We start from the raw sequence: 72,089 nt of genomic DNA, 5'->3' as shown, positions 1-72,089 counted from the left end.
TTGGGGTGGAGACAACAGAGTGCTGAAAAGTTCACCAGCCATCACAGACAGACCGATGTAACCTGGGTTGAGATCTGTGGCTACCACTGACACCACACCACAAGCAGCATAGTGTAGGGCCAGAGTCGGCTGTGGTGTTCAGCGGCGGGAATCAGTTTATCCTGTGGCGGTCACGTCGACGCTGCTTTGTCCTCTGCTGGCCTCGTCGACTTCACGGAAAGCCGCGGTCGTCGAGATGCCTACCTCCTCAGCCCACAGAAACAAACAGGGGTTAGGAAGACTCGCGATCAAATTTTGAGTCGGCTTTCGGCCGTGGTCGCGTGCGGACCGTTTCCGCGCGCCGGACAGCGCACCGTAGTTTGTTTACTTCCGCGTCGCGGTATTTCGTGTTGTGTAGCGTCTATTTCTATTGCACCTCATGGCGCACTGTTACCGCCGAGCGACAGTTAAAGTAACATTCCAAGCCGAACATGCTAGACCACGCGCTTTTGAAATTGAGCAATTCATTCGCGAAGAGCTACGTCTGGACCCTCAGGAAGTGATAGGTATTCATTTCTCTATCACTAGCAGCATCGTCTATATTAAGATGACGACGGAGGAAGCGTGTGCTAACGTAGTTCGACAACACGCACGCGGACTCAAGTTCAAACATTCTGACGGGCATATTGGAGAGGTGACGGTCGATCACGCTGGTTTCGGACTTCGAACAATCCGGGTTTTTGAGCTCCCTTTCGAAGTGCCGCAAGATGTGGTCGTCGAAGCTTTCCGACCCTATGGTAATGTTGTGGGGCACATCGCGGAGAAATGGCAGACATTCACGACATACAACGTGTTGAATGGTGTCCGCCAAATCAAAATCGAACTCTCCAAACATGTACCATCCTATCTGCTGATAGGTGGCGTGCGAGCCATCGTTATGTATGATGGCCAGCCGCGGACGTGTGCCGGTTGCGGACAGGAGGGCCATGTTCGGTCAGAATGTCTCCGCCGACGTTTGCTCCAGGTCCCGACCAGTGACTCAGCTCCCAAAGTGACGGCCGCTTCTTTACCAGATAGCTACGCCACAGCCGTACGCAGCCCCGATGCGTCACTTCAGGAAGCACCTCTTCTCCACCCGGCACTCCCCACTGGAAATGACGGTGCTGCCATGGCCTCACCGGCACCATCTCCTCTGACGGCTACGACACCACCAACTCTCCAGAGCTCGATGGACATCGACGCGAATGCGGTGCCTACCTCTGCCTTTCCTCAGACTGGCGCGACCTCGGACATCGAACATCCACATTCTGATTCAGAACAGCACCTCCGAAAGCAACGGTCGCCCAGAAAACGGAAGAAGAGGAGTCAAACGCCATCTGAAGACACACTTCTTCATGTGGCATCACAGGCAGTGGAGCTGATACACGACAGTGATCTCCCTTCGAGCGTTCTGACGACAGGAGGGGCTGCTCCTGATGTCCCATCTGAAGAACGATCTCACACGAATATGACGGATTCCAAGGAGGGTGCCTCCCTGGACCCCACTACAGCAGCGTCGCTACAACTCGCCCTCGAGGAGAGTGACAGTCGCTCACCGTCTGTTCCAGTCTCCTGGGCTGATGATATCGACGAAGGAGCAGTTCGAGATGGTGGTCCTCCCATCAGGCAGTGCCCCATGGAGGTGCCTGACCCACCTTCCAGCCAGTGATTACGACAACGGTGACTACGTCAGATGTTACACGCCAGCCAGACATCTCTGCCGGAACATCTGTGCCAATGGTGGGAGCACGCTCCCAACATTACCGCATAGCGACGATGAATCTGGCCACCATCTGTCGTCCTCGCCCGCCAACAAGTGTGGTTCAAATGGCTCTGAGCACTATGGGACTCAACTGCTGTGGTCATTAGTCCCCTAGAACTTAGAACTACTTAAACCTAACTAACCTAAGGACATCACACACATCCATGCCCGAGGCAGGATTCGAACCTGCGACCGTAGCAGTCGCACGGTTCCGGACTGCGCGCCTAGAACCGCGAGACCACCGCGGCCGGCCAACAAGTGTGGCACAGCCGCGGCTTGTGGAAATTCAACGTTTCCCACCTGACTGTCCCTGACTGCCGACGAATCGTTGAGGATGCGTGGGCCCTCTGTCATCGTCGTCGCCCCGCCTACGCATCCACCTTATCGTGGTGGGTATCATGCGCGAAACCAGCTCTGCGCAGGGCGCTGATAGGATATGGCAAAGACTTCAAAGCCTGGCAAGCGAGCACCATGGACTTTTATTATGCAGTCCTTCGTGACTGCACTTCGATGGCCTTCTCTCCTGATCGTCAGATGATGGTGCATCGTGCTAAAGCGCAGATCACTTCCCTCACGCGACGGCGCTTAGAAGGGACTCTTTTCAGATCCTGCACCCGTGACCATATGCCTCATGAAACGCCATCGATGTACCACCTTCTCAGGGAACGCCGACGTCGTCGTCGAACCCTCATCCACGATCTCACAGATGCGGAAGGACGACGACACACTACGCAATGCGACATTGGTCTCGCTTTCTATTCTCATTTCCGTCAACTGTTCGCTGCCGTCCCTCATCCCCCGACCTTAATTGAGGAGGTGGCAGCAATGACTGTCAACACCATGCCAGAGGATGTGGCTCAAGAACTTCAGGAACAAGTGACCTCTGATGAAGTCCTAGATGCTATCAAGGTGGGGGCTGCCAACAAGTCCCCTGGACCTGACGGCCTCCCCCTCGACTTTTACAAGTATTTTAGCTACCTTTTGTTACCTGCTTGGACGTCCATCTGTCGTGAATTGATGTCACCCACAACGATGATCCCAGCCACCTTCCTTGATGGGGTCATCATCCTGGTCCCTAAGCCACATGGGCGATTACGGATCTGTGATTACCGGCCCATCACTCTACTCAACAGTGACATGAAAATTTTCACCCGTTTGTTGGCCTCACGCCTCAAGAAGGCGGCAAGATCCGTCACCTCCCTTGATCAGACTTCGTTGGGCGGTGACAACAACATCCATACGGCCCTTTGCCGTTATAGGGACATGATTGCGCTCGCGCGCTCGCGACATTTACCTGGCGCATTGGCATCGCTTGACTTCCGTCAAGCTTTCGACCGTGTCGACCATACTTTTCTGAAATCGGTCCTCCAACACATGGGTTTTCCGGTTCGTACAATCACCGTGGTAATGCGGCTCTTGAGCGGCGCAACTTCAAGAATACTCTGTAATGGTCGCCTCACCGCGCCTCTAGCGATCGAGCGCTCTGTCCGACAGGGATGCCCACTTTCCACGATACTGTATGCTTTGGCATTAGAGCCCCTCCTACAGGGGCTTCGCCAACGCCTGGTGGGCCTGACATTGCATGGGCACCGCTTCTGTTGTACAGCCTATGCTGACGATCTAGTCCTCTACCTCCGCAATGAAGACGATGTTCGCGCTGCTCTGACTTGGGTGACGACTTATGGGGAGGCATCGGGCAGTTCTCTTAACATTTCCTAATCGAAGGTTCTGCTCATTGGTGAGGGTCTACCAGAAAGATCTGTCGCTCCTCTAAGTGTGGCCACCAGCGTCCGCTGTTTGGGCATTGATTTTATGAATGACCTCCGTCGCTCAGCGGCAACCAACGGTCGACGTCTCCTACAAACGATCAGGGCTGGCCTTGTGGACCACCGGCTTCGATCCCTCGACATTATACAGCGCGTGCAATACGTGAATGTTTATCACGCCTCACGCATCCCCCATGTGGCACAAGTGTTCCCGGTTCCGATTACCCTCGCACGTCGTATGTTGATGGCGATGGGATCCTTTGTCTGTGCCGGGATGTTATTTAAAGTTCAATATTCCTCCCTTGCCCTCCCGCGGGAGCGTGGAGGAGTGGGCTTATTCCATGTGCCAGACAGAGTTACCGCACTTTTTGTTAGCTCCCAACTGAAAGTCTGGCGTCGCTGCCCGACGAGCCTGACCGGACTGCTTTTGCGTGAATACGCACCAGTCTCCATGTCAGCCCCGGTCATGTTATCCGACATTCCACCCCCCTTTTATCACTTTCGGTACTTCTTCTTTGAAATCAGTTACATTCTGCACTCCTTACCCCTTCTCCGTATACTCCAGACAAAGACTGTATACGACACCTTACAAATGTGTCAAACCCCCAACCCCATTGAACACAAGTTTCCCCAGATCATATGGCGCCGTGTGTGGAAAGCAGTGCATGCTGGTTACCTCGACACCAGCGTTCAGTCCACCTGGTATATCACCGTCAATGGCAAACAGGTCAACCAGTCTCGTTTGCACCGCATCCGCCTTGCTGACACACCACTCTGTGTTCACTGTGGTGTAGAGGACACGGACGCTCATCGGTTCTCATGTGGTCCGTCTGCTGACGTCTGGAGGCTCGCGCAGCGTATCCTGGCTTTAGTCACCCGACAGCCGCCTGCTCAGATTATTTTCCTGACGCTTCTATTCCGGGATGTGATTCATTACCCCACAACAAAAACTAATGCCGTGAATTGGATACGCGGTCATACAGTCCGCTACCTTTTTGGGCCCGATGAGAAATCAGAACTAGGTTATTGGACGTACCTTAACGATCGACATTGTGCACTTGTTCGCAACCCCAGATACAAGCAATTCTTTTCCAATTTTCTACGGAGCGCCTTTCATGACCCGCCTTCCAGCTGGAACGTCCAAGCCATGAGATGCTGATGCTTTTTTGCCGATATGATGTTCTGAACGTACTACACACGGAATCCCCACTAAAATTTCGAGAAGACACGTTTGGATGTTCCGCCAATCAGACGGCGCAAGCGACTCCTAGAATTCTGGTGCAACGACTGCCATAATACAAAAAAAATGAATAAATAAAAACATACATACAAAAAAAAATCATGTGGAAGGCATATGAATGAGTTCTTAGGAATTTCGAAAATTGTTCAGAAATTTTGGAACCAAATTATTATTAAATCTGGTTCTCCAGATAAACAGTGTCTCTTGAAAATATCATTCACATAGTTTTGTATGTTTAACGACACATAAGTGCGAGGACATCCGCACAATTACCTGAAGAGCTCTCACACTCAAGTTGCTGACCAGAATATGTATATAAGAGGAAAAGTAGATTGAGGAAGTGCTAGATGACCATCAATTTAATTTTAGGAAAGATAAAGGCATCAGCGTAGGACTTCTCAGTTGGCGATTGATGATTAAAGCGAGACTTAAGGAAAATCTAGGCATGTCCGTAGGATTTGTAGTCAGATAAATATTGTACAATAATTTAAAATGTTGCAGGATTTCCGAAACTCTAAGGAAAATGGGTGTAACCTCTAGGGAAAGAAGGGTTACGTACAATTTGTACATCAAACAAGAGGAAAAAATAGGAAGACCAATAACAAACAGATTAGGTTAGGAAAGGTAAAAGACATACATCTAATCGCCCTTAGGATTCAATCTGTATATCGAAGAAGCAATGACGGAATGGGGTTCAGAAATGGAATTAAAATTCATGTTGAAAGTTTATCAGTGACAGGAATGGCTGATGTCATTGCTGTTCTCAATGGAAGTCAGAGGTAACAGTAGGAGATGGTGAGTATAATAAACAATCTAATGGGTAGACTCTATCAATTAAGACTAAACCATAGAAAGATTAAATTATGAGGTCTAGGTCAGAATTGTAGGCGAGGATCAAGACGAACTGAAAGAATTCTGCTACCTTCAGGACAAAGTAGCCGGCTGAAGTGGCCGTGCGGTTCTAGGGCCAGCAGTCTGGAACTGCGAGACTGCTACGTTCGCAGGTTCGAATCCTGCCTTGGGCATGGATGTGTGTGATGTCCTTAGGTTAGGTAGGTTTAACTAGTTCTAAGTTCTAGGGGTCTAATGACCTCAGAAGTTGAGTCCCATAGTGCTCAGAGCCATTTTAACCAAGGACAAACTCATAATGGAAAAATGAAAGATAACATAAGAATTAGAGACGAACATTCAAAGAGGATGTTCATGGCCAAAAGAAGTAAACTAACATCAACTGTCAGTTTTGTAACAACGAAATCAAACAATCATTGATAAAATTATTTAATAGGATAGATAAAACAATCTACTCACGAAGCAGCGTCAGAACACACACAGAAACTGTTGTGATTGGCAAGCTTTCGGAGCCAGTGGCTCCTTCTGCAGGTAAAAGTGTTGAACGGAAAGAAGAAGGGCTAAGGAAAAAGACTGGACAGGTCTAGGAAAAGGGGGGAAAGGGGTAGATTTTGGGAAAGTCACCCAGAACCGCGGGTCAGAGGTGACTTACAGTACAAGATGAGAAGGAATGTTGGGGACCGCACCTAGGGAGCTTAAAGGTGGAAGGTAGGGTAATATACAAGACAGAGACTACTGCTAAAACGTTGATCTCGAGTTAACAAGAGTGTGTCCTCCTACAATAGCCCTGTAACCGGCAAAACATATTCTATTAAAGGGAGAGCCAGTTGCGAAAAGATACAAGTCATATACCAGCTACTACGTAAACACTGTTTAGCCTTCTACATTGACACGACTACCATCAGATTATCAATTAGGATGAATGGGCATAGGCTGAGGGTATACACTGGTAACTCACAATATCCTGCTGCAGAGTATGCTCTAGAACATGACATTCGTGACACCGGCGCCTGTTTCACCACCAGGATTCCTTCTCCCAGACACTAGTTTCTCAGGACTCCGTAGGTGAGAACTAACTCTACAACATGTCATTGGTTCTTGCCACCCAGCTTCTTATCACTGTAACTACTCTTTGCTTTGTTTCAGTTTCCTGCATCTTTCATTGTCTTTCCCATGAATTTTTGACCGCCTCATCCCACCTCTGTTATGTACAATGTACTTACCTTCTCACAATAACTTGTGATCAATGTTATAGCAGTAATCTCTTTCGTGTATATCACCTTGCCTTCCACCTTTAGCCTCTTGGGTTTTCACATCTCGTCTGATGCAGTCCCCAACATTTAGTCTTCCCTACTCATCTCGTACAGTAAGTCTCCCGTGGCCCACAGTTATTGGTGACTTTCCCAAAATCTACCCCTTTTCCAAGACCAGTCCAGTCCTTTTCCTTCACTCTTCTTCCTTCCCTTTCAACCGTTCTACCTGAAGAAGGAGGCACTGGCCCGAAAGCTTACCAATCACAGCAGTCTTTTATATGTGTGCCTTGCTGCTGCTGCGTGAGTAGTTTTTTTATCTATCCAAGCAAATGTCCGGTTCTGTTTGAGGACGAGTAACTAAGAGTGTAAGTTTGGAGCACAGTATTCTATGAAAGTGAAACATGGGCAGTGGGAAAACTGGGACAGAAGAGAATCTAAGCATTTGAAATGTGGTGCTAGAGACGAATGTCGAAAATTTGATGGACTGATAAGAGAAGAAATGATGAGGTTCTCAGCAGAATCGGTGAAGAATGGAACATACTGAACACTTTGGTAGGAAGATGGGAGAGCATTTTGTTCTTGGTCATGTAGCCTTTTTGTTTCCTCTCGGTTCTTGTACGTATTGAATGGGTCCTGTAGCCACCATTCATTAGTCTGGTAGCCCATTTTCACTAGCATTTCTCGTTATTTTCCTTGTTTATCTTTACTCATAACTCTCATAGTGGCGTGATTGAATGAATGTGGTTGTGTGTCACGCTGCCATACGGTGGCATAGTCTGCTGCAGAAAGTCTGCGATGGTGATACAGATTCAGCAGCAATTGTACAGAATAGCGAAGTCTCGAAGTGCTCAAGTAGGCAAAGAGGTTTGCGCTACTGCTGAGAAATCCACCTGCGTTAGGTTGGTGGCGGATATGGCATCCTTGGGTTTTCTGGGCCACACGGAGCGTGGAGGAGGCTGGAGATGAAAAAGGGAGGCAGTCTGCCGCCTGTACGGGAAACGTCCACAGCTGTGCTCCAGTCCAAGAAGGGTGAGTTAGACTGACCGCGTGGCGCGTTCTTACTTGGCGAGGGGAAAGCTGTTAGCTTTTGGTCTCGCTTTTCAACTCTGAAAGTTTGCTTTGCTTTGCCTTGTCGCAGCAAGGAATGCAAAACTTTGGCACATTTTTCTTTTAGTAAATTTCTATAGCAGACTTGGATCCACCGGAAGAGTGCCACACAAAGGTGTCGATAAGAAGTGAGCACTCGCTTCTGTATGAATGTTTTTTCTCTGCCTCGTGATGACTGGGTTAATTAGGTTTAAGTAGTTCTAAGTTCTAGGGGACTGATGACCATAGATGTTAAGTCCCATAGTGCTCAGAGCCATTTCAACCATTTTGTGTGCTTGACTTCAGCTGTGCCTGTATAAGTTTTCATTTTTCTAAATATTAATAGCTTTGTCTTCTCGTAAATTTTCGTCCATGGGGAGCCAACCACATGGTTGAACATTAGAGTTTGTTTGGCTACCGTCACCACCAACTCTCCGATCTCGTGTTTGTTTTAGAGAATGTTAACTGTTCATGACTGTGTGATGTGATATTGTTGCAAGTTGGCCACGATACCTAGAAACTGCGTCCCCTCAAACCACGTGGGCAGGCGGGTGTACCGCGAAACGTGTACTGCTTCACGAGTTATTGCGATCAGTTGTCAAGCATCGGCAGTTGTATGAATGATTCAAGGCAATGATTTTAGGTGTAGATTATAACGGTGTATGTATCGATGCTTTTAGGAATTAATGTTATCAGAAATTGTGTACATGCCTCACATCCATATCTTAGGAATAAATGATTTTATACACAATTTTCTCTTGCATTCCGAGGTTACGTTTTTGCACCTAAGCCACCCACCTGGTAGCTTTCCTGTTAGCACATCCAACGCGTTTCCTTACGCACGGGTCCAGTGATTTGTTTTAAAACAATTTATTTTAAAACAAATTCTTTACATTAAGTCTTACTTTCAGGTGTGTTGCTGGGAGCTGATCTTCTGCACAGTGTTCGTGGATGTGCTATTTTATTTTAAAACGTTGATTCTCGTGGACAGTGCACGGTAGATACTATTAATTGCATCGCATTCCCTATGAGCGATATCACGACGTACGTATTTTTATGTGTTTTTGGTCTGTGATCAAATTAATTTATTTTCCGACTCGGCCAAACCTTCGATTAGTTGTATGGTTAGAGTCGGTGGCGACCCTAATCTTCTCACGTTAATTTCACAATCAGTAAGCATTTCCATTCCCAATAATAACGTAATAACACGTAGTAACAGGTTACCTTATTTTATCACCCGTCTTTCTTTGTAACATACTCGTATTTTTCTCAATATTTCGAAAATCGTGCAGAATTTTACATTTCCGGATGCTTTTTGCAGGTCTACAGGGCCTATGAATGTGGCAATTTTATTTTCCAAGTTTTGTTTCTCTCATCAGTTACAACGCCCTCTCATGCTACTAGCCTTCTGACAGTTAAAATGATGGTCATCTATCATATCCTCTATTACCTTTTCCATTCCTCTGTATATATTGTTCCTGTCGACAAATTCCATAAATGAGGTGTTATGCTAGTTCTGCTATAGGGGCCTGCGAGTATCTGCTCATCTTCATGGTTGGGTGTAATGGTATACCACCATTCTCATATATTCTAGGAGCCAACTTCAATAATTCTTGGTTGACACTTTCGCCAATGATTTCGGAAACTCAGAAGGTATGTTACCTATCGCTTCTCCCTTCTACTTCTACATCTACATCCATACTCCGCAAGCCACCTGGCGGTGTGTGGCGGAGGGTACCCTGAGTACCTCTATCGGTTCTCCCTTCTATTCCAGTCTCGTATTGTACGTGGAAAGAAGGATTGTCGGTATGCTTCTGTGTGGGCTCTAATCTCTCTGATTTTATCTCTTCGCGAGATATACGTAGGAGGGAGCAATATACTGCTTGACTCTTCGGTGAAAGTATGTTCTCGAAACTTTAACAAAAGCCCGTACCGAGCTACTGAGCGTCTCTCCTGCAGAGTCTTCCACTCGAGTTTATCTATCATCTCCGTAACCCTATCGCGATTACTAAATGATCCTGTAACGAAGCGCGCTGCTCTCCATTAGATCTTCTCTATCCCTTCTATCAACTCTATCTGGTTCGGATCCCACACTGTTGAGCAGTATTCGAGCAGTGGGCGAACAAGCGTACTGTAACCTACTTCCTTTGTCGTCGGATTGCATTTCCTTAGGATTCTTCCAAGGCTGTGTTAAGCTCTGGCTCTTATGTGGGATCTCCAGTGTCTTCCGTTGTGATTCTCATTTCTTCTTCTGTCAAGTCATCAGACGAGTCCTTCCCCTCGTAGACGGCTTCAGTTCACTCTCTCCACGTACCCGCACCCTCCTCTGCATTTGACAGTGGAATTCTCATTGCACTCTGAAAGCTGATGTCCTCACTTTTAAAGTTGTTCTTCTGAGTATTCTGTACATGTTCTTTTGAATATTCTGTACACTGAATAAATCTTTCAGACAACCATTTCTTATTCTGTGTCTTCACATTTTGCAACAGTCACTTCGCATTGGTTTCCCATCTACCCTTACTTACTTCGTGCCCAAGTGAATTATACAGCTGTATCCCTGTGTTCCTCCGAACGTTTTTGTATCTTCTACATTTGCTGATCAATTGCTGTGTTTTTTCTGTTTCCCAATGTTTCTTTTCCGTTAGCTCCTTATATCTATCTTTGTTTCTCCAATTTCTATGATGCCCTTTTTATTGGTGTCCATTCCTGTTCAAATGAACTGCCTGTGTGGTATTCATCCGCGTAATATCTGCTGCCCACGAGAAATTTAAGTGCATTTCGTGATTGCTTTGCACTTTAGTGTCCCACTTCTTTCCGCGTTATGTTCTTCCAGACCATTCTCTTAAACTTCAATCCACTCTTCATCGAAATTCAACTGACATCTGAGCTTATATCTGGCCCTAGGTGTGCCACACAATCGAAGAGCACGATTGAGAAAACGATAGATTTCGACTTCTAGACATAGATAACCGGACAATTCTTCCCATAAATACAGAAGTACGAGTATTAACGAGGGCCTCAACAGGGCGTAATCCCACATGGAACTTTCATGTGTCTCGATCCTTTTCGAAGCATACTTCCCGTGGAAAAGCGAGAGTTTTCGGTAGCTACAGACGGTTGAAAGATAAAACAAACAGCGACAGAGGGAGAGAGAAAGGGACTCCCCTCTCTTGCACTCCGCTCCAAGGCCAAACTTCGTGTGCAATCATGACTGTTTGTACTGAAGCCATAATGTTATGTAATTGGAGTTTCGATATTTTTATCATTACGTAATTTGGTAAAAGAAAGGCGAACAAACATGCAAAAGTAATGCATCTACAGTTTAAAACAGTTGCTGCAAAAATCGATGTTTTACACTGTTTTACATCTAAGTCAACTTAAAGATGCAGAGCGACAATTTTTGTAGTATGTGTATTCCGATATAAAGCATAACATGTGGAATAGTATGAAACCCCATACGTTAATTTCTGACATCAGTGATAATACCTGCTACAGTTGCAAAATTGTACATCAGCAGTTGATTTTATCACTGGGGATGTGTATCAGCAGTTGTCCCATCAAGAGAAACGTGTGTTCTTATGTGTCTCCATTGTTGCTGTTGTTATTGTTAGCATAGGTAGTATAAATTATCACTACCGCGTGCTGCTCGTGTACTTCACATGTCATAATGTTGACTTACTGAGATGTCAGGTTATATGTAAGAGAGTGCGCTAAAGCCTTAAGTTCATCAGGTGGAATAAACGCATAAAGAAGTAAATAAATGTGCAGAATGTGCCAAAGTCCGCCACTTTCTATAACGCACTTTAGACTATTTCTAAGGACACGGGCTCTGTCGTTTCTTGCGACTCTTAGTGTCTGTTCTGCTGGGGTTGGCATCGTATAGTGGATCCCCGTATGCTCTGTAGCGTATGGCATTAAAGGTCTAAAAATTTCGTAAAAGTTACAGTACCTTCATGCAATGTCCTTTTATCGCAACGGCAATGAACGAGATTCTTAGAACGTCACGTGTCAGAGATCTGTGCTGAAGTTTAGTGAGCGAGCAGTCTAGATCGCATCACATCGCATAGTGACTTTTTAATCCGGACCTCTCCGCCACCTCCACGCTGAGTATCCTGGACACGCTCCCAAGACAGCAGCCGTGTTCACAGAGCCGCGCGGACACGCTCCTAGCTGGACGACCACTCAGCCCACATGGCCGCTGAGCCATCCGGTCTCAGCCTCACAGGAAATGTCTGTGGACAGCGGCGGTCTCACCGTCCCTGAGACCTGCCGGCTCTGCGGGACTTGTTGAGTGACGTCAGCTGAACACGACGCAAGTGGAGAGACTCGTGGACTCTCTTTGTCGGGCCCTTGTCGAGGCTAGAGGCGGTGTGCTCTACTGCTGTGTTATCATGATCTCTCCTTATCTGACATAGAATGAAATCGGTCCTCAACCTTCATGTTTATTACTTCTAACCCTCCACATAAACATAACTAAGTCAACCTTGTTTTGTAAGGAGAAAAATGTACACTTGCAAGATCTCAAGCCTAGATACCAAACACCCATCCTCTCTTAAAGTACATGGCCATACTTAAGATAATACTCATTTTAGGCGTCTTGAATGCAGAGTTTTTAGAGTTCTGTAGGTGCAGGTTGCCTGCCGCTGGCTCCGCCCCACAGCAGCTGCCTGATGCGCGAGTGGAGAGTACTGTGCAGCGGGGTGACGTCCAGAGCCCTCATACCCGCTTCACGTCGCAAGTGTGGGAAGACGTGTGTGGAGCCGGTCACGTCTGCCCCACGTGTTTCGAAACTTTGTTCTTCAAGTAGAACACACGTTATTTAACGTGAAAAACTGGTAAGCAATATGAGCAGATAGTATTTCAATGCCATGCGCATATATGGTCGACTATGTTTAGCAATATTTTAGGACATATTCTGCAGCAGTTTTTATAAAACACACACACACACACACACACACACACACAGAGAGAGAGAGAGAGAGAGAGAGAGAGATCTCAGTCACGCACAGAGGCAAGGTGAATTCTGACAATATTACCTCTTCAAAGCAAGCTTCCTAAACAGTCAGTTCGTGATTTTACATCTCTGTCGCATTGTGCCAATGAAGTTGTTTGACGAAAATGATTGTGGTGAAAGGTATCGTCATCATTGTCACCGCCATCCTCTCATAAAGAATAGTCTAACGTCAATCAATTATTCTTCTCTCCATTTAACGGGTCTTCTCTATGACTGCCGCTACTAAATCGCAAGGTACAATCAGTAGCACAAAGAAACGCTCATAGAGTTTCTTTTGGCTCGTGTAAGAGCTGGTCGAATAGCCACATACAACGACGCTTACCGGTCACAACTGCCGCGTGCTCTGACGTTTAAACGTGGCAGTTTGACCGTCACTGCATACTGCTCCTGGTGGTGCCACTCTGTCGCTTGTCGGTTCACCGGCACTATAAACACGAACCTCCTACTCACTGTACTGTACAGTAGTTCGAGCTCCGACAATGGCGACCGCAGCGGAGCGTGCCCGAAGCAAGTGGTACACGGGCGTTAAAAAGCTATGTGGTGAGAAGGTGTTACCTGCGTACAGTCATAATCACGGTCCAAATCCCCGCGCAACATAGACAGCTGGGGCTCACACCTTGCAAGTTTGCGTCTCGTATATGAGACCAGGTTGGCGCCCTTCTCTTGTTAGATGCAATCCGTTGTGATTAGATAACTGTTTCTTTTCTCCAGTGTGATTATTATTTAGCTCTTATGTCTTTATTTCTATGCACTTTAATTAGGACATAATTTTCAAATGCGGTGCAACTCCATCACCATGTGTTGATTAACTTCGACGAGAGTATTTATAGAATACCTAAATGATCACATTACTCTTTATTTAACAATAACGAACTTCCAAATAATATACTCACCAGGTTTATTCCTCCACTCAGACTGAACATGACGCCACCTCTGACATCTCACCCTGCCGACCGTGGCTCTTGTGATGCGTCGAACAGCATGCACTGACTGGGACAGGATATGATGCCTCAGATCATCTGTTTGCAGCGTTGTCATGTTCCATTTCATGTTGTTCAACCTTTCAAAAGAAAATGGAGTCAGCTTATGTGACAGATGATATTCTGAAACTTGACTGTATTTTGTAGACTAGAATAGTGAAAACTAAACTCAACTTGCCCTACTCCAGCTCTTACGTTTCCCATTGATAGAGGTCGCCAGCCCATTAGAGACGAATCGAGGTGTCAGACAGGAATTGTTGCGTACATTACGGCTCGTATGGGAGTCTGCTAACATATTCTGGACAATTGATCATTTCTGATGAAATACAAGAATTCACATACAAGCTAGCAGCCAGAAATATGACTGGACAAGCACAGCAGACCGCCTTCAAAGGCATGGAGTGGGCACTCCCCCACAACATGGCTCACCGTCTGCTCCTTGGCGCCATAATCATGAGCAGCGCTTCCACTATAATACCACGTATTCAAGAGGTTGCCATGTCTCTCTTGTGCCATTTGGATGAGGCTGAATCTTGGTATTTCATGACAAGAAAGACCATACTGCGCTACCTTACTCAGTTGGACTGAATATTTATTGCACTCTGTCTTAGGAATTAGTACAGTGGCATCCTTGATTGTGAGATTAGCAGAGACAAAATTTGACAGAACATGCAACCCCTAAGTGGGGGCTGTTGTAGCAATGTCATTAATAGTCAACATGGCTCCTTACGTCTTAACTGCATGAGTGCCATTCTCCCATGCTTTAGCGCAATACGCGACAGCTCAGTAACAAAGAAAAATTGCAGCTTTGTTTTGTTTGTCTACATTTGCTCCACAGGTTTTTGCAGGAATGTAGTGCAGTTGATTTAGAATAGAAGCAAACGACTTTTACAGGTCCGCGCAGTGGTGCATAAATGACAGTGACAGGAAGAGGAGACACCAAGGTAATTAAGGAAGTAGCTGCAGGAAATTTTGGTCCTATCCAGGGGCCTCTGTATCATGGACATAGAACCCTGTGGGCTCAGTTCCGCTTGTGATTCGCTGGAGTCTCTATTTGTAAAAGTACCCCCTGTGTTTGGTGTCAACTTGGAGGATCGTCGACACAATCAGTAAGTAGCCAGTTCCACTCGAAGAATTTGGTCTCTAGGCGACCTCTACGAACAACAATAAAAAAACTACCTGGGACCTTGGACTGCGAAGATATTGGCTAAGGGGACACGTGAAACGGAACGTGAATCAGTGGACTGGGCTTGTGTTCACCGGCGAGTACAGGTTTCGAATGTCGATTGGGGATCGTCGTACAGGGCTGTGTAGGTGACCAGGCACTGTTGCAGGTCACTATCCATGGGTTGTGCTGTGGGGCGGGACGGTCGTATTTTGCCTGCTGTTATGGTAATATCAACAGTAGCAGAAAACAGTATAACGGGAGTAGGATTCTTTAGGAAGATAGAGCAGAGAGTGTGTTACAGTGAACAGTTTAGCGATACAGTTACGCTTATCGCAATCGACAGCAAACCAACACCGACAACGATAGATCGGATAGTACATGCCGACGTCGGAAGCTTAAGATGGCAGAAAAAGTATATGAAAGTATTGAAAGGGTAATACAGTACGTAACGGGCGATGAAACGTCAATACATATGAGAGACAGGAATGCAGTTGTAGGGGTAAAAGTGGAAGAAATGGTTACTGGAAAATGTGGGGTTGCGTTAGGGAATGAGAGAGAAGAAAGAATAACTCAGTTCTGTAATAAATTTCGGCTAGTAATAGCGAATACTCTTAATCACAAGAGGAGGATGTATAATTGGAAAAGGCTGGGTGATATGGGTAACTACAGTTAGATTACATAATGTTCCGACAGAAATTCCAAAAAGGATATAGTGGATTGTAAGGCATACGCAGGAGCAGATATAGACTCATATCACAATGTAGTAATGAGAAACAGTACGTTGAAATTTAAGAGATAAGTCAGAAAGCATCGATACGCAAATGTGTCAGATACAGAAGTACTAAGGAATGACGAGATACTCTTGGAGATCTGCAAGGCTATGGGTACAGCAACAAGGAATAATCCAGTAGGCAGCCCACTTGAAGAGGAATGGTTATCTCTGAAAAGGACAATAATAAAAGTTGGAAAGAAAAACATTGGTACAAAGAAAGTAACTGCAAAGAAACTATGTGAATTAAAATAAATAACTGAAGTATTTCTTTTATTACCCGTGATGAAAGAAGGAAGTTCAAAAATGTTCAGGGAAATTCAGGAATACAGAAATGCTAGTCACTGAGGGATGACATAGACAGGATGTGTAGGAAAGCTAAGACGAAATGGCTGCCTGAAGAATGTGCAAAAATCGAAAAAGAAGTGATTGTTGGAAAGACTGAGCCAGCGCATAAGAAAGTCGAAGCAATCTTGAGTGAAATTGTTAGAAAAGGGTGGTAATATTAAGAGTGCAGTGGGAATTTAACCGTCAAAAAAGGAGGAGGAGGTGGATATATGGAAAGTACATTGAAGGCCTGCATGAGGAGGGAAGATTAGTCTGATGTGATAGAAGAAGAAAGAAGAGTCGATTTAGAAGAGATAGGAGATCCAGTAATAGAAATCAGAATTTATAAGAGCTTTGGAGGACTTAAGATCAAATAAGGCACAAGGAGTAGATAACTTTCCATCAGGATGTCTAAAATCGTTGGGGGAACTGGCGGCAAAGCGACTATTCATGTTGGTGTGTAAAATGTATGAGTCCGCCGACATACCATCTAGCTTTCGGAAAAATATCATCCACACAATTCTTAAGACTGCAAGAGCTGACAAGTGCGACAATTATCGAACAGTGTGCTTAATAGCTCATGCATGTAAATTGCTGACAAGAATAATATATTGGAGAATGGAAAAGAAAATTGAGGATGAGTTAAATGACTATCAATTTGTCCTTGGGAAAGGTAAATGCAACAGAGAGGCAATTCCGACGTTGCTGTCCGTGATAGAAGCAAGACTAAAGAACAATAAAGTTACGTTTATAGGATTTGTCGACCTCAAAAAGATGTTGAACAATGTGAAATGGCGCAAAGTGTGAGAAATTCTGAGACAAACAGGGGTAAGCTGTAGAGAGAGACAGGTAATACACAATATGTACAAAAGCCAAGAGGGAACAATAAGAGTGGATGACCTAGAATGAAGTGCTCGGATTAAAAAGGATGTAGGCGGGGATGTAGTGTTTCGCTCGTATTTTCAGTACGTACATGATGGAAATACAAGAAAGGTTCTGGAGTGGGATTAAAATTCAAGTTGAAAGGGCATGAGTGATACGATTCGCTGATGACATTGCTATCCTGAAAGTGAAAGTGAAGAAGAATTACATGATGGGCTGAATGGAATGGACAGTCTAAATGAGTACAAAATATGGGTTGAGAAAAAAACGAAGAAATACGAAAGGAGTTGGAAGTAGCAGAAATGAGAACAGAGATGAACATAACATCAGGATTAATTCTCACGAAGTATATCAAATTAAGGAATTCTACTACCTAGGCAGCAAAATAACAAATGACGGATAGAGCAAGGAGGACAGCGAAAGCAGATTAGCACCGGCGAAAAAAAGCATTCCTGACCAAGAGAAGTCTATTAGCATCAAAGATAGACCTTAATTTTACGAAGAATTTTCTGAGAATGTACGTTTTGGAGCAGAACCTTGAATGGTAGTGAAACATGGTCCGTGGGAAAACCGGAAAAGAAGAGAAATCAAAGCATTTGAGATGATGTACTACAGGCGAATGCTGAAAATTAAGTCAACTTACAAAGTATGGAATGAGGAGGTTCTGCGCAGAATGGAAGAGGAAAGGAATATGTGGAAGGGACACGATGATAGGACATCTGCTAAGACATCACGGAATGAATTCCATGGTAAAAAATTGGAGAGTACATCCAGCAAATAACTGAGGAGTTAGGTCGCAAGTGCTGCTCTCAGGTAAAGAGGTTGGCATAGGAGGGGAATTTGTAGTGGACCACATCGAACAAATAAGAAGACATACGACTCAAAAAAAAAAAAAAAAAAAAATAAACATAAATAAATAAAAAAATGAAAAAAAAATAAAGAAATGGAAACGTCTCTAACGTTTCGCCTCCAAATGCTGGAGACATCTTCAGAGGCTAAAAAGGCTCAGGCAGCAGATTGAAACTCCTATAAACTCTTGTATTAAAACCTGTGGTCTAGAATAGTCGTGTTCCGGCACTCGGCCAGTGCACATCGCGCGGTGACGGGCGGTAGCGCGGGCCAGTGTTTACGTCGCGAGCAGTGCTGAGGTGGAGAGCTGAGCAGCGTGTGCGAGCGCTGTTAACGTTTGTTTCTGTATAATTGTTGTAAGTAAGATGTCGACAATTAACAGAGCGAACAGCGTTCAGTGTGTTTTCGATCGCACTGCCTTGCGACCGACGGCGTTTGAAATTCATGAGTGGATCTTTGAGGATTTGAAATTGCCTGAAGATATAGTCGACACATTCCAGTTGGACTTCGTGCAGTACTCGTTATTTATCAAATTTATTTCGAGTGACACTTACGACAAATTCGCTGATGAGCATGTTGGTGTGAGACCATTCCGTCATAATGATGGCAGTATTAGTAATGTCCAAATCGTGCCTTCGGGATACGGAGTAAGAACCGTCAGGGTATTTAATGTGGCACCTGAGTGCCCTAATGATCTGATTGCACGTTCTCTGTCACTGTACGGCGCTGTTTTGTCAGTTACAAATGAAAAATGGTCGAGTGCCTATCGCTACCAAGTTAACAGCGGGGTGCGCAGTGTACGTGTAGATTTGAAAAAGCATATACCTTCGTATGTTGCCATTGGCGGCTTTCGTGCACAGGTAACTTACATTGGTCAACCCCCTACCTGTTCGATCTGCCATTCGACTGAACATCTGCGGATGAACTGTACACGTAGACGTCCATTTCAACTTCCACGGGAACGTCCTGCAGACGGTAGTGAAAAGCTAGTACCACTATTGAGTGAGGTGGTCGCGGGGACTGTACCACCACCCCGGCAGCCGGAACATGTCAGCGAGGCGGAGATGCCAGTTCAGGTGGAATGCAGTGCCAAAGACATTCGCGGTAGGACGGACGTCGATTCGGCACCGTCATCCTCACCGGGGCAGTTACCGCTGGATACCAAAGATGCGCCAGCCACCTCTGAAACTAAGCCGTGTGAGATACAGGAGCGGGTGCAGATCAGTTTGCCTGAACCACCCCTATCGGTAGAGACTGTAGCTGACACGAAGAAAGGCCGCAGAAGGAGAAGCAAAGGGAATAGTAGCAAAGAGGAAAAGTCGAATGATTTAGGACCCGTGCACATGTCAGAAAGTGGCAGCGAGACTGAACCTCAATCTTCTTGCTCCGTGCGCTGTGAGGACACCGCGAGGCAAGAACGCATTCGTGAACAAACCAAACACCTGAAGGCACTACTGAGCGCTGAAAGGGATCAGAGCACCGTAACGGCTAAGAGGAAGAGCGAGCAGAGCAGCGAGCAGCTGCAGCAGCGATCCCGCAGGAACTCGCTGACGTCAGTCGCAGCCCCGCGTGGTGGCCAGGCGGATGCGACCACGTTGACAGACTCAGCCGGCGGTGGCGGGCAGGGCGGCGCGCGCACCGCGCAGCACCCCGACAGCAATGAGCCGTGGTGGCGGCAGAACGAGGAGATGCAGCAGTAGCTGCTCTCGCGCATGGCCATCGCGCTGCGATCTTCCCCTCCCTGGCCCGTTATTGGTTTTGACATTTCGTTTCGTACTCCAAACGTTACCAACGTGTTTGGTTCAAAGCCGGAGAGAAGGACGATGCGAAACTCAGAGCTCATTATCCTCTGAACCATCATGGGTGACAGCCAAACCTACAACATTACCACACTTAACGTCAATAGAATTCAAAGTGCGGTGAAACTCCGTTCGCTAAATGATTTCTTGTATGGTACCAGCGCTGACATTGCCCTCCTACAGGAGGTAGTCACAGCCTTAGAAGTGTCCGGTTACGTTCTTATTGATAACATCAATCTTCAGGATGCTGTAGGCACTGCCATCCTTCTGCGCGACGGTATACCCTTTACGGATGTGCAGCGGCTGCCCAGTGGTCGTGGCATTTCTCTTCGAGTGAATGGTGTGCAGATTGTTAACGTGTACGCCCCCTCAGGTAGCACTCATAAGAGAGATCGTTCAAAGTTTTATAAAACCGAGGTTCCCATTCTTCTTAGCGGTTATCGTGAACATCTCATCCTTGGTGGGGACTTCAATTGTGTGCTCAATGACAGAGACCAAACTCCTAACACGAACAGATGTATCGAACTTGAACATTTAATTCATGGCATGCGTCTTCACGATACATGGGAACAACTGCACGGTGAACGGGTAGCGTACACCTTCGCAACCAGTCATTCTGCCAGTCGGCTGGATAGGATCTATGTATCCGAGGCCCTCCAGCGACACACTGTGAACTGTGACATAGCTCCTGTCAATATCTCCGACCATTGTGCATATCAGTGTTACCTCAACCTACACCGCCAGCAAATTTACCGCGGGAAGGGCTACTGGAAATTGAATGTCAGCCTTCTGCAGGATGCCCAACTTGAAGAGGAGGTGAACTTAACGTGGCAACAGCTCCAGCGGCACCGACGTCGTTACGCTAGCGTTCTACAGTGGTGGATTCAGTGTGCTAAGCCTAAATTACGCCTGACCATCATGAGCTACGCCCGACAAAAAAGCTTTTGGCAGAAACAGACTATTGAATTTTATTATCGCTGTTTGAGAGAACTGTACAGTCGCACTAACAATACTTCTCGAGACATCGACGTAAAGATCAAACGATATAAAGCGAAAATCACGGCGATACAACGCCAACGAATGCATGGCATCATCGTGCGAGCCCACCCTAAGGACGTTGCCGCCGAAGAACGGGCCTCTCTGTATCACATCCTGAGAACGACGAAACGGTGTAAAGCCATGTTGATTGAAGCCGTCGTTGATCACGCTGAGAATGCCATCACGAAGCAACGTGCCATCATCTCGCACGTCTACGACTATTATTGTCAACTTTACAAGAAGCAACTCGTTGATGAACACTCGTGCGAGGATTTTCTTAGGACCTTGAGCTGTTGCTTGTCACAACAGGATAATGCAAAGTTGGAATCTGTTTTCACACAGGACGAAATCCGACTGGCGGTTCACAGTGCAAAGAAAGGGAAATCACCAGGACCTGATGGTCTCAGCGCTGAGTTTTACCAGCGATACTGGAACGTCCTCGGTCCGACACTCCTCGAGATAGCGAATGAACTCTGGCACCTGGAAGTCATACCCAAGGCATTTACGGAAGGTATCATCCTGCCCTTACCGAAAAAAGGGAACAGCAGGAAGGTCGAAAACATGCGACCTATCACACTCCTGAATGCCGACTTCAAAATAATCACCAGATCGATTAAGCAAAGGATGCAAACCGTTATGTACAAGGTTTTAGGCAGTTACCAGTACAGTGCAGTGCAAGGTCGAAGGGCAATCTCAGCTGCCTGCGATTTGAGGGACATCATCTGTTCATATGCTGAAACTAAAGGACAGGGCGCTCTGATCTTTCTAGATTTTGAGAAGGCTTATGACCGTGTACGTCATGATTTCCTCTTTCAAAGCATGAAGAAACTAGGATTTGGACCTCATCTCATAGAATTAATTCGCAAACTTACTACAAACGCCTCTTCACGGATTCTCATTAATGGCCATTTTACAAAAGAAGTTTCCATCGAGCAGTCCATCCGCCAAGGATGTCCTCTCTCAATGATTTTGTACGCCATTGCAGTAGAGCCGCTCCTGAACAACTTAGTGCATAGCGGGATCGGGCTTAGCGTCGAGTCTGTCACTATCCCATGCATTGCATATGCTGACGATATATGCGTAACTGTGTCATCATCGCAACAACTTCTGTCAGCAGCAACTCTTCTACAAACATTCACGTTTCTTTCAGGAGCAATACTCAATAGAACTAAAACCACAGTCTTGCAAATCGGTGGCGGTATCGGCGACATATCCCATGTTACCTGGTGCAAGGAAAAGGATTCTCACACAACCCTCGGTGTTACTTTTGAAGCCAAACCAGACAATTTCCTGACGAAGAACTGGTCACACATGCTTCATAAATTACGTGCTGCTTTGATGCTTCACTCCGACCGTGACTTGAACATACTACAGAAAGTTAAGACCATCGAGATCGCCATTACGAGCAAGATGAATTATTTGGCGCAAATTCTTCCAATCTCCGACCACCTAGCCAAGAGTATACAACAAGCGTTATGTTGGTTTATTTTTAGGGGGCATATTTTCAAAGTTCAGTTCGATACCTTAACCTTACCTTCATCCAAAGGTGGCCTTAACCTCATTAAAGTACACAAAAAATGTGTCACCCTGCTCCTAAATCGCATCAGGAAGGAGTTTCGTAACCGGAGGACCAGTCTCATCAGAAACCTTATTCAGCGGTGGAAACCTCATAGCTTGGACCCACCCGTTAATATCGCCGGCATTCCACTTTCTTACCGACATGTGCGACTATACTACATGGAAATGAGCTACATTCGACACGACATCGTCGATACAGGAAGCCTGACGAACAGGAAGCTTTATGACCTTCTCATGACAACAAACCACAGGAATCGTCTGAAGAAAAATATCCACATACACATTGGAGTATAATATGGCGGAATGTGCACAACGATATGTTACCATCACGCGTCATAGCAGACTGGTATCTCACAGTCAACGATAAAGTAGCAACGAATGAAAAGCTACATAAAATAGGCCTTCAACCAACGCCCAACTGTGACGCATGCGGAAGAGTCGATACGCTCCTTCAGAGGTTCACTTGCGGACATGCAGAAGAAATTACAACATTTCTTCGTCAACGATTGTCAGTGATAGACCGTACGACGCCCAGTGGTGTAGAACTTTTAGAGATCATTCAGCCACAAAAACTGAGGTATCCACGAGCAAAAAACAACGCCACAACGTGGATCATGGGCCACACAGCATCGTTTATTATGCAGAATAGGCATGCTACTTTTCTAGACTATTATTCTTACATAGAAATTGAACACTTTAACATAAGCCAACATTGTGACTACAGGAGGATATTTGGAAATATGCTGAAAATCATAATTAACGGTTAAATGCTTCAAATACGATATTTGGATAGTAGAGGTTGCCAGTTGCCTGTATGTATGAATCCTATTTGCTTCCTGGGACTTTATTTCTTGCCGGAATTTTAAGATACTATTCAGATGCTCACCAATGCAGAAGGCATTTTTTTTCCTTCCCATTTTCCTCTCAACATTTTCCTTCTCTCGCAGAGCAGCGGAGCAACTTTCCTTTCGACAATGATGTGATAGTCTTTTGTGCACCTCAAGAAGACATTTCCTTTCTTCTCTTATATTGCGCAACGGCAGGCTAGAACTCATAAATACTATGTTCACTCTCTTTTCATTACAAATCGGAGCACATGTTTATTTTTCCCTTCCTTATTATATATATATAATAAAAAGATGGATAGAGCGTCTGCCAAGTATGCAGCAGATCCCGGGTTCGAGTCCCGGTAAAAAAAAAAAAAGAAGTGGTATAGGGGTAGCGAAAAAAAAAGTTGACTAGGGGTAGCGCCTTTGATCCATAATCAAAAACGTCTTCGGTCCCGGGTTCGATCCCCGCCACTGCCTAAATTAAAAAAAAAGGGTAGCGACTTTGATTCATAATCAAAACGTCTTCGGTCCCGGGTTCGATCCCCGCCACTGGCTAAATTTTGATAAATAATCAGCATTGGCTGCAGAAGACTTCCGGCATAAGAAGTCAGCCCATTCTGCCAACGGCCTTGTCAAAGAGGGCGGAGGAGCGGATGTTCAGGGCAATCTCGTGTCCTACGGGTTGGAAATTGCCCCTAAAGGTAGAAGAATCAGCAGTGATCAACGACATGAGGATGCAGAAGGCAATGGAAACCACTGCATTAAAGACAAGTTACGTGTATCCACAGGACATGTGGCCTGTAGTTGAGGAAGTGTCATGATGATCTCTCCATTGGCAAAAGATTCCGCAATATTCCCCCATTCGGGTCTCCGGGAGAGGACTGCCAAGGGGGAGGTTACCATGAGAAAAATATTGATTAATCAACGAAAGTATAATGTTCTACGGGCGTGGAATGTCAGAAGCTTGAACGTGGTAGGGAAACTAGAAATTCTGAAAAGGGAAATGCAAAGGCTCAATCTAGATACAGTAGGGGTCAGTGCAGTTAAGTGGAAGGAAGACAAGGATTTCTGATCAGATGAGTATCGGGTAATATCAACAGCAGCAGGAAATGGTACAACAGGTGTAGGATTCGTTATGAATAGGAAGGTAGGGAAGAGGGTGTGTTACTGTGAACAGTTCAGTGACCGGGTTGTTCTAATCAGAATCGTCAGCAGACCAACACCAGCAACGACAGTTCAGGTATACATACTGACATCGCAAGCTGAAGATGAACAGATAGAGAAAGTGTATGAGGATATTGAAAGGGTAATGCAGTATGTAAAGGGGGACGAAAATGTAATCGTCATGGGTGACTGGAATGAAGTTGTAGGGGAAGGAGTAGAAGAAAAGGTAACAGGAGAATATGGGCTTGGCACAAGGAATGAAAGAGGAGAAAGACTAATTGAGTTCTGTAACAAGTTTCAGCTAGTAATAGCGAATACACTGTTCAAGAATCACAAGAGGAGGAGGTATACTTGGAAAAGGCCGAGAGATACGGGAAGATTTCAATTAGATTACATCATGGTCAGGCAGAGATTCCGAAATCAGATACTGGATTGTAAGGCGTACCCAGGAGCAGATATAGACTCAGATCACAATATAGTAGTGATGAAGAGTAGGCTGAAGTTCAAGACATTAGTCAGGAAGAATCAATACTCAAAGAAGTGGGATACAGAAGTTCTAAGGAATGACGAGATACGTTTGAAGTTCTCTTACGCTATAGATACAGCAATAACGAATAGCGCAGTAGGCAGTACAGTTGAAGAGGAATGGACGTCTCTAAAAAGGGACATCACAGAAGATGGGAAGGAAAACATAGGTACAAAGAAGGTAGCTTCGTAGAAACAATGGGCAACAGAAGAAATACTACAGTTGATTGATGAAAGGAGGAAGTACAAAAAGGTTCCGGGAAAATCAGGAATACAGAAATACAAGTCGCTGAGGAATGAAATAAATAGGAAGTGCAGGGAAGCTAAGACGAAATGGCTACAGGAAAAATGTGAAGACATTGAAAAATATATGATTGTCAGAAGGACAGGTTCAGCATACAGGAAAGTCAAAACAACCTTCGGTCACATTAAAAGCAACGGTGGTAACATTAAGAGTGCAACGTGAATTCCACTGTTAAATGCAGAGGAGATAGTAAATAGGTGGAAAGAATACATTGAAAGCCGCTATGAGGGTCAAGATTTGTCTGATGTGATAGGAGAAGAAACAGGGGTCGATTTAGAAGAGATAGGGGATCCAGTATTAGAATCGGAATTTAAAAGAGCTTTGGAGGACTTACGGTCAAATAAGGCAGAAGGGATAGATAACATTTCATCAGAATTTTTAATTTCACGTTGGTGTGTTGAATATATGAGTCTGGCGACATACCATCTGACTTTCGGAAAAGCATCATCCACACAATTCCGAAGACGGCAAGAGATGAGAAGTGCGAGAATTATCGCACAATCAGCTTAACAGCTCATGCATCGAAGCTGCTTACAAGAATAATATACAGGAGAATGGAAAAGAAAATTGAGAATGCGCTAGGTGACGATCAGTTTGGCTTTAGGAAAAGTAAAGGCAAGAAGAGGCAATTCTGACGTTACGGCTAATAATGGAAGCAAGGCTAAAGAAAAATCAAGACACGTTCATAGGATTTGTCGACCTGGAAAAAGCGTTCGACAATATAAAATGGTGCAAGCTGTTCAAGATTCTGAAAAAAGTAGGCGTAAGCTATAGGGAGAGACGGGTCATATACAATATGTACAACAACCAGGAGGGAATAATAAGAGTGGACGATCAAGAACGAAGTGCTCGTATTAAGAAGGGAGTAAGACAAGGCTGTAGCCTTTCGCCCCTACTCTCCAATCTGTACATCGAGGAAGCAAAAAGAGGAAATAAAAGAAAGGTTCAGCAGTGGAATTAAAATACAAGGTGAAATGATATCAATGATACGATTCGCTGATGACATTGCTATCCTGAGTGAAAGTGAAGAAGAATTAAATGATCTGCTGAACGGAATGAACAGTCTGATGAGTACACAGTATGGTTTGAGAGTAAATCGGAGAAAGACGAAGGTAATGAGAAGTAGTAGAAATGAGTACAGCGAGAAACTTAACATCAGGATTGATGGTCACGAAGTCAATGAAGTTAAGGACGGAGCAAGGAGGACATCAAAAGCAGACTCGCTATGGCACAAAAGGCATTTCTGGCCAAGAGAAGTCTACTAATATCAAATACCGGCCTTAATTTGAGGAAGAAATTTCTGAGGGTGTACGTCTGGAGTACAGCATTGTATGGTAGTGAAACATGGACTGTGGGAAAATCGGAACAGAAGAGAATCGAAGCATTTGTGATGTGGTGCAATAGACGAATGTTGAAAATTAGGTGGACTGATAAGGTAAGGAATGAGGAGGTTCTACGCAGAATCGGAGAGGAAAGGAATATGTGGAAAACACTGATAAGGAGAAGGGACAGGATGATAGGACATCTGCTAAGACATGAGGGAATGACTTCCATGGTACTAGAGGGAGCTGTAGAGGGCAAAAACTGTAGAGGAAGACAGAGATTGGAATACACCAAGCAAATAATTGAGGACGTAGGTTGCAAGTGCTACTCTGAGATGAAGAGGTTGGCACAGGAAAGGAATTCGTGGCGGACCGCATCAAACCAGTCTGTAGACTGATGACCAAAAAAACTCTACAAGCTGAACTGTTTGTTCGGATCCCTGCCACAGTTGGGCTGTGATGTCATCAGACGGCTGCTGAAGAGCGCAGGGTCACGAGTGCGTGTGTTGTCGAGCTTCTGCTGAGGAAAACTTGGCGCCGGTTTCTGTATTCAGCAACTAGTCTAATTTCTCTCATTCTTCTTTCCGTTAAAGTTGCTTTCGTGCTTTGTAATTTGAATGCCCTCTCTGTAAATTCAAGCACAGTAATATAGGTTCTGTACTGCAGAGACGAATTTTTAGTTTCCCTCGTCCGAGTGGATGTTCTGCAACTGCCGATTTATTGCTATTTCGCAGATGACAACTGCTTTTCTGTACCTTAAGCAAGAAATGAGTACTTCTGTTTGTACTACACATCTGTGCTTGACTGTCTGTGTAAGACAATTTATATATTCCTTCTGTGGCAAGTGCTGGACGTACATTCTTCACCGTGTTCAAAACATTCACGCTCCTTCGTAATTGGTATAAACACTGCATCAATACTATGTATTCCTCGTACTCTGATCATGTGAACCATGACTGCTTTTACGAATGGGAGTAAATCTTTGTTTCTCCTTCATGAGAAGCTCCATACCTTTATGGACTTATTGCCCTATTTATCTCTTTCTCAGATTAATCATTTCTTCTGAAAGTTGTGTTTAAATTGTCGGAGCGTTCCTCCAACTACTCTGGTGACACATTATTTAAGCCAGGCCCACCAATGTTCTCATTACTGCTCTTTTCAGTTTGGGACAATGACTTGAATTTTTGTGAATGTATCCACATGTGTGAGTGAGGTTTTTGCAGACATTCTGTGCCTAACATCTGTGGATTTTCTAAGTAGCCGTACATTTTAAAATATTTCAACTTCTTCCTCTTTTTCTATACTTGATTCTATATTATAACTAATATCATTCGGAAAGTTTAGAAATTCTGTGTTCTTTTTGTCCATTAGGCTACATATCGAAGTATGAGTATCATCAATATAACAAAACGAACGATAGTGACTTTTCTTGTTGGGCTGATGAGCTGTTCCTTCCAGTTTTACATATAGAACTCCGTTGTAACTTTCCTGAGTGTGTTTCCCATAATGTTCTAATGAATACAGTTTCAGAAAACTGGATGATTTATTCCAGAGCCTCACAAACTGAGCCAAGTTATTAACGCTTTGGTCCGCCTCTAGTCCTTCTGCAAGCAGTTATTCGGCTTCGCATTTATTGGCAGAGCCGTTGAATTTCCTCCCGAAGGACATTGTTCGAAATCATGTCCAGCTGGCAGGTTAAGTCATGAAAACCCCGAGATGGTTCGAGGGCCCTACCCAGTCCGCCCCAAACGTTGTCAGTTGGGGAGAGGTTTGGAGCCCTTCCTTGTCAAGGTATGTTTGGCGAGCAATAGAAACTCTCGTTCTGAGTGTGGGCGGGCATTACCTTGTTGATATGTAAGGCCAGTATGGCCTACATTGGCCAATAAGTTTGCCAGACCTCTTTCCAATTGAGAATAATTGGAGCAAATAGGCAGGGTCCTCCCACCAGGTCGAGATTCTGAGGATCTAGCGCACCATTTGGACAAAATATGGCATGATGTTCCTCAGGGATACATCCAACAACTTTTTCAATCAACGCAAAGCTGAAAAATTGCTTACATCAGGATGCATTGCTTACATAAGGACTCATTACTGACTTTCTTAATCTGTGAAGCTTCTCACTCGAATAAGTCATCCACTTGTTTGTCTGCTCATGTACAGAACATCTATTAGTTCCTGGATCTTTCAGATAGTTCATTTTTTTCGCCTAAGAGTATAATTTCTATATGTGACATCGTGCCCCCTCTATGATTTTTACCCTCCTGACTGCCCTCCAATACTAAACTGGTGATCCCTTGATGCCTCAGAAAATGTCCTGCCAACTGATCCCTTCTTCTAGTAAGGCTAATATGTGATGGGCTCAGCATGAAGGATTCTATTTTTTGCATAAATGAACTAAACCTTTTATATGTCTTTTTTGCTACGGAGGACTGTAGAAGACCGTCTAAGTGCTTGGCAGCCACGCTTGTCGAACAATCCATAGCGATAACAACTGGTATTAATGGAATGATGCGTTTGTGAATTTTTGGTACACCACAAAATCTTGGTGGGACCAGATCTGATTTAAAAAGACATTTATAGTCTGTGGGAGAAATCGAAGACTCTTTCACTAGCTGATGCATTTCGCAAAGTATTGCTGTTGGAGGATTGCTTTGAAACTCCCTGTGCCTTCCTGGTTGTTATACAACGCCAGTTAGAGTGCAGTGGGTTCGTTATTTCATTAGCATTGTAGCGTTGCCCTTATCTGCTGGAAGCTCTAGCATACATAAAAATTGAAATCTCCGATAGGTTTCTTTTCACGTTTAGGTAAGGTGCTGTTGTCTCAGTGCTTATTGCCTCTGGTAGTGTCTCTGGTGAAGCCTCCAAATTTAGGGGACGAAGTCTTTGGCACCGAAATACGCTATGGAACGTGGCCTAATACCCATTAATCAAAATTGACCAGTAGGTTGTATTTTAATTATTTATCAGTACGAGTACATATGTTAATGTTTGTAGGAATCGCGAAAGAAATGAGGAGTGTAGAAATAGGAGAAATCTTTAGAGAAGGGGTGGCCAAGACATCAGCTCACGGGCCATTCCTGGGCACAAGTGCATTTGGCTCATTATATACATCTCCCAATTAACATTTCTTACATTTTCTCTGAAGTGCTCAATAAACACTGGGTTGAGCAACCTTACAGATTTATCTCATGGTTTCTGAACTGTACACCTTGCTGTGTTTTCTAATGTAATCGGTTGTACATCATTAAGGGGTGATAATCCAAAGTTTATATGTTAATTTTGAAAGTTATACATTTGTTAGTTTCACACCCTCTTGCTGCACAAATACATAATCTATTAGAGCGCTACTGTCTTGAGCTATATGTGTAGGGAAATTGATAGCTGATTCTATATGTAATTAATAACACACTTTTCCCATCTGAACTGGTTAGAAAGTTTACATAGAAATCATCACAGATTAATAACTTCCTGTTGTTGTCTGATAGACAGCGTAATAGGTAGTCAAACTTTTTTATGAGTAGCTCCCAATCTCCTAATAGGGACCTGTACACTGTTGCTAGCATCAGCACTACATTATCTAGCTGTAGTTTATATGCACAAACTTGAAAGTGCCTATCAATGCTGAATTTGCTTACTTCTCCAGTTTTGTATTTATATCCTTGTTTTTTGTAAACGGCAACCACTCCTTTATCCATGCTACATCTGGAAGTGTAAGAGGCTAAATTATACTAATTTATACTGACACTATCCATCACCACAGTTACATGGTGTTCAGACAAAGTATATCAATCTCATTGTTATTTGTGAGGTCATCTACACCTACTAACAGATCATCTACTTTATTTTTTATTCCCCTGATATTCTGATGAAGTAAGTTGATACTACCCTTAGCTTATCCCTATTTACTGTACATGGAGCTTCTTTTATTCAATTTTTTTTAGTTTTGCCTGTTTGGACTATGACCTTAACATAAAAAACCTGTCTACCTTGTCCCATTAACCACAGGGGCCACCCTCGTGTGACTGAGGCTCCCCCTTAAAGTATCTGCTAATAGGGAAGCTAACTTATCTTTCCCCTTCCTATTTAGCTGCAGGCCATGCGTAGTGTGTCCTCACGTACCTGCAGTGTCAACAGGAACATCGCATATGTGAGGTTTTGGGGGTATCTGGAACATCCCGTTCCTCCACTACTTCAGATAGAAAGCCAGAGTGATAACACGCCTTTCAGCAGTGTTTACCCAGGACCGAACATGGCGCTGAAAGACCTCCACAAACACCACATTTGTGTGTCCAGTTCATGTTCCTATTTCATCCAAGTCTCTCGCAATAGTACAGCTTGGATTCATACCGCAGGCTGCCCCAACTGTAATTACCTGATCTCCCTAGCATTTGTTTTCACAAAACTTGTGATCTGGTAAGCTGCACCTAATTCGTCCTGAAGCTCCTTGACTTGAATGTTAAGTAGAAGCAATAATCTTCTCTTCCTATTCTGATTTGATCCCTACATGTCTTCTTCACTTGAAGCTAATATTCTGCTTCAAAATACATTCAACTACATGTGGACGAGGCCCTTTCTCCACTACTTCTGATAGCAAGCCAAACTGATTCACTAACTGAATTTCGAAGTTTTTTCAACAGTTTCCCTTTTTGCTTCTACCTTTCCCCAGCACCCCGTCCCTGTTTCTTCCCTTAGCCTACATAATTCCAAGTCCACATTTTGTAATTCAGCCTTAAGGGCATAAATTTTTGCCTCATGTTCAGCAACTTTTCTGTCCTTTCTAGATAACATACGTTGCCATGGAGGAGCGTCTTTATCTACCCAGTTTCCTCGGCGCTACATTCACCACAATAAAATCATAACCTAGACAGTCACACCCCCGCCTTCAGATTTCTATAGCAAACATCACATTTGCTAGACATGTTTTGACAGAAAAATTTACACAAAGGAAGAGGATAACTTGGCACAAGAGCACTGATGTTACGTAACCTGTATTAATACGCAGCGAAGCGCTAATGTAAACAAACGTTTAAAAATCTCAAAAACTTTATAAAACTACCGTTGTAATTCTTTCTAAGCCACAACGTATTCTTCAAACTCCGTATTTGCTTTAACACCGGTGATTTTAGGGAACTCGACTGTCTTTGTCAGAATGTGTCCGTTCCAGAAACACGATTTTCTTTTTAAATGCATTCCCATCAAATGAGGAAAAAGTTAGCTTGCAGTGCATTACTGTGGGCAGTGTGCAGTCAAGTCCAGTTCAAATGTGAAATCTGCACTAGACTGCACATGTCTCCGTTTTCGTTCCTGCATTAGTTTTTCCGTCAAAAAATTAAACGCCAGCTCCAGGTATGTCTCTCGACATAACCTACACACTTTGCAGTACGATATGAAGTCTCCGTAGGAATCGTTCAGTTTCACTGAAAACCGTTGCACCTGAAAACGGAAGATGCGTGTGACTTCAGCAATTATACTATGCGTCCTTACAATTTCACCATGTGCCAGAGGCCTGCAAATTTAGCACAAAGTGCTTTTTGATGTACAAAACAAGGAATCTCGTCTGTCTACGTTCGTGTTTTTTTGCTCTTTCATTGTCGATCAAATCTTTAAAATCTTTCTGCATATTCCAGAATCCGAATCTAGAAAAGTTCTCCACATGAGTAATCTAGAGGCAGATATCCTCCGAGTTGTGAAGCAACTTAAATCACAACAAGTCTTCCAGTTCACAGTGTATACGAATTACGTTTCCTGATGCAACAGCTCCAACAACCATATGCAACCGTCCCCTGGACGAAAGATCCGTACGAAAAGATTGGAGAACTGCACAGGTTACACAAATATTCAAGAAGGGTAGAAGGAGTAATCCAGTAATTTACAGGCCCATATTATTAACGTCGATATCCAGTAGGATTTTGGAACATATATAGCGTGCGAGGACTATGAATTACCTCGAAGAAAATGGTCAATTAACACACAGTAAACTCGGATTAAGAAAACATAATTCTTGTGAAGCATGAAGTGTTGAGTACTTTCGACAAGGATTTCGAAAAGGCCTTTGACACTTTATCATACGAGCGGCTTGTACTGAAATTCGGTGCTTATGGAATATCTTCTCAGTTAGCTAACTGGGTTCTTGATATCCTGTTAGAGATGTCACAGTTCCTAATAGCTGACAGAAAGTCATCGAGTGAAACAGAAGTGATTTCTGGCGTTCCCCAATGTAGTGTTATAGGCCCACTGCCGTTCCTTATCTGTATAAATGATTTTATAACAATCTGAGGAGCAATCTGAGATCAAAAAATGCAAAACGATTTAGAAAACATATCTGTATATTTTGGAAAGTGGCAATCGGCATAAGATAATGAAGTCCTCCATATGAGTGCTAAAAGGAATCTGTTAAACTTCGGTTACACTATAAATCACTAAATCTAAAGCCCGCAAATTCAACTAAAAACCTAGGAATTATAATTACGAGCCCCTTAAATTGGGAAGAACACATTATGTTGAGGGGGAGGCAACCCAAAGACTGCGATTCATTAGCAAAATATTCAGAAAATGCAACAGATCTACTAAAGAGACTGCCTACGCTACGCTTGTATGCCCTCTTTTGGGGTACCGCTGCCCAGTGTGGGGTCCTCACCGGATAGGGTTAATGGAGTACATTGAGAAAGTTCAAAGAAGAGCTGCACTTTCTGTATTACACCGAAATAGTGGAAACAGTGTTACTAACCTCATACAGAATTTGTGGTGGATATAAAAAAGGCGTTTTTCGTTGCGGCAGAATCATATCACGAATTTCAGTCGCCAACTTTCTCCTTCGAATGCGAAAATATTTTGCTAACACAGACTTAGGGAGAAAAGATCGTCGTAATAAAATAAGGGAAACGGGAGCTATCTGGGAAAGGTTTAGGCATTCGTTTTTTCCTCGCACTGTTCGGTATTGGAATAATCGAGAATGGTTGTGAAGGTCATTCGATGAACCCTCCGCCAGGCACTTAAGTGTGATCTGCAGAGAATCCATGTACATGTACAGTCGTTCTCAAAAGTATCCGAACGACCTGAATTGCATTTCGCCTGATTCGCATGCAACCCACATAACGCAGCTGTTTAGCAGGTCCTCTAATCGCTCCTTGGTACAGTCGTTTGACTATTGAAAATGGCTCCACAAGTCACCACTAGAGAACTCGGCTCTGTACCGCAATAATTCAGGATGTAAAGTAATACCACGATACTACAAATATCAGGGAACACCTTAGCACAGATAAGGCTAGTAAGCTCACATTTATTACAATAAATGACATACCTGAAATGTTACCACTCTAATTATTACGTCAGGTAGGTAACGCACGTAGTAAGTCGTCGCATTCATGATTCCCTCTTCAAAGTAACATACCGTACTTGTTATTTACAGAAAATGATATTAAAAATTTAAGTTATTCACGAGCAGCTAGTTAAGAATATGTATGAAGTTCAAATGACGCGACGAACCGTCTCGTTCTGCATTTGGATTCAAACCCAGGTCACGCACACTAAGATTTCGTGACTGACGGAAACTAACAGTTATTCCTGACTAGGCATACAGAGAGTGATATACCTCGATTTTAGAAATTATCAGTTAGCCAATATCAACTTTAAATTACATAACGTAAACATTTCTAACGGACGCGAATTCCTACCCAGCATCTATTGTCCCTGTTAACGAAATACGAGAGATGTTAAATATTGCTTCTTCACAAGTAACTTACTTGAAATGCCGTGATGTACAGCTTTGTGTAGGACAGGGATTCGAACCCAGAACCTAATGGGATTGTTATCGAAGCACCATCAACTGTGACATACGGGATTTTCTCGGCAGTAGCAAGATGTTTTAAGTGAAATGACTAGACGCAACATTAATTTTTTCCTGGAACCTTCCACATTTATTTATTAGGGAAAACGAACGATAAATATGGGTTTGTTACATCAGCAGCGACATGTGAGCATGTATCGATAAGAAATAATATGACGAAGAGTTCAGTGCTGACTGGGAATCGAAACCCACACATATCGTTGTTGACTACACCCTAAGAGACGTCAGCTACAGACTGTTTCTCCACCAGCAGCTCAGAATAACCTCCTTCAACTTAGAGTGATCTCTCAAACAGTTCTGTGTCTCACTGGGAGTAAAAAATTTCAGATATCGTTAGTGTTGACAACGAATGAAAGTGCATTAAAAATCAAAATTATTATCCATCAGCAGATAGGTGTTCTCATGCTGGAGCTTGATAATACATAATGAAAACCTAAGTTCCGGGCCAGCATTCGAACCCATTCATCCGCAATACGTGGAGGTGTTGAGAAATCTGCAGTTTTGAGCAAACAACAAATTGTGGTCGAGCTGTATTGTCACGAAGGGATCAAATTCCGCGTTAAGGGCGGTCTGAGTTGCGTTCCAAGTTCAGATCCAATTTTATCGACATACAGAAGCTCAAATAAAAGATGGGATAAGGGTCCTGTGACCCTACATAGCGTTTGTTTCGTCACTATAAACAGATAACTAGTATAACAGAGGTCACTGGTGACAGAGTTCCCTCATTTCACCACTTTATTGTGGTGCAACCTAACGACTACTTGGTAGAGAAGGAATATCATGTTTAATGTGAATTTCAGACCACAATGCCATTATACCTTCTTCACTTGGCGTAGTCAGAATACAACCTGTGTCTCTTTATTAAAAATCATGGGCAGAAGTTGGAATCGAACCCAGACCATCATCACAGGAGCCCATCATCAATCCAACAGACCACCAAAGCACCTTCTCTGTGCCTCGTTTTTCTCTCGTAATGCCGTTTCGCCACAGTGGATGATAATTCTGACACACAAACTCCCTGTAGTGGTTTGCTGCATGGTTCAGTACTTTCATTTACTTGGTTGACTGAATCGCCATGAACTAGCTGCCTCGGCTGCCCAGTGCATACATTCGACTCTATTTTGTAATCACCGAAATAAAATCTCGTAACTGCCACCTACACAGAACTGCCAACAGTATAAGATGCAGAAATTTAAAGAGGAAGTGTTCCTTTCCACTTGAGCTACTCTACTGCCCTATCTGTTTGTTGAAAACGTCGTGCAGTGCAAATAAAAAGCTGTAACTGTCTGTCTCTCAGAAGTCTAGATCCGGCCATATGCTTTATCTCACAGCACTGTGGAATGCCGAAGTTCTGGAGGAACTATTATTGACTTCTGGAGGTGCTGTAGGTAGATGACAGCTACTGTAACAATAAGTGTCACGCACTATAGATAAGATGTAACGAGTTCCATTTCATTCACTGCTACATTTTTACAACACAATTCTGCTGTCTGTTGACGTTACCAATTTAATGGAACTTAGAACGTAATTACCTTCACTTCTCAACACAAAATAGCCGCATGTGGAAAAAGGGATAACTTCTGGGACATTTTGATCTTTTCAGGTTTAATAGACGGCCAGGCAGCAGATGCATCTCGAACCTTTGTATTATGTATGGGGAGAGCGCATCGTGCCAAAATAGTCAGAAAAGTATTTTCTACATTAGCTGTCGTCTGGTAGTGGCATTTTATTCTTCATCAAACTTTCTTTGACGGCTTTAACTCATAACAAGTTTTCTACATGCTCGAAATCAATAAAGTGCATGTGCAATGTCAGACTGTTATAGATCACAACAGAAAATTCGCATATACAGTTCATGGTTAATTTCTCCCTCATGGTTTTTTTTTTTTTTGTCATCAGTCTACGGACTCGTTTGATGCGGCCGCCACGAATTCCTTTCCTGTGCTAACCTCTTCATCTCAGAGTAGCACTTGCAACCTACGTCCCCAATTTTTTGCTTGACGTATTCCAATCTCTGTCTTCCTCTACAGTTTTTGTCCTCTACAGCTCCTTCTAGTACCATGGAAGTCATTCCCCCATGTCTTAGCAGATGTCCTATCATCCTGTCCCTTCTCCTTATCAGTGTTTTCCACATATTCCTTTCCTCTCCGATTCTGCGTAGAACCTCCTCATTCCTTACCTTATCAGTCCACATAATTTTCAACATTCGTCTATAGCACAACATCTCAAATGCTTCGATTCTCTTCTGTTCCGGTTTTCCCACAGTCCATGTTTCACTACCCTACAATGCTGTACGCTAGACGTACACCCTCAGAAATTTCTTCTTCAAATTAAGGCCGGTATTTGATATTAGAAGACTTCTCTTGGCCAGAAATGCCTTTTTTGCCATAGCGAGTCTGCTTTTGATGTCCTCCTTGCTCCGTCCTTAACTTCATTGACTTAGTGACCATCAATCCTGATGTTAAGTTTCTCGCTGTTCTCATTTCTACTACTTCTCATTACCTTCGTCTTTCTCTGATTTACTCTCAAACCATACTGTGTACTCATTAGACTGTTCATTCCGTTCAGCAGATCATTTAATTCTTCTTCACTTTCACTCAGGATAGCAATGTCATCAGCGAATCGTATCATCGATATCCTTTCACCTTGTGTTTTAATTCCACTGCTGAACCTTTCTTTTATTTCCATCATTGCTTCCTCGATGTACAGATTGAAGAGTAGGGGTGAAAGGCTACAGCCTTGTCTTACTCCCTTCTTAATACGAGCACTTCGTTCTTGATCGTCCACTGTTATTATTCCCTCTTGGTTGTTGTACATATTGTATATGACCCGTCTCTCCCTATAGCTTACCCCTACTTTTTTCAGAATCATGAACAGCTTGCATGATTTTATATTGTCGAACGCTTTTTCCAGGTCGAAAAATCCTATGAAGGTGTCTTGATTTTTCTTTAGCCTTGCTTCCATTATTAGCCGTAACGTCAGAATTGCCTCTCCATGCCTTTACTTATCCTAAAGCCAAACTGATCGTCACCTAGCGCATTCTCAATTTTCTTTTCCATTCTTGTGTATATTATTCTTGTAAGCAGCTTCGATGCATGAACCGTTAAGCTGATTGTGCGATAATTATCGCACTTGTCAGGTCTTGCCACCTTCCGAATTGTGTGGATGATGCTTTTGCGAAAGTCAGATGGTATGTCGCCAGACTCATATACTCTCCACACCAACGTGAATAGTCGTTTTGTTGCCACTTCCGCTAATGCTTTTCGAAATTCTAATGGAATGTTATCTATCCCTTCTGCCTTATTTGACCGTAAGTCCTCCAAAGCTCTTTTAAATTCCGATTCTAATGCTGGACCCCCTATCTCTTCTAAATAGACTCCTGTTTCTTCTTCTATCACATCAGACAAATCTTCACCCTCATAGAGGCTTTCAATGTATTCTTTCTACCTATCTGCTCTCTTCTCTGCATTTAACAGTGGAATTCCCGTTGCACTCTTAATGTTACCACCGTACCTTTTAATGTCACCAAAGGTTGTTTTGACTTTCCTGTATGCTGAGTCTGTCCTTCCGACAATCATATCTTTTTCGATGTCTTCACATTTTTCCTGCAGCCATTTCGTCTTAGCTTCCCTGCACTTTCTATTCATTTCATTCTTCAGCGACTTGTATTTCTGTATTCCTGATTTTCCCGGAACATGTCTGTATTTCCTCCTTTCATCCATCAACTGAGGTATTTCTTCTGTTACCCATGGTTTCTTCGCAGCAACCTTCTTTGTACCTATGTTTTCCTTCCCAACTTCTGTGAGGACCCTTTTTAGAGATGTCTATTCTTCTTCAACTGTACTGCCTACTGCTCTATTCGTTATTCCTGTATCTATAGCGTTAGAGAACTTCAAACGAATCTCGTCATTTCTTAGATCTTCCGTATCCCACTTCTTTGAATATTGATTCTTCCTTACTAATGTCTTGAACTTCAGCCTACTCTTCATCACTACCATATTGTGATCTGAGTCTATGTCTGCTCCTGGGTCCGCTTTACAATCCAGTATCTCATTTTGGAATCTCTGTCTGACCATGATGTAATCTAACTGAAATCATCCCGTATCTCCCGGCCTCTTCCAAGTATACCTCCACCTCTTGTGTTTCTTGAACAGGGTATTCGCTATTACTAGCTGAAGCTTGTTACAGAACTCAATTAGTCTTTCTCCTCTTTCATTCCTTGTGCCAAGCCCATTATCTCCTGTAACCCTTTCTTCTACTCCTTCCCCTACAACTGTATTCCAGTCGCCCATGACTATTTCGTTTTCGTCTCCCTTTACATACTGCATTACCCTTTCAATATCCTCATACACTTTCTCTATCTGCTCATCTTCAGCTTGGCATGTATACCTGAACTATCGTTGTCGGTGTTGGTCTGCTGTCGATTCTGATTAAAACAACCCGGTCACTGAACTGTTCACAGTAACACACCCTCTTCCCTACCTTCCTATTCATAACGAATCCTACACCGTTGTACCATTTTCTGCTGCTGTTGATATTACCCGATACTCATCTGACCAGAAATCCTTGTCTTCCTTCCACTTCACTTCACTGACCCCTACTATATCTAGACTGAGCCTTTGCATTTCCCTTTTCAGATTTTCTAGTTTCCCTACCACGTTCAAGCTTCTGACATTCCACGCCCCGACTCGTAGAACGTTACCCTTTCGTTGATTATTCAATCTTTTTCTCATGGTAACGTCCCCCTTGGCAGTCCCCTCCCAGAGATCCGAATGGAGGACTATTCCGGAATCTTTTGCCAATGGAGAGATCATCATGACACTTCTTCAACTACAGGTCACATGTCCTGTGGATACACGTTACGCGTCATTATATCTGTTTAAACCTAGGTACAGAGAGCTGCTAACCCTCTGACCGAACACACTGAGCTACCGTGCCGGCTTCTTAGACCACAGGTACCACATAGTATTGTTTTTTCAACACTAAAAGAAACGTTACGAAAATTGTCCACTGTATTAAAAGAAATGAAATAAAACTACCCACGATAACCTTACGACGAAAGTCTGTTTTGATAAAACTGAGTATCTGTACACAAGCGTGCCTCTATCGGCACGAATTAGTAAAATAGTACTCACTTAGATTTCGATTGGGTCTGTGTTTATTTGGTATGCTGTGTCATACTCAAAAGGTATGCAAATGTGGCACTTCATGAATAAAGTTATGTGTTCGTAGAAACCCAACATTTGTTTGTCAGCAGCGGAAAGAGGCGTTACCTGTTGTGCAGCACTGTAAGTTTTTCACCATTGCACTATGAGCCGAAAGTATTTTCTTGCGATTTACTTATCGATGTTTGATCTTACTGATTGTAGATCTTTCACAGAAGGGATAAAAGTGTTACATTCAGCGAGACTGGAACCGCGAATCATAACAGACGCTTTCTCAGATGTCAGCACGTCACCACAGAGCTAGCCAAGACGTATGTGTTGCAAATTTGTCTTACGAGGCCAGCAGAGTCCATAACAAATAAACCGCTATTTAAAGTACGAGTTTAATTGAGATCTACACACGAAACGACTTTCCTGGGCTGAAAACCGTAAATTTACAATCTTTTGTTGTACCTGAAGCGACAATAACTCAGATTATTCAATGGAAATGACAGGAAAAATCAAGTGAACTCTGAGGCTTAATTCCGTGTACACGAGGAAGTAACTCGTCGATCACAGAGTTGCCAAATATACCTTGCCTTGTTGCCAAACCTCAGTTACAGTACTAGCAGCAAGAAGACGGACCGATGTGATCCTACAGCGGGCTGGGAAGTGACCACAGATGGCCTTTCAAAGACGCGGCTGCGACGGCCTGGAATACGTAATGCGTCTGATTCGCATTTCTGTAAACAGGTTTAGGGACTGGAACGTAGTTACTAATAATATTCAGAACTGATTGCAAACTAAGCATCATAAATCAGTAACTCTCATAGTTTTATATTTCTTTCGTAACTGTCCTCGAACGTAACTCATTCACGGACGTCTTGGTGCCTCGCTGATAGTCGAGCACACCAAACAAATAAAAATAAAAAAGAATATGTGTGTGTGTGTGTGTGTGTGTGTGTGTGAGAGAGAGAGAGAGAGAGAGAGAGAGAGAAAGAGAGAGAAATAAAGATAAAGGAGAATGAGAGAGAGGGTAAGAAATTGTTGTATAGAAATTGAATACCGGTATGTAAAAAAAATCTTTCATTAAAATAACATGTTCCACATCATTATGGAGTGTCGTATTGATGATCTATGGAACAAGTATTAATCCAATCTAATCTAATCAATCATATTGCATACTAGCCATGAAGAGTCATGAATTACCGACATGTAAACCATAGTAGCACATGCCGTTGTTCATTTCGCTGCACGTCATCTGCAATACCGAGATACCAGCCAAACTGGAAATAGCAGACACGGACATCAGCAACAGCACGTGGTATTAACGCATACATCTTTCTGAGAACGTTTCGAATGGGAATGTACAATTCTAAAACTATATGTTTCCCCGTGCAACAATATATTCTTTCTAGAATCAAATTTTCACTCTACAGCGGAGTGTGCGCTGATATGAAACTTTCTGGCATATTAAAACTCGAACTCGCGACCTTTGCCTTTCGCGGGCAAGTGCTCTACCAACTGAACTACCAAAGCACGACTTGCGCCCCGTCCTCACTGCTTTACTTCTGCCAGTATCTCGTCTCGTACCTTCCAAACTTCACAGAAGCTCTCCTACGAACCTTGCAAAACTAGCAGTCCTGGAAGAAAGGATATTGCTGAGACATGGCTTACCCACAGCCTGGGGGATGTTTCTAGAATGAAATTTTCACTCTACAGCCGAGTGTGCGCTGATATGAAACTTCCTGGCAGAGTAAAACTGTGTGCCGGATCGAGACTCGAACTCGGGACTTTCGCCTTTCGCGGTCAAGTGCTCTATCAACTTTTTTTCTTTTTTTTATGAAGAGGAAAAGAAAATTTTTCGCACCCACCGACGCGCGAACCCATGACCTCCCATATCCTATTCCCGCGCGCTAACTACTTTTATTTTTTATTTTTTCTGTTTTAGGAAGGTCACAGGGCGTGGTACACGCCCCACTAGCAGTGGAGTCTCTTCACGGCACTGCCGGTGCGTAGAGGCCCAAACCCCTGCCACCCCTTATTTCATGTTCCCTGTTGGGTCATAGCACTAAGTGTGCAGAAATCTTGACACAAAATTCCCATTCTCCGATGTAAGAAAGACAAAGAAACCTCTTCTCTGAGTAGAAACTGATCACTGCCAAAAACTTAGCAATTTTTCTTGAATCACACAAATACTTTGCAAGTCGAACACGAGGAATTCTGAACAAAATGTTTTGATAAAACTCTTCCTGTAACACAGAAGTAAATAATAATAATAACACAAGTGACTTTTAATTTTCTTGTGTTCGTTCTCGTTCAAGGTGTTTTAGTGGTTGCACACATTTACCTGACACCCATTCTTTACAAAATGATCTTCAGCATGTTGCCGTAGTGCTTCTTGTGGTTGCGATACGTGCTTATTTCTGCGTATTCACACTTCATGTAAACGCGGAATTCTAACTCGTTGTCTGACCCAAGTTTGTCAAAAAAAAAAAAAAAAAAAAGGCTCTGAGCGCTATGGGACTTAACTACTGTGGTCATCATTCCCCTACAACTTAGAACTACTTAAACCTAACTAACCTAAGGACATGACACACATCCATGCCCGAGGCAGGATTCGAACCTGCGACCGTAGCAGTCCCGCGGTTCCAGACTGCAGCGCTAGAACCGCACGACCACAGTCTGCGACACGAAGTGACCGAGGTTCGGATCCCAAAGGCGAACACAATTCAGACGATGACCGCGAACAGTCGCTCCGCACAGTTAATATTTTTATTAGGAAAGAAAAAAAGGAAAATGGAATCAATTATGCGATAATGTAGTCATAAAAACAAAAAGAAAGGATATTGTAAAAATATTTCCTGTGTCAGAAAGTTTATCCAGAAAGGTCATAAGTGAAATGGACAGTACTTAGCCTGGAAACGATTGACGAAATATTAAGTACACACACTTCTGTACTCAGTCTAAGAAAGAATGTGTATAGTATTCAACAGAAAGGGATGCTAAAAACAACACAGAAGAAGAAATAATGGCATTACTGGGATTGCCTTACATCTTTGGGATTACGCAAGCAAGCCACACTAATGTTGTTTAACTGTGGAAAGCAGATGGCAGAAATATGGATATTACGGGAGCTGTGATGAGCTATAGAAGTACTCCCATCTTCTCTGCACGTGTAAATACCATTTCAGCCTACTTTCTTGGATCTTCTTCCCTATGGGCTCCACTTTCACTGTTCCCCTGGTGTACACTTTCCTTAGTCTATCCTTTCGTGTCACCCCACTCATCCACCTCATCATTCTCATTTCATCCACTTCCATCTTTTTCTCTTGGACTTTTGTAATTGGGCAAGTTTTTGCACTATACAGCATCGCAGGCCTCACCACAGACTTGTAAAACTTTCCTTTCATTCTGCAGCTAACCTTCTTATCACATAGTACTCAGCTCAGTTTCCTCCAGTTCATCCATAACTATTCATCCTCTGCTGTATTTATATCTCCAGTCCTCCATTACTTTTCATGTAAGAGCCTAGGTATTTAAATTACTTGATCATCAGTTGTTCTCATTGCAGGTTAATATATAGATTTTTCGCATCCTTTGTTGGTTTTTCCTCTTCCCGGCATAGATCCAAACTGTTCTTTACATACGTCAGTTTCTAGACGCACCTTGTTCTCAAATATCCTTTCCAAGATCTTCACTGTGTGGGACATCACTTTTATCCCTGTATAATTGCCCTTATTTAGAAGCATACGGCTTCTCCAAACATGAGGCGTTCTTTCTCCTTTCCAGATCTTCTGCATTAGTTCCCAGAGAATATCAGTACCCTGTTCTTCCAGACTTCTCCATGCTTCTATTGAGATTTGGTCAGCTACTTGGACCTCCCATTTTTCATTTTCTTCATCGCATATTGGACTTCTTTCCTACTTATCCTTTGGGTCATTCTTTCATTTATATGTCCTTACTCATACTTCTCTCATACATTTTTCTCATTCAATAGCCTTTGAAAGTACTCCCACCTACTATTCAAGATTTTCTCAAGGTCATATAATACTACACCTGATTTATCCTTTATCGGCCTCACTGGTGTTACGTCCTCGGTCGCCTTATCTCTTGCTTTAGCTATCCGTAGGAGTTACCTGTCGCCCTGTGTTCTTTCCAGCTGTTCGTACGCCTCTTCCAAGACAGGAACATGCATACCAAAATGCCGTGGCTGACATCTTATCATTCCGATAACGAGGTGCCGGAGAAAAGAAAACGTCAAAACTGAAGCTGTGAGTACAAGTCGTGAGTCATGTCTCCATAGAATAATTTTATTTGGAACTCTTCCAGATGGTGTTTGGATACAAAAAAGGGAACTGTGAGTCCTTCTGGAAGCAAAACGATTTTGTTGTTTAGTTATTTATTCCCAAATCTAGTTTCAGCGACAAATGTCGCCATCACTAATGGGTCATGGGATCTTTATATCTAAAACATGCAGAGAATAGCATAGTTATAAAACACTGTAAAACATTATTAAATGTGTACTGTTTGTTTTATAAATACCGCTTTCCGTGAGTACTTTCATAATACCTTATTTATTATACAGTACGGCTTGGTTTTAAGATTGTTGTTGGTGTTTAGGGCATATTTTCTGTGTGCGTCTGTTGCCGTTTTTCGCAGCATAGTTTATGTCATCTGCAACTGTATGAGCGGCCATTACTAAACAAATACAAGAACATTAACTTACGTATGTCAGCGTTATACAGTTGGGATTGCCGTACTGTTGTGGATACAGTTTTGATGTGCACTCGGTTGTTACATAGTTTCTCGTGTCTTACGGTCGCGGCAAGGCTTGCAGCTAATTTTACAAACAGAAAAACGTAAGTTTCGCACTTCGTTCATAATCCAAAGTATTACCCCATCTTGCCATTAGCATGTGTCGCGAGAAATGTATCGCATGTTACAAGGACGCTATGAAAATTGTAGCGGAAGTTCTGACTTCTTCTCTTCTTCAGTTACGTCTTTTTGCGTGTGTGTGCATTCTGTTATGTGCAGATCACTTTCGATATTAGTAGAGGTACAGTTTTTATTCGTTGGGTGTCTTGCGAAAGTGGAATGTGTGCTGCCTCTTTTTAGGACTCTGTGTACTTCGTTCGGATAGTTTTGATTGTTTCTCCTATGGGTTAGGCCTGATAGCAGTTAATTGTGAGCTGGTTTATTGCAGCATGCTGAATTTTTCTGAGATTCTTTTGTCCGGTCTCAGCCTTTCATGAACTATGTGGTTTGTTTAGAATTTTATTGGGATCCCTTGCTTTTTCAAGATGTTTCCAGTTCTATGTGATATTTTATTACTGTATGTCAGGGTGTACCATATGTTTCCATTTCCTGAAGTGATGTGGTCTGCTGTGTTGTCTGTGTGTTTGGCCTGTGGGTTTTCAGATTATTTGCTTGTGCTTTTGAATGGGTCGCCACTATTTTTATGTTTCATATTTACCTTGCTGTTGAGCTTGTTTATGATATCTGTTTTGTAGTCATTTTCAACAGCACTTTGTTTGATTATAAATGTTTCAAATGGCTCTGAGCACTATGGGACTTAACTGCTGTGGTCATCAGTCACCTACAATTTAGAACTACGTAAACCTAACTAATCTAAGTACATCACACACATCCATGCCCGATCCAGGATTCGAACCTGCTACCGTAGCGGTCGCGTGGTTCCAGACTGTAGCGGCTAGAATCGCTTGGCCTCTCCGGCCGGCTGTGTGTGATTATATTTAGTGGCTGTGTGTACACTTCTGTTTAAGACGTGTTCTGTTTATGCTGTGGAGCATGGGTGCAAAGCTGGCATATTTACTGAATGTATCGTGGTTGGATGAGATATGGGTAGCAGTGGTTGGTGATGTGGGTCTTCTAAAGATGGAAAAATAATGTAGGTGCTTGTTTCTTGTAACTGTAAGATTCAAGAAATTTAGATTATTGTTTTTTTTTTCTCTTTCCTTTGTGAAGTGGGACTGAGGTAGTACTGTGTTGATGTTACTGTGTAGCTCTTCAACTGTTTTGTGTTTCATCTATAAGACAATTATGTCATCCTCGTATCGGTACCATCTTGTTTTATAAAGTTGTTGAATATTGTGTTCTCTATACGATCCAAGAATATGCCCACTAATTTCCCACTGAGGGGATATCCCATGGTTAGCCCCTCTGTTTGAAAACAGAAGTTGTTGCTGAAAGTGAAGTAGTTTTGTTCAGTGATTAGACTAAGAATGGATGAGATTTCATTTATTTTTATTTCTGCGAATTTATTGTACTTTATCTGTTGTTCTATAGTCTTTATAATTTCTTCTGTGTGTATGTGTGTGTACATGGATGTAATGTCAGAAGATACAAGTTTTGCTGTTGGGGGAATGTTCTTAATTTTCTCTATTACGTCTTCTGGCGTTTTGAAGCTTCTGTTGTTTGGGTATGTGTATGTTTTCTCTAGGAATGCGTACATGTGTCTCTCTGTAGTCCACCGCTGGGCTGATTAGAATGAGAAGTTTGTGGACATTTGCAAGCCTGTTAAGAGTGGAGATTTAGGATTCCTTTGTATTTTCTCGTCTGCTTCTGTGTGAGGGTACGTGTAATGCTTTTTATGAATGTCTCTGGGTTCCTTTGATATCTTTTTGTTGGATCATCACTTAGGTTGGTAGTATTACTCTATCCCAGAAGTTTTTCTGTTTATACCAACAACAACAAAAGAAAATTATTACACACAAAAGGCAATAGTGGAAGAGAAAAACGTAATAAACGAAGAAAGAACACTTTTCAACGACACAATCTTCACAGCTCTGAGAGAACTGACGCACGACACACAACAGAAAGCACACACTTGGAAAAGAACCACTCACCCATCACACACAGACACATAAAAGAGGAACGGAAGTCGTCAGAACTCGCGCTTAAATTTTCATGACCTTCTTGCAACGTGTGATACGTTTCTTACGAGACACGCCAGAGGCAAGTTGGCGTAACGTTTTGCATTATGGAAGATGTGCGGCGGTTATAATTTTCAGTGTATAGAACTAGCTGCAAGCCATCCAGTGAACATGTGTACACGAGACACTATGTAACAACCTAGTACCCACAAAAACTGTATCCACAACACTGCCGCAATCCCGACTGCATAACGCTGACATACGTAAGTTCACTTTTTCGTATTTGTTTACTAATAGCCGCTCACGTAGTTGCAAATGACATGATTTATGTTGAGAAAAACGGCAACAGAAAAACACAGAAAATATGCCCCAAACACCAACAACAATCTTAAAACCACGCTGTAATGTATAATAAATAAGGTATTATTAAAGTACTCACAGAAAACAATATTTAAGAAACAAACAGTAGACATGTAATAACGTTTTATACCGTTTTATAACTGTGCTATTTTCTGCAAGGTGTACATCGATGGCGATATTTGCCTCTGAAACTAACATGGGTAATGAATAAATAAATAAATGAACATCAAAAATATTTTGCATCAAGGCGGACCGACAATGCCCACATTGTTGTTCATATCTCGATACTACAGTTGGTGTGAGAAGCGTCCGCAAAAGGAGAAGGACTGGGTTTGAGTGCCAGCCTGACACACAGTTTCCATCTGTCAGTAAGACTGAGATTTCAGATTAGTGACAAATAACGTTATTTCTGTTATCATAACAATTTTCGTAGTTATTTGTCGTTGCCATTGTTAGTTCGAAGACCGGTTTGATGCCGCTCTCCATGCTACACTATCCTGTGCGAGCCCCTCCACTTCCAAAACACTACTGCAGCGTGCATTCATCTGAACCTGTTTACTGCACTCATGACTCGGTGTCCCTCTACAAGTTTTCTCCCTACACTACTTGTCCATTACCAAACGGACGATTCGCTGACGTCCCAGGAGGTGTTCTGTCAACTGATCCCTTCTTTCAGTCAAGTTGTGGCATATTTTTTACGGTCTCTAATTCGATTCACTATCTTCTTTAATTAAACCATCTAAACACCTATTCTTCAGCAGTTTGCTCTAGCACTACATCTCAGTATCTCATATTCTCTTCTTGTGTCAGCTGCTTACCATCCATGTTTCACTTCTAAACAAGACTACACTCGTGACAAGAACCTTAACAAAGTCAGCCTAAACTTCAAATTTACGTTAAAAAGCAAAACAATTACTCTTTTCCAGAGATGTTTTCCAAGGCCTAGCCAGTCTGTATTTTATGTCCTGTCTACTTCGGCTGCAAACAATTATGTTGCTGCCTGAATAGGACAACCCATCTACTGCTTTAGAGTCTTCCTTCCTAATCTAATTACCCGTTTGAATGTGACAGGTCAACCTTTCAGCAATCTTATTACCTCACTTAGTAAGAGATGGGTATGTTGAGTGTATTCCACTACTTAATACCCACATCAAAAAATAGATTGTTTCACGTCGGTTCCGAGAATTCCGGAACCTGTACAGAAAATTGGAATAGATGTCAACATAGACATGATTCCGGCCCTTTCTATTGGTCAAGAAAACCACACGTTGCGCGTTGTTCCACAGAGAGACCTTCAGAGGTGATGGTCCTCTAATGCCCAGTAGCACGTCCTCTGGTACTGATACATGCCTGTATTCGTCGTGGCGTGCTTCCCACAAGTTCTTCAAGGCACTGTTGGTCCAGATTGTCTCACTCCTCAACGGCAAATCGGAGTAGATCCCGCAGATTGGTTGGTGGGTCACGTACCGCGCTGCACGGTGTCGTGGTTCCAAAGACGGACTTCGCCACGGACGTCGGGAGTGAAGTTGCGCGCTATGCAGCCGATTGCGCACAGTTTCAGTTGTAACAGGACGTCCTGTGGCTGCACGAAAAGCGTTATTCAACATAGTGGCGTTGCGGTCAGGGTTTCTCCGAACCATAATCCGTAGGTAGCGGTTTTCCACCGAAGTGGTAGTAGCACTTGGGCGGCCTGAGCGAGGCATGTGATTTGCACTACCCGTCTCCCTGTATCTCCTCCATGTGCGAACAACATCGCTTTGGTTCACTCCAACACGCCTGGACGCTTCTGCTGTCCAGAGCCCTTCCTGGCATAGAGTAACAATGCGGACGCGATGGGACCACGGCGTTGACCGTCTAGGCACGGCTGAGCTACAGACAACACCAGCCGTGTACCTCCTTCCTGGTGGAATGACAGGAACTGTCGGACCCTCTCCGTCTAATAGGCGCTGCTCATGCACCGTTGTTTACGTCTTTGGGCGGGTTTACTGACATCTCTGAACAGTCGAAGGGACTGTAACTGTGACACAATATCGGCAATCAACGTCTATCTTCAGGAGTACTGGGAACTGGGGTGATGGAAAACTTTTTTTGATGTGTGTATGACGGAGATATAATAACATTTGACACAAAATGAAACTAAGTAAATGAATTATCGTTCGATGCTCGACAGAGCTGGGTATCTGATGAAACTTTCGGAACTGTTTTCCCCGCCAAGGTGATGAACTCTTCGAGGCTAGATGCGGTAATACCGTGATGAAATTTCATGATCCTTGAAGCAAAAGTTGGCTTGAATGTGACCGTCTTACTATAAGTTAATGATGTATGGAAAGAATGGAAATCATGCACCAGCTAATTGTACTTCACAATTTTATTCGACTCCTTACCTAGGTTTAAACAGATATAAAGACGCGTAACGTGTATCCCCAGGACATGTGACCTGTAGTTGAAGAAGTGTCATGATGATCTCTCCATTGGCAAAACATTCCGGAATAGTCCCACATTCAGATCTCCGGGAGGGGACTGCCAAGTGGGAGGTTACCATGAGAAAAAGATTGAATAATCAACGAAAGGATAATGTTCTACGAGTCGGGGCGTGGAATTTCAGAATCTTGAACGTGGTAGGGAAACTAGAAAATCTAAAAAGGGAAATGCAAAGGCTCAATCTAGATACAGTTGGGGTCAGTGAAGTGAAGTGGAAGGAAGACAAGGATTTCTGGTCAGATGAGTATCGGGTAATATCAACAGCAGCAGAAAATGGTATAACAGGTGTAGGATTCGTTATGAATAGGAAGGTAGGGCAGAGGGTGTGTTACTGTGAACAGTTCAGTGACCGGTTTGTTCTAATCAGAATCTACAGCAGACCAACACCGACAACGACAGTTCAGATATACATGCCGACGTCGCAAGCTGAAGATGAACAGATAGAGAAAGTGTATGAGGATATAGAAAGGGTAATGCAGTATGTAAAGGGGGACGAAAATGTAATAGTTATGGGCGACTGGAATGCAATTGTAGGGGAAGGAGTAGAAGAAAAGGTTACAGGAGATAATGGGCTTGGCACAAGGAATGAAAGAGGAGAAAGACTAATTGAGTTCTGTAACAAGTTTCAGCTAGTAACAGCGAATACCCTGTTCCAGAATCACAAGAGAAGGAGGTATAATTGGAAATGCCGGGAGATACGGGAAGATTTCAATTAGATTACATTATGGTCAGACAGACATTGCGAAATCAGATACTGGATTGTAAGGCGTACCCAGGAGCAGATATAGACTCAGATCACAATATAGTAATGATGAAGAGAAGGCTGAAGTTCAAGACATTAGTCAGGAAGAATCAATACGCTAAGAAGTGGGATACGGAAGTTCTAAGGAATGACGAGATACGTTTGAAGTTCTCTAACGCTATAGATACAGCAATAAGGAATAGCGCAGAAGGCAACACAGTTGAAGAGGAACGGACGTCTCTAAAACGGGCCATCACAGAAGTTGGGAAGGAAAACATAGGTACAAAGAAGGTAGCTGCGAAGAAACAATGGGTAACAGCAGAAATACTTCAGTTGATTGATGAAAGGAGGAAGTACAAACATGTTCCGTGAAAATCAGGAATACAGAAATACAAGTAGCTGAGGAATGAAATAAATAGGAAGTGCAGGAAAGCTAAGACGAAATGGCTGCAGGAAAAATGAGAAGACATCGAAAAAGATATGATTGTCGGAAGGACAGACTCAGCATACAGGAAAGTCAAAACAACCTTTGGTGACACTAAAAGCAACGGTGGTAACATTAAGAGTGCAACGGGAATTCCACTGTTAAATGCAGAGGAGGTAGCAGATAGGTGGAAAGAATACATTGAAAGCCGCTATGAGGGTCAAGATTTGTCTGATGTGATAGAAGAAGAAATAGGGGTCGATTTAGAAGAGATAGGGGATCCAGTATTAGAATCGGTATTTAAAAGAGCTTTGGAAGACCTACGGTCATATAAGGCAGAAGGGAGAGATAACATTCCATCAGAATTTCTAAAATCATTAGGGGAAGTGGCAACAAAACGACTATTCAGATTGGTGTGTAGAATATATGAGTCTGGCGACATACCATCTGACTTTCGGAAAAGCATCATCCACACAATTCCGAAGACGGCAAGAGCATCGAAGCTGCTTACAAGAATAATATACAGAAGAATGGAAGAGAAAATTGAGAATGCGCTAGGTGACGATCAGGCACGAGAGAGGCAATTCTGATGTTACGGCTAACAATGGAAGCTAGGCTAAAGAAAAATCAAGACACGTTCATAGGATTTGTCGACCTAGAAAAAGCGTTCGACAATATAGAACGGTGCAAGCTGTTCAAGATTCTGAAAAAAGTAGGGGTAATCTATAGGGAGAGACGGGCCATATACAATATGTACAACAACCAAGAGGGAAAAATAAGAGTGGACAATCAAGAACGAAGTGCTCGTATTAAGAAGGGAGTAAGACAAGGCTGTAGCCTTTCGCCCCTACTCTTCAATCTGAACATCGAGGAAGCAATGATGGGAATAAAAGAAAGGTTCAGCAGTGGAATTAAAATACAAGGTGATAGGATATCAATGATACGATTCGCTGATGACATTGCTATCCTGAGTGAAAGTGAAGAAGAATTAAACGATCTGCTGAACGGAATGAACAGTCTAATGAGTACACAGTATGGTTTGAGAGTAAATCGGAGAAAGACGAAGGTAATGAGAAGTAGTAGAAATGAGAACAGCGAGAAACTTAACAAAAGGATTGATGTTCACGAAGTCAATGAAGTTAAGGAATTCTGCTACCTAGGCAGTAAAATAAACAATGACGGACAGAGCGACGAGGACATCAAAAGCAGACTCGCTATGGCAAAAGAGGCATTTCTGGCCAAGAGAAGTCTACTAATATCAAATACTGGTCTTAATTTGAGGAAGAAATTTCTGAGGATGTACGTCTGGAGTACAGCATTGTATGGTAGTGAAACATGGACTGTGGGAAAACCGGAACAGAAGAGAATCGAAGCATTTGAGATGTGGTGCTTTAGAAGAATGTTGAAAATTAGGTGGACTGATAAGGTAAGGAATGAGGAGGTTCTACACAGAATCGGAGATGACAGGAATATGTGGAAAACGCTGATAAGGAGAAGGGACAGGATGGTATGACATCTGCGAAGACATGAGGGAATGACTTCCATGGTACTAGAGGGAGCTGTAGAGAGCAAAAACTGTAGAGGAAGACAGAGATTGGAATACGTCAAGCAAATAATTGAGGATGTAGGTTGCAAGTGCTACTCTGAGATGAAGAGATTAGCACAGGAAAGGAATTCGTGGTGGGCGGCATCAAACCAGTCAGTAGCAAGGTAAAAATATGAGTAAACATCTGACGTGCCACTGGTTGGCTGTACGATTCCTATGGCTTCCATAATTTCACTGTTGCTGACGTCTGCCATGTTAGAGATTTTAATTACATATATACAGCAGATGTTGTATAGTATTACTGTAATCTGGTGGTGCAGGGTGTTGATCCTATTATTGCTTCTTTCGAAAAGTAATTAATTTAGCCACTTGCAGTGTTTATTGGTCAATTTTGAACTAATTTACAACTAACAACGATATCGAGCTACAGTTGTTGTCATCTCAAACGACGCTGTACTTTTATTGATTTTTGATAATACGGTTGGAAAATAGGTTTATAATTTCAGTTTTAGTAAGGCAAGCAGGCTCGATCAAAAGCTTTTATTGTTAGTTACCGCTTTCAGTGTTTGACTGTTATCATCAGATGATTTACTGTCTGCTGTAGCGATATGCAGGGACAGAGATCGGAGAGAGACGTATGCCACGAGGCACATTCCATTGACTGCTAGGTGGGAAGCGTCAACAGAAGAGGCGGCGGCAGAAGGTATTAGCGCGCTTCATCTTTGGGTCTCACAAATTGCCCTTATTGGCAGATAGTTAGTATCGCAGAAGAGGAAAAGCAGGTGACAGCATTGAGAATAAACTTAAGGAAAGAATTAGCTATACAGTTAGTAGTAATGGATTCGAGTGGCCCACATACCTCGGTACACAGTGATAGTCGATACAGTCGGCAGCGACCCGGCAGTCAAGCTCCTCGACGAGTTCCCAGATTTCGCCCCCAGTGAGGCGACGGAGCTGCGCCAGGGCGCCGGCGCACCCCTCTCCCTCCTGCGCTCCACCTGCAGGTGGCGGCGGCAGTCCGGTGTCCCTGAGGCGGAGTGCCAGGCGCTGCGCAGCTGAGACCGCGGGGGGCGGCTGCTCCAGGCTGCCACACTTTACCAACCTCGGTGACCTATCTGCAAAACGCTCTACACTAACCTCGAAGTCTGCACTCTGACTCACGATCTTCCATGCGCTACTCATAAGCACATCAGTACTAGCAACCACTGAAAGTGAAACTGTAAGAGAGAAACAGCCAACGATAATCGACACAGCGTGAGGTGTGCTGCACACTTTTGTAAGCAAACGGTCAGCAAGGCAGCTGACTGTCAGCATGGCACAGTTACTGCGGCTCCCCTTCACGATGAAGCGGGAAGAGCTGTGCCGACACTACAACACTGGACACTGTGCCGTCATTCCGTATGAGCCGAAGTTCTGACAGCAGCATCGGTGTGGACGATCCGTCCATCGAGGCCCTGAGCTGAGCGGAGAATGCCACGTTGCAATCTCGCCCAACTCATGGGGAGCCACTTGGTATACAATACGTAATTGGTTACACTAGTCGCAGCTGTTACATTTCTGAATCCTTGAGACAGCTCGCTTGCGATATTTTCGACATCCTTTCAACAAAATAATTTAACGTCGCATGTCATCCATGCTGTTCTGCCCCAGGTTGACAGAGCTAGCACCGCTACCACAGGAACGTGCGACGTACCTGGCTAGGCGCAGACAGTAATATTTAAGTGAAAATCACACTTGTCGTTAACTGGTTTGATTGGCGAGATTGGGAATAAGACATTTGGACCCTCGGTCATATATCTTTGCAGAGCGCCAGAGCAGATACAGTCTTACGTTGGTGTCAGAGCTGGCAGTGCGGGGCTGGAGAGGAGACTCCAGGCTGGCCGAGAGGCAGCTGGGCTGCAGGCGGCAGCCCTTACTGGTGACTTCAGATCTCCAGTCCAGGTTGGGCCGTGAATGACGACCCCAGGCATTCTGTACTCTCATCTCCTGGAGCGCCGCACACTTAACCTGTCTCATCACAGTTTACCTCCCAAGTACTGCGTCACAGTCAAATAACTGCAGCCAGAAAAGCTGGAATTCCCAATGATGTAATCGAAATACCACTCTCCTCTCGCTTTAATCTCTGGGATCCGCATCTGAGCTGTATTTTCCTCTTAGCTGTAGCAGTGTTTACCCAGGGTATCTCGTTAGGTAAGTAGCATAGGCGCTGCCATTCGTTGTTCTGTACACTTCCGAGGCAGTAGTTGCACTTCTGTCCCTTTGTGCTTGTGTGGGAACGTTCAGCGCAGGGAGAAAACAAATGTTGAGACCATTTTAGAAATAATCGAACTGAAATTGTCGACCGATGCGCGAGTGTGGTTGACATGCGGTTCCTCGCCACAAATAAAGCAGCAATGAAGGCACTGAGTGGCAGAGAGTGGCTTTGCACGAAAAAGCGCTGATCTGTTCTCACCTGCCACAAAGTTTACGGCGGAATCTCTGAACACACACAAAATATATTCTGCCTGCTCATTCCCTCACGAGGGACTCAAGTCTTTTTGAGCAAATGCGTGATAAAACCCGCAGTGAGTTACACTGCAAAATGAAGCAAAAGGAAAGAAGAAAGCGTAGGAAGTCCAGCTGAGGCTAGCTCGGTGGTGAGCTGACCTCGCCGGTAAACATTGTAAAAGTTTCGTACTGGCCCAATGAGACTGCTAATTCTGATGACGTCTCTCGCCGTCGGTGCGACTACTGGGCTGTAAACATACAAACAGTCGCTTCTGATAGGACTGTGGGCAGCTGCTACTGTTAACCGAAAAATCGGGATGCCTTTGCGGTATGTCTATGGTAATTAACCACTGTGAACGTTCGAGTAATGCACACCTGATATCAATGAACGTAATTGACTGGTTCAGAGGGAAGTCCACGCTCCTGACCCCACACGGAGACATCCACCTCGTCGTGTCTGAGGGGCGGATGACTCACTTGGCGCTCTCCGTAACCTGCGATGTACAATTGTACGACTCGGTGTATCTTGTATATCCTCGCGAGAGCTTAACCCCGTCAACTGTGTAGCGATACTTGAAGCTTCCATCACTGGAATAATGCCACAGTTACGGCCAATGCCTCAGGGACTTCCCCTGGCAATCACTGTAACGAAAGGAAACTACTCCTTTTGTGATTAAGCGTAAGTGTGTTTACGACCGACTGGCACGCCTCCTCCACGCTCCACCTACTCCCCGAACTGTGTGTCTGGCTGCAGGCAGGGGGGCCTCCCATGCAGCAGGCCACGGCCCCCAAACGCGCACAGGGCGACTCGCGCTGCGGGAACACACACCGCCACAGCCTGGAACCTCCGTAAGTCTGGAAACTCTACAAGTCACAGAAAACAGCTGGTTGTATGTAATGAAACAATCGTCCTTCGAGTCTGCCTCGTATGTGATCATATTTTCTGCATCTTTAGTTTTTATCGTGAGATATTTTAACTTGTTCAAATATGCAAGTGTATGTCTGAAAGCATTACCTGGGGACTGATAAGGTTCACTTTCTCTTCTGAACCTCCGTGAGTAAGTTGATGATCGATCCTTCAGCAGAGACGAGCGAGGGCAAAGGTCGCTAGAAATACACTGGCGGAAAAGAAAACCTCAGCACAAAATAAAAATTACTGTAGAGCAATGAGATTGCGGGGGGAACATCTCTCTAGATGACACATCTTATAGCTTCGAAGGTAACTATGAAGTACAAAAGCCGCTGCCTCATGTCGAGGTAAAGCAAAGGTGGGTGAAAAAGCGAAAGTAAGGCTTCCTGCAGCTCTTTTAATGTAAATGTTAGTAAAACTTCACCGGTACTGGGCGCCGAGCGTTTGCCGATGTTCCAGCAGACGCAATCCAGCATCGAGGAGGTCTCACTTGCTGTAAGCAGAGCTGCCACTGTGGCAATCACGCCCGCCGGCTGCATTGTCCGCTGCTGGCAGTGGGGAGCGAACAGAAGCTGTGCGCTTCGCAGGGAGCGCGCGCTCAATATGACGGCGAGCGCAGCGGAAGTCTGGCGCAGGGCGGCCAAACCACGGGAAGCCCGACGCCTCTCATGCGGATCACCGCCGTATTCCTGTTTGCCTGCTGAGAGTTCGCAAAAGCCGTCGAGTAAAACAAACGTGGTATCTGCCCTTCCGCAGGGAAGTGTTGTAGTCATTGTGCTGTTCCTAATCTAGAAAAAGGATTTAGGAGGCAATCTGAGCAGCCATTGTTCGCAGATGATGCTCTCTTTTACCATCTAGTAAAGTCATCAGAAGATCAAAGCAATTGGAAAATAATTTAGAGAGTGAACCGGTGCGGTGCGTAAAGTGGCAGTTGATTCTAAATAATGAAAAGTGTTATGTCATCCACAGGAGAACTAGAAGGAATCCGTTAAATTTCTTTTACTCGATGAATCACACAAATAGAAAGGGTGCCGTTTCAGCTAAATGCCAAGGTATTACAATTAGGGCAAACTTAAATAGGAACGATCAAATAGAAGATACTGTAGGGAAGACTGTGTTTTGTTTGCAGAACACCTGGACAAAGCGACAAGCCCACTGAAGAAACTGTCACTTAGTGATGCTGGAAGAACCCTCTGCCACACACCGCCAGGTGGCACGCGGATTACTGGCGTAGATGCAGATGTACATCTACAACTCCACACAAGTCGAAATATGGTGCATGGTGGAAGTTTACTTGCACCATCACTAGTCATTTTCTATCCTGTTATGCTCGTAAATACAGAGAGGGAAAAGCGACTCTCTTTATGCCTCCATCATCATCAGTTTTCTACTATATTAGCAGGTCCTTTGCCTCTCCATTTTCTACGATCCATTGCCTCCTTCTTACAGCTGCGGTATGTTGTACCGTCCATTATGTCATCCAGTATCTCAAGTGTCTCCTTCCTCGCTTCCTTATCCCTTCTACATAACCCTCTACACATATTTTTACCAGAACGTCATTCTTTATTAATATATGCTTCTCTTTATTACATCTAGCAACTGTCTTTATTCTCCCACTCATCTCAATACCTCTTCATTTATTACTCTGTCCATCCAACTTATTCTTTCCATACTCCGCCATGTCAACATCTCAGAAGCCTCCAGCCTTTCTCGCTTTATTCCTCAAAACCCATGTTTCTGGCCTTACAGAAGAACACTCCATACAAAATATTTTATCTTTTCCTCAGTTCTCTGTCCACACTGCTGCAGAAAGCTCTCCTTTTCTTATCAAATGCGTCTTTTACGATTGCTATCCTTGTTTTCATTTCTGTTGCGCACTTCCGGTCGGTGTCTATCCTTCTTCCAAGATACTTAAAATTAACACCTTTTCTAATATATTTCTCCATGCGGCATAATTTTTATTTCCTTATTTTCTCCTAGTTCCAATATTTTTGTTTTCTTTGTGTTAATTTTCATTCCATAATGGCGTGAATGGTGTCCACTAAATCCTGTAATTGTTTTTCCCCTGTGGCTGGAAGAACCATGTCATCAGCAAACCTCAAACACCCCACTCTTCTTCAATTTCTACGCCCTTGTCATCTAATGTGCATTGGGAGATCGTATTTTCCAAGTAGACATGGAAAACGGTAGGTGATCGACAGCATTGTTGTCTTACTCCTATTCCTAGTCCGATCCCGTTTGTACTTTCTCCTCTCACTTTAACTGAGGCTTTTTGATTAAGATATAACGAGTCTTTTAGTTTCCCAATCCACTCACTTTTCTCTCATTACAGTCGCCACCTTGTGCCAAGCCACATTGTCAAATGCCTTTTCTAGATCGGTGAAGCACATTTAGAGGTCTCTTCCTTTTTCGATAAACCTTTCTCCCAAGATTCGTAGGAGTCCCACTGCATCTATGGTGTCCATATTCCGTCTAAAGCCAAATTGCTCCTCGCCAAGATTCTCCTCCATTACTTTTTCCAGTCTCTTATTAATTATTCTTAACATCGTTTTGGCTGCATGTGAAATGAGGCTGATTGTCCCGTGCTCACTGCATTTCTTTATTCCTTATTTCTTTCGGTAATGGAATCATTAGTTTTCTCAGAAAGTCCTCAGGCCACTTAACACTGTCACATATTTTATTCATAATCTCAATATTTCCCTTATTTCATCTTGTTTCAAGCATTTTAATATTTCTCCCGGTATATGTACCTACCGCTTTACCATTTTTCATTGCAGCTATGACAGACACTACTTCTTCCGTTATGATGGTTGGGCCTTCCTTTCTGGTCATCATTTACACTGTTGAGTAATTCAAGTTGCACGTTTCCGGTTTGCGATCAGTCTCATACAGCTAGTTTTAGATACTCTTCCTGTCTCTGGAGGACATCGTCACGACCTTCGTACACTAGCTCTTCGTCTTTACTCAAACTTTCCATAGTAGCACTGCCTGCTCTGTTCTAATCCCATGTCGTAGTCTTTGTTGTTCAGTAAATCGCATCTTCCCTTCCTGTCCAGTTCTTCGGTTGCATTACATTCCCCTTATCCATGTTTTCCTAGCCTGCTCTGTTTCTCTTTGCAGTTCATTATTTAACCTTGGGTACAACTTTCTTGCATCTTCAGTGTTCTTGTTTTTAAATTTTCGTCTCTCCTCCACGTTGGAAATCATTTCTTGCGTGACCTATCGTTTCTTTTCCCTTTTACAACTCCTGTATTTTGCTGTCCTGCTTTAATGATTCCTTCTTTGAGCATATTCCAGTACTCGTTGACATTATGAGGTGGTTCTTTGTCTTTTAATGTGTTTAGAAACTCAAGTGAGAGCATTTCTGTAATTTGTTCTTTGTTGGATCGTATCTTCTCTAGATCCCACTTCTTCACAATGACTCCACAGACACCGAAAGTTCTCTGTTAGTTCTACTTAAGCGAAATGGACGTTGGCGCCAGTGAAATCGTTCTGCACTCAGCTTCTAATGTCGGTTCTCTAAATTTCCTTTATAATTTTCCCAGAAATAATATCATATTAGCTTCAGGGGCTCCTATTTTCGTTCACAAACCACCTCCATAACACTAGCTTGTTGTTCGATCCTGGAGGTAACAACTCTGTCTGCACAGTCAAATTGCTTCGACGTCTTGCCTTAATAAGACCTTGCGCGGATCCAAGACACTCAAACAGTGCTCAAGAACGGGTTGTACTTGTGTCCTATATTCTGTCTTCTACAAATGAACCGTTCTTTCCCAAAATTCTCTAATCGAAGTCGAGCATTCACCCTTTCCGCTGCACCCTTACATGCTCATTTCACTTCACATCACTTTGCCATGTCACACCTAGATATTTCATCGACGTGAATGTCAAGCAATGCGCTGCTAATTCTGTACTCGAATATTTCTACATTCAGATCTAACTATAATTCATCTTATCAACAAGAAATTTTGCTTAAGTCATCTTGTTCCCTGCTACAGTCACTCATCACTTAGACGTTTCTGTACACTACAGCATCATCAGCTCATCCTGTCTGTCAGATTACGTTCTGCCGCACTCCTGTCGATACCTTTGTCTCACATGAACACTCGCTGTCCACTGCAATGTAAGGGATTCTGCTATTATGAAATTTGCGTTCCACTCCCATATCTAGATACCTTTTCTGCGTTCATCCGTTAAGAGACTGCAGTGAGGCACTGTATCATAGGAGCTCAGTGGAGTCCGAGCGAAATCGCCGCCTCAGGATCTGTCAGTACTTGTTCTCCGGTGTCATATCACAGCAGACACATATCCGTATGTCGTCTTCCCGCCCACTCACCCTTCCCTCCCCACTCCAATCCCCCTACATTCCCCTCCTCGACACTGTTCTCGCCCAATAAAGATCAAAAAATGGTTCAAATGGCTCTGAGCACTATGGGACTCAACTGCTGTGGTCATTAGTCCCCTAGAACTTAGAAGTACTTAAACCTAACTAACCTAAAGACATGACACACATCCATGCCCGAGGCAGGATTTGAACCTGCGACCGTAGCAGTCGCATGGTTCCGGACCGCGCACCTACAAGCGCGAGACCACCGCGGCCGGCAATAAAGTATAAAGTAGTGAAAAGAACGTCACAAAGTGCCGTCAGCAGGGATGGGCAGAAAAACCAAACATACTCGACAATACCTATGTATTTTTTTCAGGAGGGCAAGGAACTACAGCTGGAATGCAGCAGCAAACTACAGAGTATCTTCCAGATTTATGAGACCTGCAGTCTTTCAACTATTTCACACAGAGATCAGAAGTTCCTCAAGTCGGCAAGTCTCGGTTAAGTTGCAGAAGTGTACTGCTTTTCAGCAACACATATACTGTGACCGTTAGTCTATGTAAAAGCGTCAGTGTAGGTCCAGAACCCGACAGTGACTTTGGGATGGCTGTAGAAATAGAAAACTTTCGTCGTGTTTTTGGCATCACAGGACTGTCTATGCAGCATGAGGGAGTATACAAAGAAGTAGATGACAACAGAGTGTGGTGCATTACAATCACCAACAATCCAGAGGCAGAAATTATCTATCTGACTAGTTAGATTCATGGCTGACTATAGAGCAAACATTTGGGCTCCATAACGAAAATATCTGACCCTGATTTGCCGTATGAACATTGTAATGGAAATATTGGTTTTGATTACTTGAAGAGCATTAGTCTCACTTTTCTGTCTCTCATAGGTACTGAATTCGGTGTTCAGTAAGATTCATCAGGCGAACACCGTCGATACAACATTGCAAAGTTTAAAAGACACGGCGGAACGGCATTTAAGTATGACCGATACTATGTTCCAGAAGGAAAGAAGTGATAGCTGTTCAGATATTTATTCTCAACAGGGGGTTTATAGGTGGATGCAGTATCACTTTCGCCTCATATCCCTACTGTATTAGTAGGGGAAGTGGCAACAAAACGACTATTCACATTGGTGTGTAGAATATATGAGTCTGGCGACATACCATCTGACTTTCGGAAAAGCATCATCCACACAATTCCGAAGACGGCAAGACCTGACAAGTGCGAGAATTATCGCACAATCAGCTTAACAGCTCATGCATCGAAGCTGTTTACAAGAATAATATACAGAAGAATGGAAAAGAAAATTGAGAATGCGCTAGGTGACGATCAGTTTGGCTTAAGGAAAAGTAAAGGCACGAGAGAGGCAATTCTGACGTTACGGCTAATAATGGAAGCAAGGCTAAAGAAAAATCAAGACACGTTCATAGGATTTGTCGACCTGGAAAAAGCGTTCGACAATATAAAATGGTGCAAGCTGTTCGAGATTCTGAAAACAGTAGGGGTAAGCTATAGGGAGAGACAGGTCATATACAATATGTACAACAACCAGGAGGGAATAACAAGAGTGGACGATCAAGAACGATGTGCTCGTATTAAGAAGGGAGTAAGACAAGGCTGTAGCCTTTCGCCCCTACTCTTCAATCTGTACACCGAGGAAGCAATGATGGAAATAAAAGAAAGGTTCAGGAGTGGAATTAAAATACAAGGTGATAGGATATCAATGATACGATTCGCTGATGACATTGCTATCCTGAGTGAAAGTGAAGAAGAATTAAACGATCTGCTGAACGGAATGAACAGTCTAATGAGTACACAGTATGGTTTGAGAGTAAATCGGAGAAAGACGAAGGTAATGAGAAGTAGTAGAAATGAGAACAGCGAGACACTTAACATCAGGATTGATGGTCACGAAGTCAATGAAGTTAAGGAATTCTGCTACCTAGGCAGTAAAATAAACAATGACGGACAGAGCAACGAGGACATCAAAAGCAGACTCGCTATGGCAAAAGAGGCATTTCTGGCCAAGAGAAGTCTTCTAATATCAAATACCGGCCTTAAATTGAGGAAGAAATTTCTGAGGATGTATGTCTGGAGTACAGCATTGTATGGTAGTGAAACATGGACTGTGGGAAAACCGGTACAGAAGAGAATCGAAGCATTTGAGATGTGGTGCTATAGACGAATGCTGAAAATTAGGTGGACTGATAAGGTAAGGAATGAGGAGGTCCTACGCAGAATCGGAGAGGAAAGGAATATGTGGAAAACACTGATAAGGAGAAGGGACAGGATGGTAGGACATCTGCTAAGGCATGAGGGAATGACTTCCATGGTACTAGAGGGAGCTGTAGAGGGCAAAAACTGTAGAGGAAGACAGAGATTGGAATACGTCAAGCAAAAAATTGAGGACGTAGGTTGCAAGTGCTACTCTGAGATGAAGAGGTTAGCACAGGAAAGGAATTTGTGGCGGGCCGCATCAAACCAGTCAGTAGACTGATGACCAAAAAAAAAAAAATTAATTAGTAAAGGATCTGAGCTGTTCCACTGCCAGCTGCTGCGGTCTCCCAGTGGCAGAGCGCTCGCCGCCTTCCCCCTCGCACGCCGGCAGCAGAGGCCGGCGCTGCAGCCGGTGAGGCGCTGCGGCTGCCCCCGCCTGCCTCAGCCAGCACAGCACTGCAGCCGGAGCAGTCCCACGTCGAACGGCGGCCTCTAGAGCTCCGTACACTGGCCTCGGTGTTGGGTCATTCGCGTGTGCAAACCGCAGTGACCTGAATACCACAGGCGGTGGACGCCGAAATGCTACATCCGCGTTGATGATTTGTTCACTTGATTGATCCGTAAACTTGTGTCTCTGATCCTATTGGTGAACGTAATACAGTACTACGGTCGCTAGAAGTGTTCTTTCATGAGAACCAATACCTACCATAGTGCGGTACACAGAACATGCTGAAGTAAAGTGAACACGGCTGCTTGTTAAATCACTGACCTTGAGTCAGTTGAAACAAAGAATAGCAGGTGGCCACTGTGATTTCTTGACAAGGGCAGAGTTTGTAAGCTGTTCAGTTACAGACACGTTTGCTGGACCTACGAGTACGGTGTGGATTACTGGTCTGCTCATTTGTGACACAATACAGCTTTCACTGCTCCAAGTTATTCGTTCTTTTGAGAATAAAAGTTGTTCTACAATTTGTTGAGCATTTTTGTCTTATAACACAGCTTTAATATATTTACTGTTAAATGGTGGACGTCTATTAGAACGTTTTTGACCCTGCTGGTGGCAAGCCTCGTCAATGCGATCGCGCGACATGTGTGTGCGACATGTTTACACAGGCGGGTTTTATGTCAGATGTGAAGACACACTTCCGTTGTGGAAACTATTAAAAGCATACCGCATTGAAGCCCTGCAAAATTTTTGCTTTCAGTCAAACATCGCCATTCTTGATGATACTGTCCTTTTTTAAAGTCATTTCCCTCGTTTCTTCTGCAACAGTGGCTGTTTTGTGTGTCAATTGAGAGTAGAGCCGTGTCTTACTAACATGTTTGGTATAAATGAATCGTTGATTTTTATGCCTGAGACGTGGCCACAACAGAAATCACTGTTTCAAACGGGGATAGGCGTCCTGTGCGAAATGTAAGGGGGAGCATCACTTTTCTGTCCGTAGTAGTCATACCACAACAGTAAATAAAATTGAAACTATGACTTCTACGTACCTACAGGCTGCTCGTGTGAGTATCACAGCACCCACTAGTAAGAGCAAACAGACACGTGCCATCCGGGGCACAGAGTGTCAATCGAGTTTCATTCACCATTCGCTGATCGAATCTCTCCAACTAAGTGCCATTGGAAGCACTACTCTCGAGATAACTACTTTCGAATCCAGTTACAGTTCATCCCTCTCAAGGAAGAAGGTGCAGTTTAATATGGTGGGGTGCTCCACTAATTCCCACGTATCAGTAACAGCCTTTGAAAGCACAAATAATTGTTCATAGCAACCAACAGTGCCACAAGATGTAAGAGGTATGGCCTTGAGGGATGGCACACCACTCGAAGATCCTAAAGGAGACACTGAAGATCTACCTATTGAGATCCTGATTGGAGCAGATTATTACTGGAGAATACCAACAGTCTTTGGATATGATCTCAGTGGAAACAGATCTAGCACCACCGTCCACAGAGCAACTGTCAACTTTATTCAGGGCAGCTGCAGTGATATATCTGATAAGTCAGTGCGCCGATATTGGGACCTGGAGACAATCGGGATAACAGGACATCAAGAGCGAGCATTAAAACCCAAGGACCACCCTATTTATCAGGAATTCCGAGAATCATACTGTGTGGAATATGGCCGCAGAGTAGTATCTCTGCTTCGAAAGAAGGATATGCCTGTCTCCTGCAACCGCACAACTGCTGAAGCGCGTCTTCGCTCCTTACAAAACAAGCCGCGAGGGGTTGGAGAGCGGAAGGTCATTTACCACGAGACCATGTCGAAATATATTGAGAAGAACCAGATAGAGCTAGCACCCGAGGACTGTACTGCTGGAAACACATTCTACCTGCCACACCACACTGTGAAGAAATGCATCAGTGGAAGTGTGAAGTACAGAATAGTCTTCGATGCATCCTCACATGAGCCAGAGTCTCTATCGGTGAATGATGCCCTCGAAAAGGGACCAAATTTACTTCCGGGTATACTAGTAATCTTACTGCGATTCCGCACACTTCCGGTGGGATTAGTGTGTGATGCGGACCAAGCTTTCCTGCAGTTAACGTTGAAAGAAGAAGGCAGAGACCTCATGAGGTTCCTTTGGTATCGTGTTGAGCAAGCTGGAAGTGGTGCCTACATGGCCGCAAATGACGTGATTACATATCGCTTCAAACGTTTGCCAGTTGGACTTGCACCAAGCCCATTCCTGTTGTCAGTTGCCATAAGGGAGCTAGCAACACGAAATAGTGAAAAATATCCACAATCTTCAGGGCTTGTAAATAAGTCAGTATTCATAGACGATTTTGTAGGGAGTGTTAGAGACAGCGGCACCGCTGCAACTGTTTACCATGAACTGACAGAACTTTTCCAGCAGATAAGTCTTCCATTGTCCAAATGGGCGACTAATTCGAATGATCTGAAGGCAATATGGGATGTCAAAGGCATTGAAGCAAAGACCACAACCCAAGTTTTAGGAATTAATTGGAACACAGAAAATGACTCTATCTGCAGTGACTACGAGAAGATAGCTGAAAATCTAATGGACAAACTGGCTACCATGAGAAATGTTCTTCGAGCAGCTGCTCAGTTTTATGACCTCCTGGGTGTGTTCACTCCTGTTGGGATCGTTTCAAAGATAATTTTTCCAAGACACATGGCTGAGGGGTCTGACACGGGAGGAAGTTTTGCCCACAGACCTTGCATGTCGTTGGCAGTCATGGGTATCAAAGCTTCATCACTTATCATCACTACATATTCCTATATGGATAGGGACGTTGGGCACAGGTGGCTCTGCGGAGGTGCATGTATTCTGTGATGCATCTGAAAGAGCCTCCGGCGCTGTTTTGTATATAAGGACATCTACTGAAACTGGATACACTGTGCACCTTGTCTGTAGCAAGAACAGACTGGCCCTTATCAAGAAGGTAACTCTACCCAGGTTGGAGTTACTTGCTGCATTGATCGGATCACGACTCCTCATTTCTTTTGCCAGGAAACAGGATTTGATGCCAACAGAGCTACCTTGTGGAGCGACTCGACAGTCACTTTGGAATGGGTATGGAATGATCCAAACAAATGAAAAACATTTATCTGTAATCGCGTGACAGAGATATTGACATACACCACACCCAGAAAATGGAGGCATTGTCCGGGAAGCCAAAATCCTGCAGATCATCTCACACGGGGACGAACCAAACCTGCTAGCCACTCTTGATATCTGGTGGGGTGGTCCACCATGGCTTTCAGAAGACAAGCAGTTCTAGCCACTGGAAATCTCAGCCCCACCTCCATCAAAGACATAAGAAACAAGCGAGAGCACGTCACTCTGATCACCATCACTGAACCACTGCTGGACACTGCAAGGTTTAGTTCATATTGGCGAGTTCTACATATAACGGCCTTTGTATTTCGATTTATCAGCACAACAAGAAACAAAAATAGAATCTCCGGCAGTTTTAGTGCTTTGGAATTACAAAATCCTCGCACCTACTGGATCAGAAGAGTTCAAGAGGAACTATTCACTAGTGAACTGTCTGCGTTGCGTAAGGGAGAACAATTGCCCAAGGAGTCAAAGATTGCTCGATACAATCCCTTTATATCGGATGGTATCCTTCGTCTTGGTGGTAGGCTGCAATGTGCTGCACTGTCACACTCAGAGAAGCCACCAGTTATACTGGATGGACGTCACCATTTCACTGACCTCCTCATCAGACACAAACATGTAAGACTGCATCATCTCGGTGTGCGGATTGTGTTAGGGGAACTGCGAGAAGAATTTTGGATTCTGTGAGGACGACAAGCTGTTCATAGAGTTCTTCACTCTTGCCTACCATGCAAGATAATACACAGTCGCCGGTATGAAGAGATGGAGGCCCCACTACCACTGGACAGAGTTCAGCCTTCAAGAGCATTTGCAGTAACAGGCATCGATTTTGCCAGACCATTAAATGTCAAATCTGGACATCAAAAAAACAAAGTCCTACATTGTCCTATTCACATGTGTAACAACACGGCCATTCATATTGAACTTGCAACTGACACGTCCACTGACAGATTTTTGATGGCCGTGCAACGCTTTGCACGACGTAGGAGCCTATCAGTTACTATCTACTCAGACAATGCTACAACATTCCATGCAGCCAACTCAGAACTGGCAGAGATTTTCCAAACCATGCAGCATACTGACGTACAGCTCTACTGTGCCCACCATGGAATCACTTGGAAATTCATACCACCACGTGCGGCTTGGTGGGGAGGCTGGTGGGAACACATGTTAGGCTCAGTCAAGTGCTGCCTGAGGAAAGTTCTTGGTCGCTCCCAGGTGGATGAAGAGAGCTTAAACACCACCTTGATCAGCATAGAAGCCGCAATAAACTCACGACCCATCACTCAACGAGAGAGCGACTCTGCATTGAGGCCAGCCCACTTTCTAAATGGTGGGAAATTACTAACAATTCCATGTGGGGTAGTGCCAGCAACTAGAAAGGACCTTACCAAGGAGTTCCGACTCAGACAAAAGATGGGTGACGACATCTAGCGCAGGTGAAAGACAGTTTACCTCCTGCTGCTAAGACAATATCATGAGGTGAAGGGATACCCTTCACAAAGGAAACTGAGAATTGGAGACGTTGCTCTGCTCCAAGAAGACAGCAAACCTCGGCACTTGTGGAAGAGAGCTGTGGTAGAAGAAGTGCAGCATGGCAGAGACAGTAAAATACGGTGTATCATCCTCCGCCAGCCAGATGGTATGAGGATCTGTCGACCAGTCCAGCTGGTCATCCCCCTCGAGATGGACCAGCGTGGGGAGGATATCAGGGAATGAAGACTCCTACGCAATCTGTTGGTGTACTGTTAAGTCTGCGCATTGTGCTGCCCTCTGCACCGGATATATTTCGACTGTAACTGTAAAATAGATGTATGGGAATAAATGTGTGTGTGAGCAGAAGTTTTACTGTGTCCTTGATTTCATTAGTGTGTAGCAACAGACACTGATTTAATGAGCCGATACACCTCATTTCTTTTATCCAGATCTGCAATTTTCTGCTTGATATTAGTTTTACATGCTCTGTACACATGCCAGGTACAATAGAGTCTCATCTTAGGAGCACCCATTGTCCTGTTCTATGCAATACTGTATGACTCTGCCAAATCAAACATGAATACATTGGGGCAAATTGGTCCAACCTGTGATTGTACGTGCTGTAAAAATATACTTAAAACATCGGCGTCCTTCCTGTTCGAAATCAGAAAAGGATATGGGAATCCTTGCCTGAGATCATCCAGTACTAAGAGAGTGGTCACTTCGAAATCATACTCGTTAAGCCCAGGGGTTCCATCAATACAGATACAGTCTTCTCCCTATTTTTATAACATTTCGCTTTGTGCTCCGTTCATTATCACTAATACGAATTCCTCAATCCTCAATTCTTGATGTTCAGTAGTCGAGTCTTGTGCTCTATAGAATAACACAAGGATTCTCACTTTCGTTCATTTCTTTTACCCAAGCTACGACACTGATTGCATAATTTTTACGTCCGAGCGACTTGGAGGAGAGGATATAGCTTGCTGCAATGTTATATAAGTCTTGCTTGGTAGTCAAATGGATTCTCTGCAAGTCTGAATCCTGCAAACTTGTCTATATGTTATCTAGAGCTTTGTCATACGGAAGTCCCATTGGAATATCTGTTGTTAAGGTTTCCCTGTCTTTTTGACTCAGGGGCAGGTGTGTTAAATCTTGTTTGTGACCAATGAGGGTAGACACAAAAAGTACTTGGTATGTTCCACCTCCTCTACAGTTACTTTCATCTGTTCAGGGCACTTTCCATTCATTTTGTTGCTGCCTGTCAATTTAAGATGTCTTGTGCCTTTACCTTTGGAGACAAAGTTACCTGACCAATGGCAACCATAATAATGTGTAGAGCTAGTAGATCCATGTGTTTTAATTAACTTTGAATGTGTCATGCGTTCAGGCTCTTCTTTCCACTGTAAAAACTCATCTTCATTTGAGAACTGCAGATCTTTGGAATTAAGTTGAATTTGATAAGTAGTTTGTAAATGATCTATCCAGCCCCTTCTTGAACTACTTTGAAATGGGCACAATGTACACTTGAAGAACAACCCCTCCTTCCTGCAAACCATGAATAGTTCGTTGGTGGCGATACAAATTATTTTTTAGAAAAAAATTTTGTCACACACATAGCACTGATAGTGGCAACAGACAGCTCTTGTGGATGGTTTTTGCAAACATGCTGACTGAGATTCTTTCCGTAATTATACACTTGCAGACACACTTTACATTTAAAAGCACTCATTTCACTTACTACCATTAATTGCTGGTTTAATTCAAATACATGGTGCAAATATTGAAGACATGGGCGCCGGCCAGAGTGGCCGAGCGGTTGTAGGTGCTTCAGTCTGTAACTGCCTTGGGCATGGATGTGTGTGATGTCCTTAGGTTAGTTAGGTTTAAGTAGTTCTAAGTTCTAGGGGACTGATGGCCTCAGATGTTAAGTCCCATAATGCTCAGAGCCATTTGAACCATTTTTGAAGACGTGGGTGTAAGTGAGATGAACAGACAGGAATTTGTGTCTGTCTTTCTGACAATTTCAATACAAATGGTGGTAACATCATACTTGCGCAAGATTTCTTGTAGCATAATTCACCCAATGTATGTGTCCTCTGAAATATTACGATGTAATATAACACAGCTGGAAATGTTAGGTATTTCCCATATCACTGCAGAAGTGGTGTTCTAATGCATGACGATTGGCATAAACATAAGAATGTCCCAATTGGACACTGGTGGTAGATACTCAAGATGTTTTCCATGTTCTTACTACTGCACTTGTGACCTACACAAGCATGTTTTTAAAGATTTGAAAACAACATCATAATTGGTGGAGGTAAAGACAAATAGGTACTTTCAACTCTTAAGATTTATGTCTGTCATTTATAGTAATGTAAGATTGATTGTTCACTGTCATCATGGTAGAAGCAGTATTTCTCCTTAAGTGCCTAATGTAATTATGTTTTTTGTATGTCTACTTGTAATCTGTTTCTGTAATACTTTACTATTCATGACACTTCATTTTGTACTAATGTATCTGCAATTAAATGATTGGTTGTATATTCTCAGAGTACTCAGTAAACTTTTATTTTGTACAAGGTACAATGTATGTATCATGTTGTAATTTCATTGTACTGTTGGTACTGCATGTATGGAATTATTTCATAATGTAACTATATTGTACAACTTTTAAATATTAGTGTGGTGTACTATCCAAATAAACAATTGAAATTGTGGCATGTAGTGTAACACAGATAGTGTTTTCAAATATAGTTATCTGAATACTCAAACATAGTTTGCTACATCATTTGTGTGGCCAGTGAGAGAATTTAACCATCTATGATTGAGACTGTAGTTTGCAAAGTGAAAGGAATTCATTTGTGACCTTTGTGATTTTTTAATGACTAACTGTTGACATTACTACACTCCCAAAGATAATGGTATCCTCTTGGAACATCAGATATTGAGTCCCAGGCTAAATGCACCTTGTTCCCCACGTTTGGTTTACTCTGTTGTGTTAGTAATTTATAGAAAGTTAATGATTCAATAAAATTATATCACTGAAGAATTTTCATTTTCATTATTGCATTACCTGTCCTACATAATTAAATGCTATTTTCTGTGCTGCATTGTCAAGAAAATATTCATCCTAAATGTGTTATGTAACATGAATGTACTGAAGGTCTAAACAAATTGAGCCTCTGAAGCATATCTCATAGGTGGTTCGCAATTTTATCCCCAGCACCTCCCTCCATATCTTTCTACATTTAACAGAAAATCAGCCCTGAGGCTGAGAGTAAGAGTTCTTCTCTATCATTTCAGTCAATAAAGGTCTTCGTGGAAGGTCTTGGAGAGAGCCACTGGTTTGTTGGGAAAGATATGGAAAGAGGTAGTAGATTATCAAAGTTTGATGACTGGCTCAATTGGCAAGAGAGCTACTCTACAAAAACCAGTGTGGTATCTGGATTCAGATTCAGGCTGGATCACACATTTCATGTTTCATTAATGTTTCAAAATAGTACACTCAACTGCACTGTAAAAAATTTCATTTTTGCGGTGTATACATCACAAATGGTTCTAATTGGTGGATCACTTCCCATGAAGCTAGGTCATTGTTGATGTCTAATAGTGGAAAAACTGGGATGTGACTAACAAATGAAGGAATTAGGTCACCATTAATCTCGTTATCTTGTAGTTCCTTGGAATATATTTCGAACCAGTTTCTTGCTTTTTTCTTTTTTTCAATGAAATCCAAGTGCTGCCACCATGTACCTCACTACTGACACTTGCTTGAGTTGAGAACTGGTGAGACCTAACATCATGACAATACACATGATGTGTTGAACAATTAGTTAGGATATTTTAATAACACAGGACATTGAGCCAGAATGGAGTCTGGTTGTTTTTTTCTCGCCAGGGTATATCACCCTTACATGAATCTTTTCTATGTTCTGTGTGTTTACGCATAATCTCTGGGTTTCTTGTTATGCATCGAATAGCCAAGATGGTGACTGCATAAAGATGCAATTAATGAAACTTCTGCGCAGAACACTTTTAAAATAAAAATATTAGGTCTCACACTATAGATAATTGATAGTATTTGAAGTCTTGTGGTGATATACAAAACTTTTCAGAGGATGATAGAATAGCTACATTTTCAGTTGTGATCAGTAACTTCATATCAAGAATGATCTCAAGATAGAAATGTAAGCTAACTACTGAGAAATTAATTGTTAACGGTCATGAAATATACTGGGTCTAGTGTTATAATGAGACTGCTAAATTCTTTTCATGGGAGTAAATTTGCATTACTGTGATAAATGTCAATTTCACAGCAAATTCAATTACATAATCACTTTAACTACCTCCAGAATTTCTGTGTCGATTTAATCTTATTATGATCTGAGGTATGTTGGTAGTTGTCTTTGAAGGATTTTGTTGCGAAATGATGTTTGATGAAATGTAGGATGCATAACACTTATACAAGTACACTGCAGCTAGATATATTATAAATTGATATAAATAACATCATCATTTACACTGTTATGCATTATTTTTTTCGGTGTGTCTTGTTTCTGATGTACAACTATATTATGAGTAGTTATATAAATCAGAAATGAAATCAGACATTTTAAATTTAGAGTGAGGGTTTTCAAAATGATACTCAATAAAAAATAATTATGTACAAAGAAAGCTTACATTAAAGTGACATGTTCCACATTATTGCGAAATATCGTATTCATAATCTATGGAACAAGTATTTATGTATGTATGTGTAATAGAGATGATACAATAATACTCTTACACAAAATAAAACAGTAATATGTAATACTTATTATGGTTACTTTTCACCCACCACAGTATGTGGTTGGGGGATTTGGATTTAAAAAAAGTTTAGAGAAACAAAATTTAAACAACAACATTTAGTCATTAGATAAACTCTTGTCAAAAGGGGGAATGTAATTGAAAATATAACAGAATAATTTTGCTTTTTAGTACATGTGGAACATATTCTCCAACCTCAGACACCCTCTGAACACACTAAAATCTCCCATGAAATGTAGCGACAGAGGGCCTTTAAGACAAACTTAATGAGATAATCAGACACAAACAAGGGTAGT

The sequence above is a fragment of the Schistocerca gregaria genome, chromosome 11 (assembly GCF_023897955.1).
Source record: "Schistocerca gregaria isolate iqSchGreg1 chromosome 11, iqSchGreg1.2, whole genome shotgun sequence".
NCBI lineage: Eukaryota > Metazoa > Arthropoda > Insecta > Orthoptera > Acrididae > Schistocerca > Schistocerca gregaria.
Note: the sequence above shows the minus strand (reverse complement) of the source record.